This window comes from Pleurodeles waltl, chromosome 10 (genome assembly GCF_031143425.1).
Source record: "Pleurodeles waltl isolate 20211129_DDA chromosome 10, aPleWal1.hap1.20221129, whole genome shotgun sequence".
NCBI classification, from domain to species: domain Eukaryota; kingdom Metazoa; phylum Chordata; class Amphibia; order Caudata; family Salamandridae; genus Pleurodeles; species Pleurodeles waltl.
Window position 1 is genome coordinate 940,102,056 of NC_090449.1, and position 72,089 is coordinate 940,174,144.

General features: G+C 48.8%; 1 protein-coding gene across 1 annotated transcript; it reads right to left on the reverse strand.

The window, feature by feature from the left end:
- Window positions 1–35,076: 35,076 nt before the first annotated feature.
- Window positions 35,077–46,604, reverse strand: DLX6 (distal-less homeobox 6). The gene is made up of 3 exons (XM_069211735.1): window positions 46,099–46,604; window positions 42,483–42,676; window positions 35,077–36,156 (listed from the first exon to the last, which is right to left on the reverse strand). The coding sequence occupies exons 1-3, from the start codon at window positions 46,457–46,459 to the stop codon at window positions 35,905–35,907; spliced, it is 807 nt and encodes a 268-aa protein (XP_069067836.1). The 5' UTR covers window positions 46,460–46,604; the 3' UTR covers window positions 35,077–35,904.
- Window positions 46,605–72,089: the final 25,485 nt, after the last annotated feature.

Below are 72,089 nucleotides of genomic sequence, written 5' to 3' on the forward strand. Positions count from 1 at the left end.
ACTACAATTTGCAGGCTTCCAACTCCCATATTTTAGCACTGTAGTGCACTTACGTTTTGAGGACCTTGATTTGTGGTGACAAAAAATGTACCCAGGTGTGGTAGGCTGTGGTGGTACACGAGCACAGAAAGACTGAGTCGAGTAAGTATGGTTCGCGGGTATTACCGTATGCTTTTATTATCTGTTAATTTTCTATAAAGTAAGTACAGTGTTCCGTATTTCTTCTGTGGTTATATTTGATTCTGCCTTTTCCTGTTTGTTAATATTCTTCTTTTTTTCTTCTTATCCCCTTTCGTAAGGTTGGCTGCGACGGTGTCGGGTGGTGGACCACTCGGGCGGTTTCCGGGACCATAGAAGAACAGAGAGAAAAAGAGGAGGTAAGTCTTTCTGTAGGATCTGGGTGTTTCTATTTCTATTCCAAGGTGGGAAGAGAGCAAGCAGGGTGGGTTGGTGAGGATATTCCACTGTGATGGGTTTTATTGCTGGTGCCCGTTCGGTTCCTTCCTCCCTAGTGGTTTAGTGCACCTCTCCTTCCCCTCTCCCTCCTCCCTTGTTCCCTTCCCCGGTGCCCGTGTTTCCCTGTGATCCCCTTGCCCCTAGGAGGGACCGTACCTTCGAGAGCCACGACCCTCCGGGGTCGTGGCGGGCGTCTCGCGTCTTCGTCTTTTCCTTGTAAGCTGTAATCGTCGTCTTCTCGTCAGCTCCGCTGGAGGACTCGTCCGTATTCAGCACCGCTGCTTCCAAAACTGCGACTCCACCGGCTGGGTCCTTCTCCGTGGCTTCCGACTCCCCAGGAATGTAGTCCGTCTTCTCTTGTACTTCCGGAACCAGGAAGTTGTTGCTGGTGACGTGATGTAGCGTTCTCCGGTTGTCATGAGAACGTGGAAAAGTATCGAGGGAGCTTGTGGAATGATGTCGGCTACGAGGGAGAAAAGACGCGGTCGCGGAGACCCGTCTACACCAGGATACAAAGTAACAGAACTTTTGCTTAGCTGTGAAGGTCTCTCTCCTGTCTCCTACACCCACCTGTAATGTGCCCACTTCAACCCAACCAAGAAATCTCCTCTGCTAAACTACCACTTGTGCAAGGCTTCCTGTAGTGCTGAATGATTTGAACGGAAAAGGTTTTGTAAAAGTCTATAGAAACTCAAACGCCCCATGCGGCATTCATTTGGAAGTAACAGATAGCAGGTCCAGCCTTCCAGTAGGTACAATATCACAAAGAAACATGTGCTTTTGGAATGCATGTAGCCAAGATATGGCAGAATACATTTTATATTACCAAATGAAAAGAAGGATTACAGAGAACAAGAATATAAATTGCCATATCACCGATCACCAACACATTGCAAATCAGGTTTTAATATAACGTTTCTATCAAAAGTTACAGAGATAATGTTTAATTAAATGAATTTTACACATTGAAATTATGTTTACACTAATGCCCTACAGTCAATGCTTCAGAAAATCATGGATTATAAAATCACATTAGGTTTTAGATGTATATAAGAAATCTTTCCTTCTCTTTAACACCCTACATTATCTCTATGTACACTTATTTTTTGACTTTTGCACACAAAAAATGAATAACCAGAATGACAGTTACAGGACTTTGAAATTAAACAGCTGTCTATGGAAAGAGAGCAAATGTCAATACACATTTTTTACTTCTCCAGAGATTTAAAACTCAGGTGCTTTATCCACTAAGCTACATTCTATTGAATGTTTGTCTTATAACGTGTGAATATCCTTTTTGACAAGAGTAAATGCACTTCTGAATTCAGACAAGTTGGTCTTGGACTCCCTAAAAGATCTACTCATAAGAAGATACTCACCGGAGAAAGTATTGGATCATACTTCGCAGAAATGCTCCGTGAGACTGACTAAAAACATATACAGTTGAGGTTATTCACTATCTCCTCTCTAAAATAGTAATTAGCACAAACACCTGCTGTGTCTAAAAAACTCAGAAAAAATATATCCAATTAATGTAAAGAGGATGTTATTTGTCAGGCTTTAGTTAGAATAAGCAGGCTGGAAAGTTGGTTTTAATGTCATTTTATAGGCCTTGGACCTCTTCAGCAGACATTTTTAGTTTGCATAGTTGATCGTATGAGGGTGCGATTATGAGTTGCTGCTAGGGATGTTGCTGAATGAATGGACGGTGTGAACGTGTTTTGGTGCCTGTGGGTGGAGTCCTAGGGATATGATTTATAGTTTGTCTTCTTCACCCTAATTGTGTCTTTGTGTTAGGAGGTCTGACTTGGGGAGTTCTTGGTGTTTCAAGGTAGCAAAATAAATAAATAAAGGAGGATTGATCCCAGCAATATTAGACAAATGGCAGACAGAGAGGTGGGTGGGGTGCTCACATGCAGAAGGGAAATATCTGTGGAGCTTAAATTGGAAGGGCTTTAAGGTGCAACTTTGTAGTACATGCAAATGCACAGTATGTGTTATTTATTATACACCATACTGGTTCCTAAAATTTAAAAACAACTATTTGAGATTGGCAGGGTGCACTTTGGTGATGCCCTTACTTAAGCCAGTGTGGCTCTCCATGTTATTTCTTCTCCGTAACTTCTGCCTCCTTGCAATTCATATAATGCCCTAAATCAATTTACCGCTAAGTTTTATTAACGAGTAGTCTCTTGAACAAGGGGAATAGGAACTTAATTTTACGGCTATGTTGATTGCTCGCTTTGTGATCACCACCTTGTGGAAATCAGCCCACTCTCCTTTTCAGGTTGGTTAAATAACATATCTTGAATTTGCAAGCCTTGAAATGCATATACAATTGCACAACTCTTACGTTTTTTAATCTGGAGCAATTGGGCTGGAAGAGGGTCTTTCACTGGCAGTATGTATTGAATGTACACTTAAATAATTTAAACATTTTATGATTCTTGTTGAATGACATGTACTTGTAGAAAATAGTAGAGGTAAAGGAAAATATATCAAAAAGGCAGAATATATTTAAATGTAGGAATTACTACATTACTAGGTCTTCTTCACGCTCTCTAAAATAATAATTCAAAGTGGATGCCCAAGATGACTGGTAGAAATAGCATGGAGATGACTTGGCTAGCTAAGAGATAATTTTTTTAATAAATCGGAAAAAGTAAAAACTCAATCTCCATGACTGCTGGAATGTGTCACAATATGTTGCTGCAAAAGCACCAAAATCAAAAACTCACCAGAAATAATTGCATTCCTTTAAAAACTGTTTGTGTACCATTACAAGGCATGCATTGTCTCGAAAAAAGATTAAATCATCTGAGATAATTGGTTAGAAAATACAAATACTTGACATTAAGAGCAGGACATTAACACACGTGTGTAGGCTTCGGAGAGTGACAGCTCACTTTGAATGGGGCTCCTCCTTTGTTGGTGATTTTATAAGCATGACAAAGACTTTATGCTATGAATTCCTACATAATGCCCAGAAATACTCAGAATTGCAACACATATAGTTTCATTTGTTGTATTTAATGCCCTTGTGTTTTTTTTCCTCTAGGTAAGGCCATGAACAAAGGTCATTTAATGTATCATGCAGCAAGATCTGAGAATTAGGTGTCACACTGAAAATGTTCTCTACGTACAACTTTGCCAAGAATCTAGGCACAACAAAGAGTGGTCCAGAAATTAATGCAAGTACATACTTGCACTTGTATTTAGCACAGTTCCTATGTCCCTAAACATTCTGATGCTTTTAGTCTGTAACTATCCCCACAACCTTCTCTTCTTCAACCAGATTTAGCAGCTTCAACCTTGATTAAAAGTAAACTAGGTTTGTTGGCATATCCACAGCTACAGATAAACGTCTTAGGAGCTCATTGTAAATGTGAATATAAGGGCCAGTTAACGACTGACAAGAACTTTCACTGGTGAAGAAGAAAACAGCTTGGGCCTTTCCTGCAGGTCTTCAACACCAGTTGGTTGACTGTAGACGAGGGGCCCTTTCCTATTGTAGTCTCAAACTGCTCCATCTTGAAACTGTCTCTCTTGTACAGCCTTTGCTGGACTGTAAAGGATGTACCGGGTATGCTGTGTTGGAGTGTCTGTATCACTAGAGGTGGGATCCTTCATTGGATGTGACTTCCTTCACTCCTTTGACTGGTCACCGGAAGAAAATCAGTCCAATTCACTTCCTTTCTGATTACTTTCAGTAGTCTGACCTCACTCAGTTTCTTCAGTGCAGTGAGTTCTCAACATCATATCTTTGGTCTCAAGAAGAGCTTCAATCTTGCTGAAAGAGTTTAAAGTGAAATGTATCAGAATGAAGTAATATGTTTCCTCAGATAACAACCAGCTTCCAATGTCAGAGTTTGTTCAGATCTTAGACTTTTAGAAACCCTCTAGGTGCATCCACTGTGAGTCTGAATATGTTCCCTGCTGAGCAGAATGGTTTGTGCTGGACAGGGTCGGACTGGTCAATAGGGCATTCTGGCAATTCAAAAATAACTGGTCTGACAGGTCAGTGTGTCGGTTGGTTTGTGGTTGTTAGTGTGCCTGCTTTATGGTCTGGTGAACCAGTTTGCACTGTTGACTACCTGGATATTACCACAAACGTTGCCTGTAGCAAGCACAAATGGATGCAGTCTTTCATACCTTTCAAAACACCTTCACGGTGTGTCTATACAGGTCAAAACTTCCCCATTTTGCAGAATACCAGCCCTTTTTAGCTCTCTTTTTCATTAAGGGGGGGCACTTTTATTTGGGTAACTAGGCATATTTTCTAGCACAGTCCGACCCTGGTTACTGGGTCATAGTTGGATTGTTGGCCCCCGAAACCTGTTTTACCGTTCATTGTAGTATTGCTTGAGCAGTCAAAGTGTAGCTCATAAGGGTGTTGTGAGGGCTGAGTCACAGGTGGGAGACCGCATTGAGACTTGTTCAACTTTATGACAAATACTTCCCTTCACCCCACTAGGTGGGGCAGGATTTTCACTCCAAATGACTAGAGACAAGCTAATATAATTCTTGCATTAGAGAATATAACAATTCTCAGGATCTATTTACTACGACTCATAAAGACAACATTAGAAACATTCAAAGCATTTTTACATCCTATTTACAGTATGTACATCGCTTCATTGAGGATAGCTAATACATGGAATCTCCTAACAATAGCTCTTAAAGGAGTCATGGTTGACCACCCCCCAGGCACTTGTGGCATGGACTGTTCCAAATGACTCAAGAGCTGTATAACACCTGCTGTTTCCTCTCATAAGTTGTGCTTTACAAGGCGAACTCACTAGCCCCTTTATGATATAGAGACCATGAGTCAGCATGAAATCTGGACTCCCAAAACAACCATGCTATAGCCAATCCAAAGAAGGGACCTGGCACCCATTGGGAGATGAGTCTGGTAGCTGGGCCATACCTTGATTACCTGGTGCAGTGATCACCCCCAGCATTCCCAAGGCTATGTAATGGAGTACCTTGGGTACTATAGACAATCTCTGTAGAAGGTGCCCCCAGCTCTTCTCTAGATACTGTAATACTCCCAACCCTGTTTGAACCAAAGGCTTCCCAAACTCATTCTTCTTGAATTCACCTGCACTTCAATTTGTGAGGCCAATGTTATCCACCTGCTTTGTGTCCAAACATGACTCCTTCCCTGGCACAGGCCTGGATGGCTCCTGGTCTAGCCAGGCCTCACCCCAAAAATTGCCACATCTACAGTTGAGAAAAATACTGTATCTTGAAGCCACCAAATTCTCATGACCATGACCATAGCCCGATAGATGACCTCCATTGCTATGGAATAGAGACTCCTCTAAGAGGCACCCGTGAGTAACATTCCTTAATCTCCCTGTTTGGAATAACTGCTTCATTCTGCTATTCAGACACCTGGCTGATTCATTAAGGAATACTTTTCTTGGTATGATTCGGGACCATGAAATGACCGAACCAGGGCACCTCTTAGCTAAACACCAGATTTATACCATCAGATTCTCAAATTGGGATTTTCTGCCCATTATCGCCAAGCCGTTGCCCTCTATGTGTAAAATGATGAGCACAGATGGTGTTGGCCACCTACACAAAACCTCCTCGATGAGCTGAGGAAGACCATCAAATGAGGGTAGATCAGCAGGCGCAACAGGCAAGGGCTACTTTGGCAGGGATCATGGCCAAAGCCGGTCATACGACGCAGGAGCTCTAAAAGTCAGGACTCCTCACAGGGGTAGAAGAAAAAGAAGGTCTCACGTTGCAGGTGTGTCTGCGGTTGTCAGGGGCAGCCAGGCAAAACCTGGTGGCAATAGGGAAGGATGACCACCTTTTAACTCACCTGGTTGCCCCAGCCATCTTCCCAGGTGATTCTGTTACCTTCTCACCAGCCAATGGCTGGCATCGCAGCCAGAGCATGAAAATTCAAACATGACAGTCACCACTGGCCGGCCCATCCGGCCCACATCTGTGCTAGAGGACCACCATCTCTTGGTTTTGCCACCTGGTCCAAATTTAGTAGAACACATGTATTACATAAAACACACGCGATGCAGATGTATAGTGAAGTTTATTACTTGAAAAGACATATCACTTTAGGAAAATGTCTTAAGTTTCACAATTGCCTGAAAGTGCAAATGATATTCAAATACTGAGAATTTAGGGCTGAACCGTGAGCTTCAATTTGGGTTGATACTCTGCAGTTGGGTTAAGAGGAACACATCTCAGACAAAACAATTAACAAATGACACTCTGTGAGGATTCATCATTATGGATAGATCCAGGGGTCCACAGCACTGACCAGCATGAATATTTCAGTTTCAGAGGATGCCTATGGATAAAAGTTTCAAAATTAAAAGTTAACAATTGGGCAGTCACTACTGAGCATCATCATGTTATTGTGTGTTCTTGCTGGGTTATTTTTTGACAGTTTGAATCAAACTACATGGAATTAAAGGTGGGTAATGCAGCTCCCACTGGACACAATATTATAAGCCCCCCTCGACTAATAGAGTGTTCCAGGGGCTAATGGTTGCTTTCAGAGACATCTCCCTTTCAGTGGTGCAACGAAACATGAAGCCCCCCTCCGCACTCACTCATGTGCTCTCAGGCCAGGGTGCTCTGCTGAGGGGGCCCCCCTGAAGCTCAGGGGTCCCCGCACTGCAGGGGCTGCAGGGGCCTTTGTTATCCCACTGCTCCCTTTGGTCTCCTTTCATTGTTCTTTCACCTGCCACGTCTTTTACCTTTCACTTGTTGTGCTTTCACCAGCCGTGTCTTCTACTTTTGACTTGCCTTGCTCTCACCAGCTGTGTCTTCTATCATTTACTTGCTGTGCTTTCACCACACATGTCTTCCACCTTTCACATGATGTGCTTTTAAAAGCCGTGTCTTTCACCTTTCACCAGCTATGTCTTCTACCTTTCACCTACTGTACTTTCACCAGCCATGTCTCCCAACATTCACTTACAGTGTTTTCACAAATCATATCTTGTTGCCTTTCACTTATTATGCTGTCATTGACTCTCTCCTCTTGCTTTTGACATATTGTACTTTCACTGGCCTGTCCCCTATCAGTTCAGTTAAACTTCTGTAAGTTGTCAACAGTTATGTCATATTGTCTTTTTATATTTTCACCAGCCGTATCTTCTTGTTTTTCATGTATTGTACTTTTACTGACAGTGTCCTCTTGCTTTTAACTTTTTAAAATTTGAGTCTGCTTTTGAATAAGTCTACTCTCATTGTTCAAGTCCTTTTGGCCAGGGACTGCCTAGGCCTTCTGCAACAAATTCCAACACCACCCCTAGTGATACCCCCATAGATCTTATCCTATCTTGCACATAACTACACTCTTTTGGATTTAGGGGTTGTGAACCCCTGGCCATATTTGTATTGACAAAACACATAAATCAATCAACAATCATCAAAATTACATGCAGTAGCCCCATCATTTTTACATAATATTTACAGCGTTTCTGATGCCTAGCCTTAACAGAGTAAGCTAATGCATCTAATTTCCTAACACTGACTAAAGCAGTTTGTTCCTGTGTATCCCAATGTTGATGACTATGAATGAGATCATGACTGTTTGCTAGTACACCCCAGTCCCTGCCCCACTTCCCGCTGTGCGGCCCAGGGGTCAAATCGCCATAGGGGATTATCCTATCCCCTCTCCAACCCATATGGGTACACTCTGGGGAGGAGGCCTGCCTGCCCGCCAGGATAGCTACTTCAGGTGTCCCAGCCACCGTTAGACTCCACTCCCTCCAAAGGGCCAGTGTTAGCTTCACACCTTTGCGCATCTGGCCCCAAGGGTGGTTGGCCCTAGGGGCCTGATGCCAGCAACCGCTCACAACCCCCTACACTCCTGGATGTCATCCCCACTTCCCAGCCAGCACCCCTTGGATGGTCCAATTACCTTGCCATCCTGCTCGGGTAAGAAAAAGGTACCTAATTGTCCCCCCAGTCCTGAACTCACCCAGCCACCATCCCAATATATTAAATATGACAGTATCAATAACCCACTTTCACGATGAAACCAATCACCTGTCAAAAGAGAACCTATTAAACAGGGCACAGAATACAGTAGATATAGATCAGAAACAACATGTGACAAGTCATCAAACTGCATTTCAAGAGTAGACGGCTGCCAAAGGGGTGGAAGGCGGGTGGGTATTTTTTTGTTGGGCTTGTGGCAGACGTTTTCCTGATCGCAGCCGGTGAATGGGAGCAAGAGACCCACTCACCGACCGCAAATGCCTTATAAAGGTGGAGCCTACAGCATCGTCATTGCGCATGGCCCCGGAAGCACTTGAACTGCCTCCGGGGCAGCGGCAACCAGCCCACCAATCCCTTGCACCCTCATTAAGGGGAGGGGTCGAGGGTGCATCGTGTCCCCTCCCCCCTATACTCCCATCGCCGCCACCAAAAGCGGGGCCCCTCCTAATTGGGGTGGCCCCATGCATATGGCCAGGTACCTCCGAGGCCTTCTTCAACAAATTCACACACAACCCCCAGACATAGTCCCCCATAGATCTTATCCTTTCTTGCATATAACCACACTCTTTTGGATTTAGGGATTGTGAACCCCCGGACATATCTTTATTGACAAAACAAATAAATCAATCAAAAACCATCTAAATTATATGCAGTAACCCCATCATAGTTACATAATATTTACAGCGTTTTAGATACCTAGCCTTAACAGAGTACATTAATACATCCGATTTCCTAACACTGACTAAAGCAGTTCATTCCTGCATAACCCAATGTTGGGGACTGTGAATGAGATCATGACTGTTTGCTAGTAAACGCCAGTCCCTGCCCCACCTCCCGCTATGCGGTCCAGGGGTAGGATCTCCATAAAGGATTATCCAAACCCCTCCCAGACCCACTTATGGGTGCAACCTGTGGAGGGGGCTAGCCTGCCCACCAGGATACCTACCTCAGGCGCCCCCGCCACCCTCAAACTCCACTCCACCCCAAGGGCCAGTGTTAGCTTCAGGCCTTTGCGCATGCGCGGACGGTTGGCCCTAAGGGCCAGATGCAGCGATCACTCGCAACCCCTGCGCCCCTGGATATCATCCTCACTTTCCAGGCAGCACCCAATCGGAGGGTCCAATTACCTTGCCGTCCTGCTCAGGTAATAAAAAGGTACCTAATTGTACCCCCAGTCATGATCTCACCCGCCACAGGTCAGCATAGTAGACCGACTATCTGGCCTCCCCCTCCCCCCTGGCAGGCTCTCCTCTACTTAAGACGATGGACCAATCAAGCAAAAAGATTTTCCAGCCACATGCCATAGCCAACACGAGAAAGCTGCAGGCCATCCTGTAGCAAGAAACCCTCCCCAGGAATGCAACCATGCGGAATGACAGCTAGCCTTGGAGGTCAAAACAACTTGGCCAACTTGTTATTTATTCTCCTCACCGAGTCGTTGAGAGCCTTAACTAAAAGATTGCCCCTCCACCTCAAACAGGGGATCATGTTTGACCAAGCAAGCACTGCATGTGGAGATTTCTTGGCTAACCAACCCATCTCTGAGACCACCAACTCAAACAGCTGCCAGTGACCCAGTGTAACCAAATCATTACCCCCAAGATGCAATATCATGATGTCCGGTGGCGGGCACCCTAGCAGAAGCATGGAGTCCAGCACCAGCCTTAGTTGAGTGAGGCGCAGCCAGCCCTGACCATGAAAAAAAAACCGGTATCCAGTCTGCGATGCACGTGACACAAAGGCACCCCTTACACAGAGTTCACCCACCCGTCGGACATGAGAGTGGCCGATGACCCACACATCAGTGGCCCCTGCAGCTCCTTCAAACAGCTGTCTCTTCCACCTAAAGAGAATATGGGAAAAGACACAAGGAGTAAGAGAAAGGTACTCACAACCTATGCAATCTCACATACCTCTTGTAGCAATCAGAGGACCACCTGCCAATTTTTCTAACTGCCACACCTGAAAACCCCATTGCCACTGCTGCTGTAGCTGCTCCGATCCTAAAGGAGTGAGTACCAAATTGAGAGGCGTCAAAATCTGCTGCTGACAGAGTGCACTTGAGTACCTGTGAAAATTGGTACCTGGTCAGCGGCGTGACATGAGCATGCAACAAGACAATACCCCTTCTCCCCGGGGGTGTGCTGCACTAGGAAGACCTCTAAATTATAGACCGGACAGAAGAAACTACCAGGGGCTCGTTGCAGAAGAATGTGATCACCCCTCCCGATCCGTCTTAGAATGAGAGATGTTGATCACCAAGGACTCTGACAGCCAATGAATATCCCCCAACTGCAACCCTCCCGTGATGTTTCTCTTGTTTCTTGCCACCACTTCGCCCAGGGTAAAGGCTGACCTACATAAGGCAACCTCCCAGGGAGAGGCACAGATACGGTCCAGTGCTCCCAGTATGGATCCCATCTTTACTGCATCAATGGGATGCCTAAAATCAGGTTTGGTGTGCTGGAGCCTCTGCCAGCCTTTTAGAGCCCTCCTCAATAGGGAGGTGTTAGACCTGACAGCCTTAGGGTGGTCACCCTCAATTTTTTGTCGCCTCCCTCCACTTTTTGACACTGTTTTCCCTGGTTTTAGGACTCTGCGCATGTTACCACTGCTAACCAGTGCTAAAGTGCATATGCTCTCTCCCTTATAACATGGTGACATTGGTTCATACCCAATTGGCTTATTTAATTTACTTATAAGACCCTAGTAAAGTGCTACATGTGCCCACGGTCCTGTAGATTAAATGCTACTAGTGTGCCTGCAGCACTGATTGTGCCAACCACATGCGTAGCCCCTTAACCATGTCTCAGGCCTGCCACTGCAAGGCCTTTGTGTGCACTTTCACTGCAAATTTGACTTGGCATTTACAAGTACTTGCCAAGCCTTAAACTCCCCGTTTTCTACATATAAGTCCCCCCTAAGGTAGGCCCTAGGTAACCCATAGGGCAGGGTGCTATGTACATAAAAGGCAGGACATGAATATAAGTGTTCTATATGTCCTGGTAGTGTAAAACTCCTAAATTCATTTTACACTGCTGTGAGGCCTGCTCCTTTCATAGGTTAACACTAAGGCTACCCTCATAAACTGTTCGAGTGGTAGATTCTGATTAAAAAGGGGTAAACAGGTCATATTTACATGGCCAGAATGGTAATACAAAATCCTGCTAACTGGTGAAGTTGGATTTAATATGACTATTTTAGAAATGCCACTTTCAGAAAGTGAGCATTTCTCTGCACTTAAAACCTTCTCTGCCTTACAATCCACGTCTGGGAAGGGCTGGTTGCCAGCTCCCTTGTGTATTTCACCCAGACAACCACAAACACAGGATGCTCAGTTACACCTGCACACATCTGCATACTGAATGGGTCTTACTGGGCTGGAAGGGTGGAGGGCCTGACACTTACATTTCAAAGGTGGCCTGCCCTCACACAATGGACTGCCAAACTCCCTACTGGGACCCTGGTAGACAGGATTTTTCTGGAAGGGGACCTTGTGCACTTCTAAGCCAATCTATGAAGTCTCCCCCACTTTAAAGGCACATTTGGGTATATAAACTGGGTCCCTGACCCTACCAACTCAGACACTTCTTAACAAGATACCTCCTGGGAAAGAAACTCTGAACCAGAACCTGCAACCTGCTAAGAGAAGCTACCTGGCTGCCCAAAGGACTCACCTGACTGCTTTGCTGTAAAAGACTGCTGTCTTGCTGTTGCCCTGCTGCCTTGCTGCCCTCTGGCTCTGCTGAGAAGTGCTCTCTTGGATTGAGCTTGCCTCCTGTCTCCTGAAGTCTCAGGGCCAAAAAGACTTAGGTGGTCATTACAACCCTGGCGGTCAGTGTTAAAGCGGCTGTAAAACCGCCAACAGGCCGGCGGTAAAATAAATGGAATCACGACCGTGGCAGAAACCGCCAACATAGACAGCCACTTTAACACTCCGACCGCCACTGCGGTACAAAAAACAGCGCAGCAGTAACCGCCAACAGACAGGCTGAAGACAAGGTTCCGCCCACTGTATTACAACAGTCCAATCCGCCACCTTTTCCATGTCGGATTCACCGTGAACAAAAACACGGCGGAAACAGGACTTAGAAGGGAAAACGCTCACCTCTACAAACCCCACGAGGAACCAGGACACCATGGAACCCGAGCTCCAGATACTCCCAGCCTTTGTCTTCCTGCTCCTCTACCAGGAACATCAAAGACGGTGACGAAGACCACGGTGAGTACTGCACCTACGACACAGTGGAGGGGGGAGGGAAAAAAGAGTGACACACACACAACACGCAATACTCCCACCCCCACCCTCACTCACTACAACACACACACAAGTACATGTTGATACATTACATTTACAACCCCCAACCCCCCCTCTAAGAACGCAAGGACAATAGGAAATTAGTTGAACGTTTGTAATCTATTAAAATACAGTAATCAAAAATATATATATATTTACATTATAAACAAATATATACACCAAGAATACAAGTCCAAGGTATTCCACCATTAAAGTCTGTGGACCACTGGGCCCAAAATGCATGGGCGAGGCCCACACAAGATACCCGGAGAGAACACTGCTGGGGCATCAGATAGAAATACAACAGGCACCTCAGGGGGAAGGGAAGGGTGGGCACCTCAGCCGAATGAGTGCACGACGCCAGATCCACGAGGGGGCTCCATGCCCATTGCTGTATCCTGGGGAGTGCAAAGCCACAGTCTCACAAGTTTTTACCGTGGGTGGGTTGCCCACTGCTGCATCCTGGGGAGTGCAAAGCCACAGTCTCACAAGTCTTTACAGTGGGTGGTTTGCCACTGCTGTATCCTGGGGAGTGCAAAGCCACAGTCTCACAAGTCTCTCAAGTGGGTGGTTTGCCCACTGCTGTATCCTGGGGAGTGCAAAGCCACAGTCTCACAAGTCTTTACAGTGGGTGGTTTGCCCACTGCTGCATCCTGGGGAGTGTAAAGCCAAAGTCTCACAAGTCTTTACAGTGGGTGGTTTGCCCACTGCTGCATCCTGGGGAGTGCAAAGCCACAGTCTCGCAAGTCTTTACAGTGGGTGGGTTGCCCACTGCTGCATCCTGGGGAGTGCAAAGCCACAGTCTCACAAGTCTTTACAGTGGGTGGTTTGCCCACTGCTTTATCCTGGGGAGTGCAAAGCCACAGTCTCACAAGTCTTTACAGTGGGTGGTTTGCCCACTGCTTTATCCTGGGGAGTGCAAAGCCACAGTCTCACAAGTGGATAACAGTCTTCACTGATTCTGGAGGGGGCTTGGTGCCCAGAGTGCTTCATCCTGCCAAGGACTCAGGTAGTGGATGTGAATCTCTACTGATTCTGGAGGGGGCTTGGTGCCCAGAGTGCTTCATCCTGCCAAGGACTCAGGTAGTGGATGTGAATCTCTACTGGTTCTGGAGGGGGCTTGGTGCCCAGAGTGCTTCATCCTGCTCGTGGCAGCCTCAGTAGCGTTGGAGCTTTTAGCACTCATTGGCCTGCGGTGCTAGTGGCGGTGGTGTCCTGTTCAGCGGTGCTGGTGGCGGCGGTGTCTTGTTCAGCAGTGCTGGCGGTGCCGGGGTCCTGTCCAGCAGTGCTGGTGGCGGCGGTGTCCTGTTCAGCGGTGCTGGTGGCGGCGGTGTCGTGTTCAGCGGTGCTGGTGGCGGCAGTGTTCTGTTCAGCGGTGCTTGTGGTGGCGGTGTCCTTGACAGTGGTGCTTGTGGCGGCGGTGTCCTTGGCAGCGGTGCTTGTGGCAGCGGTGTCCTGTTCAGCTGTGCTGGTGGCGGCGGTGTCCTGTTCAGCGGTGCTGGTGGCGATCTTGTCCGCTGTGCAGGTTTTCGGCAACTTGCCTGTTTTTCTGTGCCCCTTCCCCACCTTGGATGGTGGCGCTGCTGTCTTCCCACTCCCAAATGTACTCCTGGGAGAGGCTTTGGTGGTAGATGTTTTGCCTCTCTCCCGCCGGGCAGTGGCCAACTTTTTGTGCTTTTGGGGTCAGGGACTGTCAGTGGTCTGGCTCCATGGCACACTGGCTGTCCTGCTGCTTGGCGCACTCCAGAAGCCGGTTACTACTTGCACCACTGTTCCCGCAGATATGGTGGCTGAGGTGCTGGGTTGGAACCTGGAAAGGCGTGCCCTAGGGGACTGAAGGGGTGGGGGAGGTGAGGGGAAGAGGTCAAGGTTGGACAGGAAAGGTTTTTTGGACACACTGGGACGGGTAGATGGAGGGGGTTTGGGAGTGGAGGAAGAGGTAGTGGTTGTAGGAGGTGTACGTTTGCTGACTGTGGGTGAAGGTGCATGGGCTGGAGGCTGTCGTGAGGTGGATGGCTGTTGGGTGGGTGTGTGGCTGCGTTTGTGTACCTTGGGAGGTGGGCTCACAGACACACTGGGAGAGGACACAGGGGATGTGTGAATGGTAGTGGGGGTGGTGAGTGCAAGTGAGTGGGGTGTGGTGGAGGGTGTGCTGGTGATGGAGGTAGTGGCTGAAGATGTAGTGCATGCAGGTGTGAGTGGAGACTAGACTGGGAGGGGGGAGGGAGGAGGGAGACGAGGAGGAGGGGGACACAGTAGAGGCAATGGATGTTGGTATGTCTAAATGTGTATGATGCTTGCGTGAGTGCCTGTGGGATGTGTGGTGCTTATGCTTGCCTGAGCTTCCCTTGTGTGTTGAGGTGTGTGCATGCTGGTCTGATGGTGTGCTTGGGATAGGCTGAGGTACAGGGGTTTGGGTCTGGGTGGAGGAAGTTGGAGGGGGAGGCTGGACACAGGAACAATGGCTGCCATCAGTGCTGAGGCCAGAGTCTGAAAAGCTCGCTGTTGGGCTGCCGGACCAGAATGAATGCCGTCCAGGAATGCATTGGTTTGTTGCAACTGCCTCTCTACACCCTGGATGGCATTCACAATTGTAGACTGCCCAACAGTGAGGGACCTGAGGAGGTCAATGGCCTCCTCAAAGAGGGCAGCAGGGCTGACAGGGGCAGGGGCTGAGGTGCCTGGGGCGAAGGAGATGCCCACCCTCCTGGGTGAGCGGGCACGGGGCTGCTGGGAGGGCGGTGCTGGTAGGGGTGGTGGCAGCTGTACCTGTAGATGCGGGGGGCACAGAGGGGCCTGCCACCGCAAGGGAGCGCCCATCAGAGGAGGAGTCCGTGTCGCTGGTTTCAGCTCCTGTCCCGCCGTGGAGCTCCACTCGCCCTCCGTTCCACTGGTGGCTTCTGACTCCGTTGTGTCACCCTCCAGGGCCATGTGGGATGCAGCTCCCTCCTGCTCCGGTGCCACTGCTCCTCCGCCTGATGATGCTAATGCACACAAGAACAGGGAGACCACAAAAAGGAGGGGGAAGACAGAAGAAAGACATGTTGAGTGCATGCAATACCGCTACCGTTGGCGGACACTACAGACACAGAAGCCCCCTGCACTACGCTGTGCACTTTGAGTTCCCCAATTAATCACAGGGACATGGGGTACAAGGCCTATGCCCGATTGTTGCACACATGGAAGTCACAGGAGCCTGACTAGGTGTAGTTGGCTCTGAACACAGGTGGGGTAGGGTGCCACATGGCATGCCTTAAGAAGGGACCTTGCCTACTAAACTCGCCCTGGCCTAGGGGAACCCACAGCCCACCTCCCCCACCTAGACACCTACAATGCACGCTGAATCAGCAGAATGAGAGTGTACTCACCCCCTTGTGGCTGCTGTGATGCCCTCAAGCGCCCATCCAACTCTGGATGCGCCACCGCCAGGATCCGGAACATCAGGGGGGTCATGGTGCGACGGGCACCCCTCCCACATTGGGAGGCCATCCCCAGCTGGGCCTCTGCCGTCTTCTTGCTCCAGCAGCGAATTTCCTCCCATCTTTTCCGGCAGTGGGTGCTCCGTCTGTGGTGGACCCCCAGGGTCTGGACTTCCTTGGCGATGGCACTCCAAATATCCTTCTTCTGGTGGGTGCTGACCTACACGAATAGTGCAGGGGAAAAGGAGAAGATATAACCGTCCGCATCATCACAGTCATTGGCCCGCATCCCTACCCTTGCCATGACGCACATGCACTCACCGTCGTTTCATGCACGCCTCATTCCCCCCCCCTATCTTTCATCCACACCACTCCACACAGGCATTGCCCATTCGGCATGCTCACAGTGTACTTACCTGTTTGTCTGGAGGACCGTAGAGTAGCGTGTACTGGGGGAGGACCCCATCCACTAGTTTCTCCAACTCCTCCGTGCTGAAGGCAGGGGCCCTTTCCCCAGACACATGAGCCATTGTCTCTTCCAGACTGAGGTCACAGCAGCACTTGCAGTGTAGGTCCTCTCGAGTCGAAGATCAGGTATCAAGTGAGTGAACAGAGAGAAAATGGCGGTGACGTCCACGGCGGACCTGTCGACAATGGAGGAGCGACATGTAATTGTCACCTACAGACTTGATCGAACAACAATCCTGGAACTGTGTGCCCAGTTGGAGCCAGATCTGGTGTCAGCTATCCCCCATCCCACAGGAATCCCCCCTCTAGTGCAGGTGCTGTCAGTACTCCATTTCCTGGCAAGTGGGTCTTTTCAAACAACAGTGGCCATAGCATCAGGGATTTCCCAGCCTATGTTCTCCAACGTGTTGTCCAGAGTGTTGTCTGCCCTGCTGAAACGCATGCGCAGCTACATCGTGTTCCCTCAGGTGGAGGATTTGCCTATAGTGAAAGGTGACTTCTATGCCCTGGGACATATCCCCAGCATCATAGGTGCCATTGATGGGACACATGTGGCCTTGGTCCCCCCCGCAGGAGTGAACAGGTTTACAGAAATCGGAAGACTTACCATTCTATGAATGTGCAGATGGTGTGTTTGGCCGACCAGTACATCTCCCATGTGAATGCCAAGTTTCCTGGCTCAGTGCATGACGCTTACATTCTGAGGAATAGCAGCATCCCTTATGTGATGGGGCAACTCCAGAGGCACCGTGTGTGGCTATTAGGTGAGGACATGGACCCAATACAGTGTGACTAGGTGTCTGGGTCTGGGGATGTCCCTAAGAGTTAGTCTGTGTCTAACAGTTGCCCCTCGACATTTGCAGGTGACTCTGGTTACCCCAACCTGTCATGGCTACTGACCCCAGTGAGGAATCCCAGGACAAGGGCAGAGGAACGCTACAATGAGGCCCATGGGTGAACTAGGAGGGTGATCGAGCGGACCTTCGGCCTCCTGAAGGCCAGGTTCAGGTGCCTCCATATGACAGGTGTATCCCTATTCTACTCACCACAGAAGGTGTTGCAGATCATCGTGGCCTGCTGTATGCTTCACAACTTGGCTTTGCGACAACAGGTGCCTTTTCTGCAGGAGGATGGTCCAGATGGAGGTGTTGTGGCAGCTGTGGAGCCTGTGGACAGTGAAGACGAGGAAGCAGAAGAAGAGGACATAGACAACAGGAACATGGTGATTCATCAATACTTCCAGTGAGACACAGGTAAGAAGACAACACTGCCTGCTACATCTGATTTAATTCTTCTACCTCTCATCAGTCTGTCACTTTCAACCAGTGTATGGACCCTGATTTGTCATTTTCCCTTTCAATTTCACAGATGTGGGTCCCACTGTGTGACAGCTGCTTTGTTTCCGCATGGAATAGAGCTGTGTGACATAGGTATGTTGACAATACATTGGATATAGCATTTTTCCACAGTTATTGCAAATACACATTTTTGAAAGCACAGACTGACTCCAGATTGTTTTGTGATTTAAGGGTGTTTATTTAAATGCAAAATAGTGGAGGGGGTTGTAAATTGGTCAGGGGTGATGGTGGAAGAATGTCCATGGCAGAGTCCAGTCTATTAGTCTCACAGGTGCATTGTCCAAAGGGGCATAGGAAGTGGAGCTAGGGTAGTTTAAGTATGGACAGGGTGACAAAGTGGGACAGAAGGATGACAATCAGGGTGGTCTCATTTCTTGGCGGGGGTCTTGGCATTGTTCTCTGTCTTTGTCCTGGATCTCAGGGACCGTTTGCAGGGTGGTTCCCCATCTGTAGGGGGTGGGGTGCTGGTGTCGTGGTCCTGTGGCGGTGCCTCCTGTCCACTAGCGCCGGCGGAGGTGGTGGGCAGTTCATCGTCCAGGCTAGTGTCAGAGGCCCCTTGTTGTGCCATAGTGTCCCTCCTGGTGTTGACGAGTTCCTTCAGCACCCCTACAATGGTGCCCAGGGTGGTATTGATGGATTTTAGTTCCTCCCTGAACCCCAAATACTGTTCCCCCTGCAGCCGCTGGGTCTCCTGAAACTTGGCCAGTACCGTTGCCATCGTCTCCTGGGAATGGTGGTAGGCTCCCATGATGTTGGAGAGGGCCTCGTGGAGAGTGGGTTCCCTGGGCCTGTCCTCCCCCTGTCGCACACCAGCCCTCCCAGTTCCCCTGTGTTCCTGGGCCTCTGTTCCCTGAACCGTGTGCCCACTACCACTGCCCCCAGGTCCGTGGTGTTGTTGGGGTGGTGGGTTAGCCTGGGTTCCCTGTAGTGGTGGACACACTGCTGCTTGACGTGTCCTGGGGACAGAGGTATGGGCCCGCTGGGTGGGTGCTGTGCTGGTGTTTCCAGAGGGGGGAAGCTCTGTAGTGGCCAGTGACTGTGTGAGGGGAACCGACTGTCCCGAGGTCCCAGATGGGGCGGGCTGGTCATCTAGATCCAGTTGGACAGAGCTGCTGTCATCACTCTGGGCCTCTTCTGTGGGTGGAGTGGACATGTCTGGACCCTCCTGTCCGGTGATGTTGGGTAGTGGTCCTGCAGGGGTGTAAAGGCATGATTATTGCATCTGTATGTGCCATGGTGTGCAATGGGTGGGTGACCCTGTACCCCAGCGCTTGCATTCTTGTGTGGGACCTTGTGTGATAATGGTTTAGGGGGGTGTATGGGTACGTGCAGTGGCCATGCATTGGTGATGGGTGTCCATGCTTTGGTGTTGCATGCAGGGCTTGGGTTTGGGATGTGTGGTTTGTGATAGTGGGACATGTGTGAGGAGTTGGAGTGATTGGGGTGAGGGCGAGGGTGGGGGTATGTGATAGCAGGCAGGTAGGGTGGGGGATGAAGTAGTTAAGATTTGACTTACCAGAGTCCATTCCTCCAGCTACTCCTGCGAGGCCCTCAGGATGCAGTATAGCCAAGACTTGCTCCTCCCATGTTGTTAGTTGTGGGGGAGGAGGTGGGCTTCCGCCGCCAGTCCTCTGCAATCTGGTGTCTTGAGACCACGGAAAGCACCTTCCCCCGTAGGGCATTCCACCTCTTCCTGATGTCATCCCGTGTTCTTGGGTGCTGTCCCACTGCGTTGACCCTGTCCACGATTCTGCGCCACAGCTCCATCTTCCTAGCTATGGTGGTGTGCTTTACCTGTGATCCGAATAGCTGTGGCTCTACCCGGATGATTTCCTCCACCATGACCCTGAGCTCCTCCTCAGAAAACCTGGGGTGTCTTTGCAGTGCCATGGGTTGGTGGGAGTGATGTGTGGGGTGGTGTATGTTGTGATGTGTGGGGTGATATTTGGGGGGGTGTTGCGTGAGGTGCATGGATGTTGTGTGAGTGATGGTGTTGAGTGCCTGTGGATGCTAGTGTTGTTTCTGGTGGTGTCTCTCTCTGGCCTTCTGTCGCAATTTTGTTATAGGGGTTTGTGGGTGTGTGTTTTATATTGTATTGGATATGTGGGAGTGGTGTGTGTATGTGTATCAGGTGTGTGTATTTGGAATTGTCCAATGTGGTATTGTTTGGTAAGAGTATGTGTATTTTGAGCGCGGCGGTGTGTAGCGCCAATGGAATACCGCGGTTGAAAGACCGCTGCGTGGATTCGTGCATCGTGATAGTGTGGGCGTATTCCTGTTGGCGTGATAGTGGAGGTTTTGTTATCGCCAGTTTATCACTGAGCTTTGGTGTGGCAGACTTGTGTGGGTGTCAAAATTTTGGCGGATTCCGAGTTGTGGGACATAATAGCTGTGGCGGAATTCCGCGGCCGCGGCGGTGTTTTGGCGGTCATCTGCACGGCGGTAAACGGCTTTTACCGCCATTGTTGTAATGATCCCCTTAATCTTTGCAAAGAACTCCTTGTGCAGCGAATCGATGCACAGCCTGCCCTGCGGTGAGAAAATCACTGCATCGCAGAACCGGAACTACGCAGCCAGGCTCCCTGAGTGGAGATCGACGCAGTGCCGGCGTTGCGACCGGAACTCCAATGCATGGCCAACCGGATCGATGCATCGCCGAGCCGGAACGACGCAGCCCAACTTCCTGCGAGAGGAATCGATGCACCGCCTGCTGTGCAATAGAAATTTCCCCGCATTGCCCACCGGATCGACTCAGCTCCTATGACTTTGTCCTGTACGCCCAGGATTTCTCTGCATCATCCCCGGGACGTCCAAATACCCCATACACCGGAAATCGACGCAAAGCCCTTGCTGCGTGGAAAAGCGTTGACGCATCGTCTGTGAGCGCCCAGAGAAACCGATGCACACCTCCCCGTTTTCCATGCATCTCCTCCTCTGTGGTCCCATGCGGATAATTTAGACGCAAACCAGGTACTTTAGTGCTCGCAAGAGACCATTGTTGTTTTTAAGAACTAAAGACTCTATTTATTATTACAAAAGTGATATTTCAACTTGTATTTATCAAATCTTGATTGTTTTGACCTTAATCTACTCAGATAAATATTCTATATTTTTCTAAACCTGTGTGGTGTATTTTCCTGACGTTTGCACTGTGTTATTGCATGATTTATTGCATAAATTCTTTACACATTGCCTTCTAAGTTAAGCCTGACTGCTCAGTGCCATGCTATCAGAGGGTGGGCACAGGATAATATAGATTGTGTGTGATTTGCCCTGACTAGAGTGAAGGTCGTTGCTTGGACGGCGGTAAACTGACTGCCAAACAAAAACCCCATTTCTAACAGAAGGATTTTGTTCCATCAGGCACCCCCCCCCCCCAATTGCGCAAAGACGGAAATGGCAGCAGTGTGGCACCTAGCACATGCAACAGACCTCCCCTCCTCCCTCAGAACCTCCAAAAATGCCAAGAGTGCCGACGCCTCAAAACCAGGAGACGGCCCTGCCCCGCCAAGGAAATTAACAAAGGCTGCAAACGCTCCCTCATAAGCCTTTCTTGTTGTGGGTGCTATCATGGTCTGGTATTTCTTGACACCAATCTGCCACAGATGTTCCAAGAAGGGCTTTGGAAACTCCTCTGCTCCTGTAAGATGGGACCTGAAAAAGTGCATCTTGAAATGGGACAGGGCGCCAGCATCATTATTCAAAACACCAGGCACATGCTTTGCTCTGAAGACCACATTCAACTTCAAACAAAGCAACACAATCTCCTTCAGTAATCTCAGGATCATCTTGCACCTAGCAGCTTGCTGGTTAATGCATTCCACCACTGACATATTATCAGACCAGAAGATCACAGACTGATTGCAAAACCCCTCCTGACAGATTGGCAGTGCCACCAGAATCAGAAAAAAGTTCCAGAAAAACAATATTGGTTATTAGGCCCTCTTAGACCCACTCCGTGGGCCACCATTGTGCCCACCAGGCCATGCCAAATAGCCCCAAAACCTTCACTGTATGTTGCATCTGTAAAAAGGCCCAGCTAGATATTGGATCTAGGTGGACTTGGCCACACAACTATCCCATTAAAGTCACACAGGAAAAACTCAGAAATTCTCATATCCTGTTTGACTTCACTGGAGAGCCTGGTGTGATGATGTTTAACCTTCAACCCTGACATGACCTGATAAATAGACTGAGAGAAGGGGCGCCCCATGGGGCTGATTCGCAGAGCGAAGTTGAGTGGGCCCACTAAACATTGCAGCTGGTGCAGCATGATCTTCTGTGCCCCCAAACATGTTTGCAAGGCTTGAGAGAAAGTGATGACTTGGTCTCTCAGAAGCCTGCACACCCCTGCCACTGAATCCAATTTGACCTCGAAGAATTCAATTGTGGTGTAGGGCCCCACTGTCTTGCCATGGGCAAGTGGGACTCCGGACTCACCCATGAGACTCTGAAAGATTCCCAATGTACTGGCACACTGGTTAGACCAAGAGGACCCAGGAATGAGGAAATCATCCAAGTAGTGGAGTACCCATTGATGTTGTGATTTGCACCTAAACACACACTTCAAAAATGTACTAACCTTCTCAAAATAGGAACAAAAGATGGAGCAGCCCATTGGCATACACCTATCAAAAGAGTATTCCCTTCCCTCTGGAAACCCAAGAGATGGAAGTCATCAGGATGCATCTGAAAGAACATAATGCCCCATCAATAGCTTCATTCACAGATTGGTCCCTAAGAGAAGACAGGTTGTGTATCAATCTAAACTCACCAGGTTCTTTCTTAGAGACTACTTCTAGTGGGGAACAGTCAAAACCCTGCATAGGAACTTCATCAAAAGGTCCCGCTACCTGCTCCAACTTCAGTTCCTTGAGAATTTTTGCCCTGGCCACCTCTGGGTTGGACCTTAAAGACAGCTGGTTCTTACAATGGGGTGAGCCTACATAGCCTTGAGCCGGGTTCCTGAAACCATCCCTAAAATCCTGACACAGAACCCGCGCATCTGCCTGATTAGCGTAGGAATTAAGCCAAGGGACCATAGCCAATAACTAATGGAGGATGAGGTCTTAACAAAAACCAAAACACCATGCCCAGTTTGTGCTGAATCATCACTCTTGCTTCTTGCTACCTTTATCTTGTGATTTCTTGAAACACTTGAATTCAAGGTTTGAGGCCTGGTCACAGAAGGAACAGCAATGTTTGAAATGGCAGGACCCCAGGGACTGTGAGCACATACGCCGGTTGAAATCCCAGCAGGCCCATCTCTTGGCCATACTCCCCCCCCCAGCAGTGCCTGAGGCAGTCCCTGATGCCACCCGAAAGGGCTGGCCTCCCACCCCTCGTGGTCGATTTGTGTGCTGCAGCCAAGTAATTATATGGATCTGATCCCATCCTAAGGTTGACTTATTGGCCTTGATTCTTCAAAACTCCCTATCATATATCTTTCTAAGCTGTACCAACATACTCATCATGTACCCCCACAATCCTGTTCTTGTAACAAGCTAACTGGGCTCCCAAATCGCTAAAGCATTCAGCTAAAATGGCCTGATAAGTAGAGAAAGCCTTCACCCAGTTGGACAGTGACTCCTCCACTTTCCTTCTCTAGGGCCAATGTCCCCACTCCCTAGAGTGAGCACATTCTTTACACCTCATAACCTTACCAGATTTGTGAACAAGTACCTCAAAAATATCAACGTAAGCCCTCTTCCAAATCTTCTCCTTCACCTCAATAGGCACATGCAGCCCCAATTGTTCATGCTCAGAGCGAATATCACTCAGGTTCGTAAGGGGGGAATAGTGACCAGTACCTGAATTTGTTGCTCGCTGGGTCCAAGAAGACATCACTGTAGTGCTTGCCACTGCCGGGGCATTGCTGGGCAGATACCACTGGTGTATGTGCAACCTGCTGGGCAGATACCGCTAACACAAGGGCCACCTGACCCTCCGCTGTTCAAGTCAATGATAGGGGTTGGCCTTCGGCATCCCTTCTCTACACTCTGACCCAGGCCTGTTCCCATGGGGCACATGGCTACTCTTCATAGTGCTAAAATGCAAAACAAGATGCCGAGCCTTCTCCATAATGTCACCTTCACTAGAACCCACTATGGGACACCCCAACAGGGAGGCAGTCAGCATATCCACTTCTGAAAGCCATGGTAACACCGATGCCAAGTGACCTACCAGGTACTCAACCCCCCACTGTGGGAAACCGCTGCAGTCATAGTTAACCCACCACTAACCACTATCACCTCTGCCACGCTCTCGGTTGTGGCCTGAATGATAACCTGTCAAGTACTAACCCTAGCGGGCTAAGCCAGAGCCAACACAGGTAACGATTGAACCACCGTCTGCAATGGGGGAACCTGGGATGGGGCTAGCCCCTCCACAAGCACCGCTCAATCATTCCGTGCACAGGGATAGGCCACCTTAACTCCGACTGCCCTGGTGCTGCCCCCTTACCCTTCCTTTGCCCACGCTCCGTCTTCGGAATTGGGGGGCATTCCTTCCTGGAGGTCACTCATGCCCACCGGTGTCTGTCCAACTGTCCACTTGGTGCCACCTCAGGGAGAGAGGGCTGAGACCTCAAGGATTCCGTGGCCTGACCCATAGCATCCATCCTAAGTATTGGTGATTCCAACAGTGCCTCTGTGCGTCAATGATTCACACCTCTGTGTCCGTTAGCTGCCATGCTCATGAAAAACAAGAAAAACACTACTCTAAGACATGTTCTTCCACCACTGGGGCAAGAACATGTCACTTAGCCCACTGAAAAAAACTCAGACTTGCACCAGAATGCACCCAATACCTTAGCTGTGGGCGATCAAAAAACCCAAACCCCCAGCATAAACCTCCAACCAAAAGCCAAAGTCCTACCCTATGCCAATACTTGCAATATGCCCCCACTGTGGCCCAGAGAAGAATGCAAAATGAATACTGCCACTCCCACACTCCAACCTTACAAGCAAAGTCTGAGTAATCCCTAGGCAAAGGCCAGTGCCCCTCCTTTAAAGGGGAATGACCATGGACACACCTGGAGTAAAACTCTCAACTTTCAGTGTGAGAATCCATGACTTAATGATTAAGCCCACAAACTGCCCCCAGAACAAGCCCCCAGATATGGCCCAAAAGGCCCCTCACCCCAGAGCACCAGGGGCACCAAAGAAGCCACCACTGAGATAAAATCGGGTCAGGTGAGCTCAGCTCGAACCCGTACAGCACCCCATGAGGCGCTCTGGGCTACTTGTAATCACTGAAGGCGAGCTAGCTCCGGGCGTGCTCCTTGCGTCTACTGGAACTGCAATAAATGTATAAAGAAAAGAAAGAAAATAGAAAACACAGAAAAACAAGAAGGAAAAGGCCCAGAAGTTTTACCTTGGGCTTGTGGCAGACATTTTCCTGATTGTGGCCGGCGAGCAGGAGCAAGAGAACCGCTCGCCGACTGTGACCACCTTATAAAGGCGGGGCCTACCGCGTCATCAGTGCACGGAGCCCTTGAAGTACCTCCCCGGCCATGGCAACCAGTCAATCAATCCCTTGCACTCTCATTAAGGGATTGGGGTCAAGTGCACATCGGGCCCCCTTTCCCCCAATACTTCTGGCGCCGCCGCCATAAGCAGGGCCCATCCCGATTGGGGTCGTATGCCTTTCACTTACTAGTTTCTCACTGATCATGTCCTCTTGCCTTTTACTCACTCTACAGTAGGTGACTCTGCATCCCTGGCTACCTTTTCCAGAACTTTTGACAGAGCTCGGCCCCAGTTGGGGAAGCGCGGCGTTTAGGACCCAGGGCCTCCATGGCCAGGGCCCTGTACGCTGGTCCTGTGCTGCTGTCCAATGGACTCCTGCTGTCTCGCCTCGTGAGGTGGGAAGGCGGAAGAGTTTGAATTCTGGGGGTCGTGCTGAAGGCACGTCAATTCCAGCCGGCGCCGCATCACTAGGGGGTATTGAAGTAGCCCCCGAGCTGGCCACAGCCTTTCTCGTGGATGGGGCGCAGAAGGCCCTGGACGCTGACCATCGTTTTTTGGAGCATTGGAGCCATCCGTCGCCGATCTCAAGTACCTTCGTCGGAGTCCGAGTCCGGAGCCTCCACTTTCTCCTCCGTGCAGGGCAACTTCAAGTTCATGCTTGGGCTCTCTGGTGGACACGCGCAGTCCTTGGGGCCCGCAATCTGTCTCCCGGTGCCCGGGACACCACGCTCACTCAGCCGCCTGCATTTAATGCCACGAGCCTATGTTGAGCTACCCAACCCCCCCTTTCTTTTTGCTTTTTACATGCCTACTGGCGCAAGGTTTAGTTTTAGCCCCATTTTGAATTATTGCCCACTTGCCACTGGCCTGCCTTCCTTGACCTGACGGGGCAGCGCAGGTCATTCACAGAAACGCGACTGACGTTGGCCCTGGCCCGGACCAAGGAACGCAGACCAGGAATTATGGTAAGTGTGGGAATTTGAGGGGTCGGAGGTCTTAATGTGTTAGTGTTCCTGTAGTGCTTGGTCTCGTGTTTAACTGTTTGGGTTAACACTTCTTTTTGACCAGGGTTATTGTGTTTGAAGCTCAACATTACATTCCGGGCAAGGCATGTCCCCGGCGTTCATAACAGTGCAGCTGATGCTTTGTGTCACTCATTGATGCAGGATTTTTGGAGGTTCCACCAGCAGACAGCAGAGAAGATGACAGAGTTTCCAGCATAACTGTGGCAGATTGGAGTTCCACCCTCTTAGAATTAGTGCCAGCATCTTTAGCGAGTCGTACTAGGAGGGCCTATGAAAAGGCATTTCATGAATATAGAGCGTTTTTGTGCCCTTTTCATGTGTCTGATTGGTTTTCAACTGAGGCCATTTGTCTCTTCTTAGGAACCTTAGGGAATTAGGTAAACCAGGTTCCTGTGCGAGGGCTCACCTAGCTGCTATCCAGTTTTTCGCAAGATTACATGGTAGAGAGGCCAAATTAAACTCTTTCGTCATTAAAAGAGCAGTGGCTGCCTGGGCCCACCTGGAGGGCCCTCGGAAGGACAGCAGACAACCCCTCTCACTCTCCATTTTAGGTACTCTCTTGTCTGGCCTTGATAAAGTCTGTACCTCTTCATTTGAAGTGACGTTATTTGCAGCAGCATTCACTGTAGCCTTTTATAGTGCATTCCAAGTGGGTGAGTTAGTGGGTTCATCTAAGAGCGATTTTACTGGGGGTCTGCAGTTGGCTGATGTTCGCATGGGTGCAGGGTGGCTAAGGATTTGGTTGTGTAGGTGCAAGACCGATCAGGAGGGTAGAGGGCCATCCAATAAATTAAGGGCCACACCAGGTTCCCCCCTATGCCCACTTGATCGCTTGGGGTCATATCCGGCGGTTCACCCAGCCACTGGTGTCCCATCATTATTCATTCACAAGGGCAGAGAATGTCTATCTCGGTATCAATGTTCGTCAGTAATGGCTGCCGCATTAGAGGCAGCTGGGGTGGACCCAGCGGGCTATTCACCACATTCTTTTCATATAGGGACAACTACTGTGGCAGCAAGTGCTGGCATGTCCTCTGAGGAGGTGGAAACAATTGGCTGATAGTCCTCTGGTTGCTATAGGCGGTACATTCGGCCCTGAGTTGCAATTGTACACATTAAATTTGTTGTGTTAATGCTTCATGCCTTATGACACACTCAGGCTGTTTTCTTCTGTTTCAGTATCATGACGCCAAATGTTGTGTGGGTGCTCGGGCACCTAAGACGGAGTCCCTTTGCAACGTGTCCTTCCGGTGGTGTGGGATCGGCGGTCTGAGGGTCACTCAGCTACAGCAACTCGTCAGGATGGCGAAAGGGTGCGAGGGACTCCAGTTCCCGGACCTCATCGTTTTACATATTGGAGGAAATGACCTGGTTTGACCTGGGCGTAAGGCCCTCAGAAAAGCAATGTTAGTGGAAATTTCTCAGCTGTCGAAAGAATTCCCCAAAACCGCCATTGCATGGTCCCACATGGTACCCCGGTGTAATTGGGGTCACGAGATAAAAGCTAGGACAATGAATGTGTCTGTGCGGCTTCTGAACTCTGAGCTGGCGAGGTTGTGCCCGGGACCCGGGCGCTTATGGAATATCCTGCATAAACGGCTAAAAGGCACAGATATGTTCCATAAGGAGGGTTTGCATTTATCGGATGTGGGCACTGACCGGTTCATCGAGGACATATGGGCCTTTGCTCACAGTTTATTTAGGGGTGGGGAGGGCGAAGGACCTCTGGGCCCCTGGTCGCACTCGTGGCGTGACATGAGATACTAAATGCACCCTAAGCAACAGAGGGGTACCCAAGACAGGGTACCCTGGATAAGATCCTGCAGTCTTGAACTAACCCACGGATGTACACACCAGCTTGGGGGTTAGGGTGCCCAGATCGCTGGGGTGGTCACGGGTTTCCCGCTCCTGGCCACGCCGTTGCACCCCCACAGCGGATTTGTATTTGGGGGGGTGGAAACTGGAGCACGAGGACAAGGTACAATGAAGTGTTTGAACCACCCCCACTAGGGATACAGGTGAGGTACAGTTCACCTGTGGGGTCCAACGGTAGTTCGGGACGCGGTCAGATCCTTGGTTGGGTGTTATAAAAATTATGACTGCTTAAAATTTTTGATTTACAGGTTACGTATTGTGTTTTTTATGAGTTATGATATGATTTAATTAATACTGCACAGTGTGTATTAAACGAGTTTCATTTGATAATAAATTCTCCCAGTGCCAAAGACAATCAGACTTTGTTTACGTTTGACGGGTGTTGGTTCAGGGGCCTACTGGGGGCATCCAGGTCCTATGACAGAGTGCTGCCCAATTGGGGAAGAGCGGTGTTTAGGATCTGGGACCACCGTGGCCCAGGCCCTGTATGCTGGTCCTGCTTTGCTGGCCAACGGACTTCTGCCCTCTCGCCTCACGAGGTGGGAGGGCAGAAGAGTTTTTATTCTGACAGTCTTACTTCTGGCCGGTGCCACATCCCTGGGGGTATTTGAGTACCCCCCCAAGCAGGCCACAGCCTTTTTCATGGATGCAGCGCAGGCGGCCTTGGGAGCTGACCATCGTTGTTCCTACCCTCCCATCCCTTTGATATGAGTTTGGGTGACATTGGTGTAACATGGCGTGACATGAGATACTAAATGCACCTTAAGCAACAGAGGGGTACACAAGGCAGGGTAACCTGGAGAACACCGAAGGTAGAATCCTGCAGTCCTGAACCAACCGACGGATGTACACACCAGCTTGGGGGATAGGATGCTCAGATCGCTGGGGTGGGCACGGGGCTCCCACTCCTGGCCACCCCATTGCACCCCCACGGCGGATTGGTGATGGGGGGCGGAACCTGGAGCACAAGGACAAGGTACGGTGAGATGTAAACACCGCCCCCAGGGATACAGGTGAGGTACGGTTCACCTGTGTGGCCCACGGCCAGATCCTTGGTTGGGTGTTATAAAAATGATGACTGCTTAAAAATGTTGATTTACAGGTTGTGTTGTGTTTTTTATGAGTTATGATATGAGTTAATTAATACTGCACAGTGTGTATTAAACGAGTGTCATTTGATAATAAATCCTCCCAATGCCAAAGATAATCAGACTTTGTCGGTTTACGTTTGACGGGTGTTGGGCTGGGGGCCTACTGGGGGCATCCCGATCCTATGGTTTTTGGATGTTATTGCATTTCACTTACCAGTTTCCCACAGGCCCTGTCCACTGTGCTGTAACTTGATGCACTGTTAGGGACCCTGCATCCCTGCCTATACCTTACTACACACCTTCAGTGTCCAGCTCTTATTCCCTTTAATTTACAGCAGGGGGCACACCCAGGAGTGCTCTGGCCACAGTAGGGCCTAAAGCTGAAGAATGCTGGCTGCAGCAGAAGTCCCCCGCGCCCACCAGGCGGAGGCCAGAGGCCAGGGCCGTCACGTCACTTTGGGCCCTGGGGATGCTGCTTCGAGGGCTCGCATCGCACTCTGTAGCCCTCACTCCTCTTGCCATTATCAGTGAGTGCCCCGTGAAATTGCAATGCCACATTTACCACTCAGCAGCGCATCTGCGGTGCAAAGGCAGGGCCTGTATAATGGCTGAATTGGCCCTACTGGACAGCTTCAGCTGTAACACTCCGTAATAATTATATTGCAGGCTGGATTAGGCTGCTATTACCATAATCTGGACGTTTACAATTATCTGCAATTTGCAAAGATGCGCCCGGTCTTGATTACAGCAGAGCTTTTTGTATATGTATCAAGCTAACCATCACTAAACAGTGACAGTAATAACAGCTAATTTTGCTGGCAATATAAGAGGTGCCGGGGTGTGCAAACAATTTCACACCTGGATGTGCTCGCTCAGCCACGAATCTGGAGGGAGAGCGTCTGCCCCGAGGTGCAGGCGCCGCTTTCGCAGCGCTCCGGCTGGGAGCAGGTTTCTCGGCACTGTTTCGGCAGCCCGTGGACGGGGTAAGTGATTCCGGTACCTCCGTTCTCTCTCCGCAGACAGGCTGCAGTTTTGCTCTCCGTCGCAGGTACACACAGACATGTCCGTAAGAAGGTGCATGTTCAGTAGCCGGGACGCCGGATTTCCGCAGTTTGCGTGCTAAACTCACGCAGAATGCGCGCCAGCGTGGTATCCCCTGCGTGCCTTAGTATTTGAAAATAACAAAAAGTGCGTGACCGCTGTACTACATAAAGCAGTAAATCTCCCCCGCCCCCTCGCATTCTGGACCTGTTCTCATATAGGGAACTGTCTAAAGCTGTTCCTCGTCATTGGGAAGGAAATAAGAAAAGCGTCTTCTTTTTTTGCAGCGCTTGCTGCCACGGTTTCGCAGCGCTGTAAATAGTAGATGTTATTAATCTTGCATATGCGAAGGACGCAACATCCATTTTCCCTTTTCCTTGTTATGTTAGGACCGCGCTAGCAAAAACGGAGGCCCCCGGGGACTGCTGGTTGCAGCGTTGAGGCTGGAAACGTGCATGCCCGTGGCTGTGGCTGAGGGAGGCGGCCGTTCCATGCAGGTCTGAGCCTTGGGAGAGGCAAGACAAAGATTGGACGGGATGAGTGGCCTGGAGGTGACGCCCTGGCTGCCCCCATTTTAGCGCTAGCCTGCAGTGCAAACTCCAGGGGAGGAGCTGCAGCTCTAATCCTGGGGCATGCTGTTGTGGTATCTCCTTCATCTCCGGGGATGGGGTGGGGGGGCAGGTGCTGTGCCAGCTTCGATGAAGGATGCTGTGCCCGCACCTCCAGGGACTGCTGGATCGTCTGCTGAGGAGAGGGAAAGGCGGGTACTGCTGAGTCAATCCCAGGAGAGATTTGGTTGTGTGATGTTGTTACTCCAGTGGAATCAGCCGTGCTTAAATCGGAGAGAATATTCTATTATGTTATGAAAATGTATATGTTCATCAGTTCAGTGTGCATGCCCCCCCCCAAAAAAATTAAAACCATACCTTAACTCCAACAGCTCCGGTGCCCCCCCCCCTCAACAATTTTTAAAGACGTCCTTGTTTGTGTTTATCACCCTGCAGGGCTCCTCGCGCACCACCAGAACCCTGGTTTATATATAAAGAGACACGGAGGGCGTAGTTATCAGGAGTGCGGCAGGTGCAGTGGCACCGATGCCCTAATGTTACATCTCTCTACGGCTTTCTTTTACAAGCCAAAGAAGGGAGGGAGCTAAGGGATTGTGTGTTTTACTAGCATTAGGACACATGGCACCATGCTACACCACAGAAGGGAGATGGTGGTAGCACCCCATGTCTAGGTCTCATCTGCCCAGGCTTGGATGGAATTCCTCAGGGCTCTAAGTGGGGTGAAAAAAGGGAGGGAGTCTAAAAAAGGGACGTGTTTTTTGTAATTAAGGCAGTGGCTTATACACACAAACTGCATCTCTTTGATTCCTAGAGTGTGCCATCGGACCGGGGTTTTGGTTCTTCTGTCACCATTCTGTTATGGCATCCAGATGTATAACATAACTGGCACACACCTAAAATACAGCTGTGCAAAACCCACCAGGACTATTGGCTTTAGCAATGGTGGTTAGCTGTTTAAGATAAATAACAACTATGATTTTGTTAAAAAATGTTTCGATTGTGAAATCGTAATAATGTTGTGTTAACATTTCTGAGGCCTGTGAAAGGGGTAGTGTTAGTCTCAATCACTCCAGTTGTGTCCTCTCTATATTAGAGGTTTACACCCCTTTTCTCAACATCTTGTCCATCTGCGCATCACACACCACGTTTATTTGCACTTCAGCACCCTCTTTTCACACCCTTGTGAATGTACTTCTTCACATCCCCTTCACATGTTCACCACCCCCCCCCCCCAAAAAAAACACACCCAAAACAAACTCACCTTTAAGCACAGCATTTTCTTTTACTTTTGCTTTGTCAATATGTTGACATTTGTGTGCCTCCTTCACAAAAATTTGCAGAGTGACAATTGCAACTTGAATATGTGACCAGGGATTTTGTATGCTGTGTAGAGAGTACAGGGATTGGATGATTGTGTATTCTGAACATTTTTTGACAGCTATCAGACACTGTAGAAACTCGCAATGACTTCAGCCTTAGCTCCAGCGCTCTAAATCCTAGCCTTGAAGTGGCTGGGTTCAAAGTATTCACTGTAGAAGCAAAATACCCTACTCGGAAGAAATGCAGAAACACAATATCCTGGAAAGAGGAGTGCTATATTCAGTATGAAATATAAACAGGAACTAAATCACTGACATGGACCACCTTAAGTTTCATTTTCACATCTATTGTTCAGAAATAGATCAGTATTTCTGTCAGAGGGGACATCTTGAGAGTTTTGGGGGCCCAGGTCATTTGTATTTTGGGGGCCCCGGTTAGGAACAGCTTCGAGTTTATGATCCAATTTCAGCTCTTTCATGCCCTCCTTGGCCAGGGCCAGCTCGCTGTGAGTATACAGGCATACTGGTCCAAATTCCAAATGTGTTTAGATCTAATATACAGGGAGAGTGACCTGTGTTTTCAATGTTGTAACACAGAAGCAGCTCACTAATATTACTGCAAATACTGCAAATAATCTCTGTGACACTCTCCCATTGCTCATATATGAGGTTCTGTTTGGGTTTTTTTTTTAAATAAGGATGGTGGGTGAAACATAACATTGCCCAGCAAAATGTCTGTAATAACCTCTCACACATCACACACATTAAAAATTAATTAAAGGAAAACAGTATTTTAACCAAAATCTGTTTGGAGTCAGAGCAAGACTGCAGAAAAGAGCTGGCTCTATCAGGGAGCCCCCTGAAAGACTGGGGCCCTAGGCCAGAGCACACTTTGCCCATGCCTTAAAATGTATCTGTCAGTAAAATTAAGGACATGAACACAGGGCCTGATAGGGGCCCGTTTCTATGTCTGTTTTTTTCATTACTACAGGGTCTGCGACCCGCGAGGACCCCGCCCCAATTGAAGGCCTGCACTTTATGTATAATTGTTGCAGAGAGTTTTTACGTGATTTGGTCACTTTTTTCACTAAAGCTCGCGATTAAGTGCATGCATGAGGAACTCACAGTTCAAACGCACATTTACCTTACTACGTGTAACTGCACCTACTTGTGGGTTGTGTGTGTGCGTACGTGCGTGCGTGCGTGCGTGCCTACGTCTGCATGTTGGAGAGTAGACCGTCAACACTCCCAGCCCCCTCCTGTGCTCTCTCTATGGGGTACTCAGTGGGCCTGTTTCCGCCAGAATATGGCTGCTTTAAGAGCACGGGGCCGCTTCTCTCCGCCTTACACCGATGTTTGAATAATTCAGCGAGCTTCCCTCCCAGCTGCACTCCTCAAGCCTCTTCCCTTCTTTCCAGTTTTATAATTTTGGTTAATTTTCAATTTTAGGCCCTACATCTCTGCAATTTGTGTATGAATAACAGAATAATTTCCCTCTTTTGTTTCGCCTTTCCTGTTCCTGAATCTAAATAAAGATGGCTTTTTAGTATTAAAAGTGGAAGAAAATTACAGGTAATTATCTTTGACGGTAAAAACGCTGTAATCAGCGGGCTACATGAAAAATTACTCTAATTATGGCTGCATTTAGGAGAATGGAAGAAACGTTCTTGCGGATAAAAACCTTAAATTGTCCCCAATGTCTGCTTCAAACTGGAAGGGGCTGCAGCTGGAGGCTTTGTCTGGGAGTGATCCCGGGGAGCCGCGAACCCAAAGATTCACAGTGGGACGAGGGCGAGAGAAAGGGGCCTCCTTTCTTCCCCCAGAGGAACAATGTGGGAGAGGGAGCTGACGGGACTGCTCGGGCCGGACCGCGCTGCCGCCCTGACAGCGCCGAGCGGCTCGCACAGCGCCCACCGCGCCCTGGGCCGGGTAAGTCGCGCTGCTTTGTGTCTAATTGCACACAGTGTCCTTTCGGTGCGCCGTGCGCGCTGTCATTATATCGAGCACTCCGAGCAGGCCCATTGACTTCGGCGAAATGGCTCCGTGGCGGCGAGCTTCGCAATTTCAAGGAGGCCCGCACCGCAGCCATTAATTCTCACAGCGAGGGGCTTCCTGCCGTAATGGGGAGAGTTCTTTTCATGTTCATTATGTGCCCCCATTACACGATAATGGGAGGGCACGCTCTTCACAGCGGGCGCTTGGATGTGTGCATGGGTGTGCGCACGAGAGTGCGTGTTCACATTTGTGCTGGGTGTCACGAGCTTATTTCATCTCTCTCTCGCTCTCTCTCTCTCTCTCTATATATATATATATATATATAGTAACCTTATATCTCTAAAATGTCATTTATTTACGTGGTGTACAAGTTATTGCATGTATAGTAATATGCACGTGCCAGTGTGTGCCGAACACACGTGTGTGTATAGAAATATAATTGCAAATATTTATGCATGTATGTAAATATTCATAGGTTGTAGAAAGTCGGGAAGATAGATAGATAGATAGATATGCATTATCTTCAGAAAAGGGAGAAAGAACATATATCTCATGTTTACATTGTTGTGAACAGCTGGTGGGATTTCTTGCCATAGTACGGACGTGACATTTTCTGTTCTGGAGAGTATGGTAGATTTAGAGTTCATGAGAGCATGCTGAGTACACTTGATTCACGTTAGAAAGAAAATTCACAAGATGCTGAGATTAAATATAAAATTAAGATTTTATAATGGAGTCAAAATAAATCAGAAACACGTTGAAAAGGAACACTGCTCCTACTTGGGAATGGGTGGGGGTACAGGGGCTGGCTCTGTCCTGAGGACGGCCCCCTGGTGAACCTGGGTAGCTCAGTGTAACGGAGAGAAGTATACGAGACTTCGTGGCGCTCTGTGGCTTTACTCCAAATAGGAAAGAAGACATAAACATACAAAGTATATACAACTAAAATTCAACAATATATACAGACATCTGTTTGATATAAATGTCCCTAGCTATTGCAAACGAATGCCACCAGGAGCTCACTAAACCTTCCAAAATTGTGTTTTTCCTCTGTTTTTGCCGGGTGCTGAGGGGGCATTAATACAGTGGTTTGTGGGTCACGTTGTGGTTTCTTTGTGCTCATCCACGTGCTTACACACGTGCACTTCTCGAGCCGTGGCCGTGTTGTAAGAGGTGGGCACAGATCCCCTTAAATAGTCCATCTACAGAGGTATAAACTACAGAGGTATCAAAAACGACGCGAATTCTGAGAAGTCCACACATTGTGTGAGGCCCAAGGGCTGCAGAAAAGTGTCCTGGCTCGGCATCCGTCCGGTCCCTTCACACTCCACAAAGGGTGGCTGCCTTTCTCACTGCAGTCAAGGGCACCTCCCAAGCAGAGTCCCGTGGCAGCTCGGTGAACCCCCGGGCATTTTCTGATTTCAAGTGAAAGTGGTGAGTCTAACACCCAGACGCCGATTCTCTCCACCCCCGGGCCTGGCACTGGGTCTGGCATCCGAGCGTGCCCGCCTTGCACTTCTTCCTCGCGCGGGATCACATCATCTGAGATCTCTGCATTGTGTCCTGGTGCGGGGAAGAGTACCAGTGCGAGTACCCGGGCATGTAGGTGTTGGGCGCCATGTTTACCCCCTTGGCCGAGGCGGAAACGTCCCAGACCGGCGGAAGGGCCGGGGAGCGCGGGGACAGGGCGGCCGTACCCGGCAGAGGGTCGCTGTCGTGAGGGTTGCTGCCTTGTTTCAGGAGTTTCTTAAACTTGGAGCGTTTGTTCTGAAACCAGATCTTCACCTGTGGGGGGGAGAAACAATAATCGTGAAATACCATAAGTGAACAGCGAGCCTTTTCCCTGCCCCATTCCAGCAAACCTATATCACTACCTGACCGTCTCACTCTCTCTCACCGCCCCTCCCCGAACCTCACGAATCCGCGGAATTCAGGAGTTCGCGGACGGACTGTACAAAACCGCGGATCCACGCAGTGGGATATTTAAAATGTTTCCCAAGTCCACAGTTCTCATTGTTGCCTCGGAAAAAAATGCATGATATTCAGTTTCCACAAAGATCTACGAAAGAAAGGCAGCCCATTGCAAGCATTTTTCCACGTCAGCAGGCCAGCGAGCACGGAGCTCGAAGAGAAGGCCCCACTTTCACTTTCACTTTTCCAAAATGCTACACAAAGCTGAAAGTGAAAGCCTGTCATTTGTCTAAATTGATCCCACAGCGATATGTATGCCAAGGTAGGCTGCGCACGCCCTGGTATTAGGGAATCGGGTATGGTTTACTGTGTTCACTCCTTCAGTGCAGCGACCCGGAGAGTTCCCTGGTAACTGACAACACACAGCATGGCTGACACTGGCTCCCTGCCCAACACACCGTGTGGCACCCAGCATGGCTGACACAGACTCCCTGCCCAACACACCGTGTGGCATCCAACAGCATGGCTGACACAGATTCACTGCCCAACACACAGTGTGGCATCCAGCATGGCTGACACAGACTCCCTGCCCAACACACCGTGTGGCATCCAACAGCATGGCTGACACAGATTCCCTGCCCAACACACCGTGTGGCATCCAACAGCATGGCTGACACTGACTCCCTGCCCAACACACCGTGTGGCATCCAACAGCTTGGCTGACACAGATCGACTGCCCAACACACCGTGTGGCATCCTCCTGTATCTGGAAGGAGAGGAGTGGCACGCGCCTCATATTGACAACAGCTACTATTCATCTGCAATAATTTTGTCAATTTTTAGCTCTAAATGATTTCCCGTAAACTTCCTTTCTTTATTTGCCAGGAGTTTGATGTATATTATCATGCATCTAACTGAGACGCTGTATTATATTCCACGTGCACAACAATTATTTCTTGCATGATATGTACATATGGCTTCCAGAAAGATGCGCGTGTTTTAGGTCAGATGACACGTTCGAACAGTACTGTTTACAAGCCTAGCGCCAGAATTGTTTTATGAAATGGAGGGGTGGCTCTTGAACGTAAATTCACCAAAGTGCCAGGGGTAGCGGAAGTGATATCACACGCCGTTCAACCTTTACTTTCGCTCACAGGTGCATGCTTAAATATACACACGTACATACACACACACTGTGTCTCACTTAAACACGCTCTCACCCACAAGCGCGCACACAACATATATATCAAAGTATTTTTTGGTTACCTTAGTTGCCAGGGAATGTCATATTACAGCGAATTGCAATCGAGTTTTTAAAGTAATATTGAATGATAAAATATTATTCACTTTTAATTTTAATAAAAAATACAGAAAAGAAGGAAAGTGGAGTCGCAGCTGAAGTCCATAAGGACGAGCTGCCCTTTTATTCCTGGCACTGTTTTTGCCACCTCTGAGGTCAGGAGTCGCAAAGGCAGCGCCATGAGTCGCAAGGAGCAAGCCAGGAATCGCAACTGCGACGCCTGGTGACCCCTACATGAGGTCCATGGGGTTGCAGTATAGGGTGATACTTTGATAGCGAGGCATAGGGGTAAGATTGTTTTAGCAGTGTGTTTTTTTTTTGTCTCTAGTGTTGTGAAAGGGGGTTGTGCGGTCTCTGTTGTCACATACAATTGCCGAGGGCTAGCTCTTGCTTTCACACTCGCTCCCCAGAACTTCAATCTCATATTTTCCGTGATGGTGAATTTAATTCAAACCGTTAAACAATTTTGTGGTTCTCTGGGGTTCAACATGGCAATGTATTTTTACTCGAAAATTGTACAATTTAGCTGACGTGTCGAAGCCTTGGGCTTGTACACACGTTGGTGTGAGCATATTAGTCAGGCAGAGGCATATGCACACCCACTGCCATGCGTTTGGAAATAGTCAAATAAGATTATTATTATTATTATTGTTATTATTAATAATTATTATTGTTATTTATGTGTATATGCAGCGTTCATTAGTTATTCTTGTGGAGGCTTGCAAAGTGCTTCGAGTCTTCTTTAGGTTACTTCAGAGCACCGCAGAAAACTTTTACACATACACGCGTGTGTGTGTGTGTATTTTTAAGTGTGTGTGTATATTTACGTGTGTCTATATATATATATAAACACGCACACACACATATAGACAAACACAACGCATACCGTTTGTGAAGATGCTGCTGCCCAATGAATGGGCGCCATCTTTGGAAGATGGAAGCAAAACCTGTCAGTTTGAATGTGCGGCAACGCAGGCCTTCGCCTTCTCCATGGTCGGAAGGACTTCGGTACTTCGGTTTTTCCAAAACCACCGTGTGAGCCGCGGCACTCCTGCGCGTGTATGCGTGAGTGTGTCCGGGTGGCGGTGCGCCTGTGTCGAGTGTGTTATGAGGGATCCCTCCTCACGATTTATCCGTGTTTGCGTTTTGGAGCGTACCCGGGCTCTGGAGAAGGCTGTCACACAGGACAAATTGCAGACTTTCACTTTAGTAAGCCCTGCTCCGCTCCTGGACGCTAGAAACATGGGCTTGGGGAGTAGGGGGGCGGGGGGGGGGGGGTGTAAGGGGATAGGCTAGGAGGCCAGTGACCGGTTTAACTCCACAGGCTGTGAACTTTCCTCTCTGGTCTGCTCGCCGAGGGATAAGGGGCGCAGCCCCAACAGCAGCTGTGCACGCATAAGCGCTTGGATGCACAGCAGCTTTGTGCACTGTAGAGGTGTGCAGTAGGTAATGGGCTGCAAACCCCACAGCATCTGTGTGCACAAGAGGTGCAGTAGGCAAAGGGGTCCAGTGCTTAAACGAGAGGGGCAGCACTTAGAGAGCTGCAGTATATTATTCGGTTCAGCGCCTAGAAGGACAGTTGCGTGTGTACGGCAGTGGGGTGCATGCCTGGACTTGCAGTTGCGTATGCAGAAGCAGGAGGCAGTGCCCCCAAGGATAGGCGCTCTCTTTACTTTCAACAGAAGGGTGCAGTGCCTAGATGAACACCCTATTCCTGTCCAATAAAGGGGTGCAGTGCCCACGAGGACAGCTGCTCTGCGTATAACAGTTGGGGGCAGTGACCAGATGGACAGTGTTTGGTTTAAATACAACAGAGGGGCACAGTGCCAGCTGACTCCCGCTCCGTGGACAGCGCAGTGGCGTGTCCTCGCGGCACTCTATGGAGGGCAGCCACACCCAGAGCCTCCGTGTTACTATTTGGGACAGGGTCCAGATGGACAGCGCTTTGTGCACAGCAGCTGGGGCAGTGCCCGCCACACGGACAGCCGCGCTGTACACACATCTGGGGGCATTGCCCAGAAGGAGAGCTGTTTTGTGCACACTCGAAAGGACAAATGAAGACGGGGTGCGGATGTGCGTAATGGTATAAAAAACGCATCGAAACGGACAAGTGTGCACATCACACGTTGTGCTCCACAAGAATCCTTCTGGCACTAGAGGGTTCACTGAATACGGCCACATTGTGACCCAAGTTCGATGCAGCCGACCACGGCCCCTGCTTCCTGTGGACGAGCCCAGATGGAAAACTCTGGAAGCGTCACAGGTTCTAACTCCGCAGCCAAAAAGCATTTAAATCGGTAACAGTACAGAAATGGCGGGGGATGGACAAACATCTCCTCTTTGACTAAAATGGGTCAAACAACACGTAAAGTCTTAAACTTACTGTTAAACGGAGATTTTGTGACTGCTGTTCGAGGTTAACCTGGAGTTGAGAGCTAAAAACCAACAGCGGTTTAATGTTCTATATCAACGAGTAAATACCTCTCTCTGTGTTTGATGCTAAAAAAAACGTAGATTGTCACTTTGCCTTAATGTACAGGGAGGGTTTGCCCTTCCAACTGTGCCACACTATGCGTTAACTACTGGAGGCTGTGCATGTATACGAGCTCTCATTTTGTCAGTTTATGCTTCTCATGCCTTTGAGAATGCATGGGTGTTACATGGAAGGTAGGTGAAGGGCGAGTGTATGTGTGTCTAAGAAGTGAATATGTTTGCATATCTGTGTCTGCATCTCTGGCTGTGTATGTGTGTATGGGCCTGTGCTTACAGTTTTTACAAACTTGCTTTGGGCATGTTCCACCCATTCCACTTTTTAGTGGACAGTTAATAGTTGTCTGTACAGTCAGATTGGAAATCCATTATGGGGAATGATCCAAGCATCTGAATCTATAAAACAACCAATGTTAAAGAAGAAAATCTTATATACCTGTAACTATAGTTCTCCATTATAGGTATTTTTCACAGATTCACACTTAAATCATTCGAATTATTGGATTTCTAACCTGGCTGGGGAAATATTCAACTAGTACGTGAACAAACAAGGGCACTGATGCTGGGGAAACATGGATAGGATGCATGCATATACCATATTACTAAATATTTGCATGTGGGATGGTGAGATCAGCTGTAGAATAGTGAAGTAGGCCCTAGTAGATCTTTCCTAGGATGCAGACACCACATACATGCCCATAGCGGCAGTATAATCTCATGTGTCACGTCCTCGGCAGGCCCAGGGACTTACCATTGCTTGTTTTTATACAGGCACCAATGTCTATGTTGAGGTCTCACTCCTCCCCCTGCTCGTTAGAGTGGGACAGCCACTTCTTGGTTTCTTGGGGACAGTCTCCCCTAGGTTTAACTAAAATGTACTTCCTCAGAGCAGAGGTCCTGTGTTTCTATACAAACACAAGGACTCCAACATGAATGGGAAGCAATCATCCGGTCCTCTTTAAATACTACTCAGTGGGACTGGCATGCTATGTGTCAAGAGACATCCTACAGACTGCTGTCACTGGAGGACTCTAACTCAGCCAACACCTACAGGTGAGGACTAGTCAAACTTTCAGGAGATTAGCTGACATGTTTCAGTTGATAACCTAGCAAGGTAGGCCATACAAAGGATGACTGTAACTCAGTGCATTCCTTCGCATCTGTTTCTAGCATCATTGTAGCGCAGCACCTCCCAGATCTCAGAGTGGGTGACCTCTTGTCACAGTCAGCATGAAAATGTTGGACTCAAAATGTAAATTAATCACAAATACAATAACTGGGACCTGGACAGCCAATCGCAATGACAGTACAATATGTACTCTACACGTGCAACTCTCTCTCATGCATCTCACCCATCATAGGCAAACATTGCACCAAGGCAAGGTAAGGGCACCTCATCCATCACTTATGCATGACCCGGAAACACTTCCTACACCTCACAACCCTCATCCATCATAGGTAAACATTGCACCAAGGCAAGGTAAGGGCACCACAGCGATCATTCATGCATGACCCGGAAACACTTCCTACACCTCACAACCCTCATCCATCATAGGTAAACATTGCACCAAGGCAAGGTAAGGGCACCACAGCGATCATTCATGCATGACCCGGAAACACTTCCTACACCTCACAACCCTCATCCATCATAGGCAAATCATTGCCCCAAGGCAAGTTATGGGCACCTCATCAATCACTTATGCATGACCCGGAAACACTTCCTACATAGGTGCAAATCAAAGGCAATCTTTTTCCAACCACACCTGTGCTTGTAGCTCCTACCAGTGCTCCACATGGTTAGCGCTTTACAAGTGCTAGAGTGCAATTTGTGTCAGCCCAGGGAAGGTCCAGGCCACATATGTAGGGTGTCACCCCCTCTCCTGTTCTGGGCCTGGCTGTGTGATTACATCTGTCTATGTCACCCCAAGAGGGCCGACAAACGGGCTCTCTCGGTAATCACCCTCCATCATGGGCTGGCAGCCATTGTTTGTGTCGGGGGGTGTCCCAGCCCCTCTCCAAACCCGGGCCTAGACGAACCCCAGACCTTTACCAGTGCCTGTGTCAGCCCAAGGGAGGTCTCCAGCTCGGCTCTCTCGGGTCTCACCCTCCCTCCAGGATTGGTAGCCATTTTCTGTGTCTGCCTCGGGGGTGTGGGGGGGGGGGGAGGGGGTGGAGGGGCTCTGCTCGGCTCTATCGAGGCCCGGGCCTCGCCTCGGAGAAGCCCTGACAATTACCCGTGTCTGGTGATCCCCAGAGAGCCCGTCAGCTCTGCTCTCTCGGGTCTCACCTTCCCCCCTGGGTAGGTAGCCATTGCCTGTGTCTGCCTCAGCCTCAGGGGCCCTGCTCGGCTCTCCCGAGGCCCCAGCCCCTCTCCAGGCATGGGCCTGGCCTAACCCCTGCTGACCATTACCTGTGTCTGCGTCAGCCCCAGGGAGGCGGCCAGCTCGGCTCTCTCGGGCAGGGCCAGGTACTGCGTCTGCTGGAAGCGATGGTTTAGCGCCTGCAGCTGGAGACTCGAGTAAATAGTTCGGGGTTTGCGGATCTTTTTTCCCTTCCCATTGAACCGGATTTCGCCGTTTTCGATCACTGTTGTTTTTTGTTGATCTGAAAACAAAACATTGATACACGTCATTAAGAAAATATGTACCGCGCGCTGGGGCCGTCTGCATTCAACATCAGAAAACGTGTGACACAGAAACATTCATCCAAATACAAAAGACTGGCAGGCACGTGCAGCCTCCCAGTAGAAGTGAGTCTCGTGCACAACGGAAATGCTGCATGGTGTATTAACATATTTAACGTCCCTCGTGTACAGTACATGGACATTATGTATACTTCTCTCTTTATATATGTCTGTGTTTCGTGGCATTTACCCACATAAAAACAGGTAGTACATGTCCACGGCTAATTCTGTTTATATCACCGATCTGCTAAAAACTAAGTGCAAATGTCTCTGTTGCAGTTATGTCTATACACAACGGGAAGATGTGTTACTTTATCCTTCCAAAGTGGATGGAAAGGTAAAAAGAGTATGCACGCTGTTACAATTGAATTGGGAGAAAATGCTGCCAGAGACGCATATAAAATAATAATAATAATAACAATAATAATTACAATATTATTAATGGGCATTGTAGTACTACTGCTACATTATCGGGTATTATTCTTATTAGTGATAGCACTATTATTAACATTAGTACTAATAGCATTAATATTATTACTGTTCTTATCTGAATTGCTCTTATTATTAGGCTCTACTAATTGCTACTAGAGTAACAGGTATTCTGATTTGTATTAGTGGTGCTATCACTAGTATTGTGAGCATTATTATTATTATTAGTAGCAATAGTAGTAGAAGTATTATGGCCATCAGTACAGTCCTTGTCCCGTATCACTGTCTCCATCCTCTCTGGGAAGGATAATAGTTGCTGCCTTGCAGCCAGAGGCACGTGCAGGGCTCTGCACGAGGTTGGTCCTTTGTTAGCAGCGGACGCATCTTCCCGATCTCCTGATCTACCTGTACTCAGGGGGCTCCAGGTCAGTGACGTGCTCATTTGGCCGTTTCCGCGGTGCATCTTCTGGCCCGAGTAGCGGGCCCGGGTTTCTCTCGGAATTCACCGGGTGTTCGGATGTAATATAGCCGGACAGTGTCATACGGGGTCACGTAAATACAAACAATGCCCTATCAATCACTTCGTGGGCCAGGGGTACCACACAAGCGTGTGTGCTGCTTAGGCAATGAGGGGAGGCGCCTCGCTGCACTATCACCGTTCTCGGCACTACAGCGCCTCTGCATGACACTCGCACAAATACCGTTGCGATTGCTAGACTCTTGTCGGGCAGTCTGCCGGGTGTCCCCGTGGGCACATTTGTGAAAGTGCCGTTTTTGAGGCGCACCTGAGTCCCATGTGATCCTCGGCAATGTCATGAGAGCCGGAATATAATTGTTTATTGATACACGCACTGTGTGTCGGCCTGTGCATCCCTCCACCCCTCGGCCCAGGCAGACATCCTGCTGCCTTGGTAACCATCACTGGTACCTGTGCGGAACCGCTGAATACACAAAAGCGCAGATCACCCTGGCATTTGTGGAAACAGTTAAATATGTGAAATATAAACATGTGCAGGAAAAATGAAGCAGCAGAGGGACTATAACAGCAGAGCTGCTCTTTGCTGGATTTGGGTGCCTGTCCGGGTTTCCACCTCTAATGTTATTAACGGGATGTGACTGCACCGAGGCCTGCTCCATGCCCTGACATTTTGCCTGTTTTATGTGCTGGCTGCAATAACGCCTGACTCACATGATGTTTGCTCATGGTCGCGCCCCGATGTCTCCACCGATGCTTTCTCGGTGCCTAGAGTCTAGTCATTCCTGCTTCGAGGCCCCAGTCCCCTGGTGCCGTTCAGTTCCCTGGGAGCACTGCTATTCTAATTATGCATGTTCCATCGCATATCTGTGCGGCTGCAGCTAGGCCTGCCTGGTTCGTCTGCTTGTCCTGATCTCTGAACCATAAGCTCTGTCCCGAGCCGTATGTGGCACTAGGGTCATGTGCACTGCATTGAGTACTTTCCTGTCGTTGCGCCTTGCCTAGATCCGTGTGTGTGGCACTCAAGCCCTGGCGCACTGCACTGTGGTAGCGCCTTGCCCATATCCCTGTGTGTGGCACCGAAGCCCTGGTGCTCGTGCACTGCCCTGTCGCAGCGCGGTGCCCATATCCCTGTGTGTGGCACCGAAGCCCTGGCGCTGGTGCACTGCCCTGTCGTATCGCCGTGCTCAGGTCGCTGCCTGCGGCACTGAGCAATGTCTGCCCCGGTCCCGTGCTCCGCTCTGTCCCTGTGTGGGGACTCTACCCATATTTTTCTCTCTTGTGCCTACACTGGTCCCAGGGCTGTGCTTTGCTCTGGTGCAGGGCGGTGATTCCCGTGCCAGAACCCTCAACCGAAGCTGTGGCTGGTCTCAGCAGTGCGCGGCCGCGGTTGCACTGATCCCCGGGCAGTGCTCACGCTCTCCTGCCTCAGCGCCGTGGTTAAATTCACGAGTGTGCTATCAGTGGTGCACTGATCTCCCTGCTGCGGTTCTGTGGCTGATCTCAGTAGTGTGAAAATAGTGGTACAATTGTCTCCGTGCCCAGATCACTATTATCACCCTAGTACTTTGGCTCGTAACAGTAGCGTGCAGTTCGTGGTGAAATTATCACTATTTCCTCGTGCCACACACTTGTATCAATTACGGCGGCCGGCACTGACCTCCGTGCACCGGTGTTGTGGCTGATCTCAGTAGTGTGAAATTAGTGGTGCACTGGTCACGGCGTCCTGTTCACTCCTATCACCCTAGTGCTTTGGCTGGTACCTGTAGCGAGCAGTTCAAGGTGCAGTGGTCACTATTTGCTCGTGTCATACACTTGTATCATTAAGGGCGGTGGGCTGTGCACTGATCTTTCACCTCAGTGGCGTGGCAGGGCATGATTCCATACCCTGGTACTGCCAGCTGGTATCAGTATTATGCAGTCATTAATGTCCTGACCTCGTGCCGTAATGCCCCTCACGTCCTTGGTGCAGTGGCTGAACTCAGTAGTGTGGGCCTGTGGTGCACCGATCCCCGAGCCCTCCTGCCTCTCCTCTGCCGTGGTACCGTGGTAAGTAACAGTGGCTGACCTCAGTAGTGTGGGTCTGCAATAACCCTACGTTCTTGTGCTACATGAAAAATAAAGCTTGGGGTATCAGTGATGTACAGTCACGGATGCCCTGACCTCGTGGCCTCATGCCCCTCACCGCCCTGGTGCAGTGAGTGGCTGGTCTCAGTAATGTGGGCCTGTGGTGCACCGATCCCTGAGCCCTCCTGCCTCTCCTCTGCCGTGGTACTGTGGTGAGTAACAGTGGCTGGTCTCAGAAGTGTGAGTCTGGGCGCACCGAGCCCCGCTGCCTCTCCTCTGCCTTCCTGCTGCACCCCCATTATCCGTGGTGTGGGTCGTGGCTGTGACCCCCCCTCCCCAACCCCCTAAACCGCCCCCTTGCCGGGGCCTCACCTGGGTCGTCGGCCCTGCTTTGCGCGCCCCCGCTGTAGGGCTGCAGGTAGGGGCTGTGCTGAGAGTGGCCCATGTAGGGGTAGACGGAGGCCGCTGCCGCCAGAGGGGCTCGGCCGTACGAGCCCCCTCCGGAGTAGGACGAGGCGTCGTGCTGGTGCTGCGGGTGCTGCGGGTGGTGCTGGTGCGCCAGGGGGCCCGCGCCGTGCAGGCAGTGCAGCGGGTAGTGGCCGCCGGCCGCCGCCATGGCCGGGGAGCTCTGCTGCTGCTGCTGCTGGGAGGCGGACTGCCCGAACTCCATGAAGGCGGACTTGGACGAGTCGGCGGCTTCCAAGCCGTCAGCCATGGCCGTCATGGTCATCATCAAAGTTTGTGCGCGGCCGCCCGCCAGCGCCTCCCCCGCCCCCTCCTCCTAGCGCCGGCGGCGCACGGGGGGCCCCAGCCCGGGCTCCGCCGGCTCCCGCTCTCCCCCTTCTCCGCGCCGGGCTTTCCTTTGTGCCTCGCAGTTTGAGGCGGGCGCTTTAAGGTGGATCCGCAGCCGCTAAAGTTGCGCCTCTGCTTTTAGACTTCGCCCAGACGCCACAAGTCAGAATGGTTTGTCTCCAAAGGGCATCGCCTCCCGATTGGTCACTCGTGCCGTGACGTCACCACCCCGGGTTGCTGCACTAGCGCCTGGTCCTGCGCCTACCTTCACGCAGCAGCACCTTCAGGTGCCGTCCTCCTGCGCACAGACGGCGCAACCTCCTTGATGCGTTGCGCCCTCTTTAGACTCCAGGCTCCATCACAGAGCAGCATCCTCGGTGCTGCGCCACGTTCACGCCCCGGCTAGGTTCCCAGCAGAGCATCCTTAAGTGATGTCACGCATTCATGCAAGGCCTCCCTCTGTGCTGCGCACACCTTCACGACACAAACATATTGCCTGCTGAGTCCGCATCTTGTGCCGAGGCACCCTTCACATGGCAGCCTTTGTGTGCGCCGTACCCACCCTCACGGAGCATTATTGTGTGCGCCGTGCCCACCCTCACGGAGCATTATTGTGTGTGCCGAGCCCGCCTTCACGGAGCAACCTATTTCTGCGCAGCACCACACGGATGCACCCCTTGTGTTAAGTTCACAGTGTGCGTGCCCTTCAAGGAGCAGCTTTCTTTTGTGTTGAACCAGTGCTGCGCCCACCTTGTGAGGGCACGCTTTCCTTTGTGCTAAAAGACCTTTATTTGTTGTTTTCTGTGCCCATCTTCACAAGTAGTTTCTCCTCGCCCCTGCCAGCCCCTTGCAAGACCACCAGTCGCTCCTGCGCCTGCATTATGCCCACGGAGCGCGCAGTAATATTAACTACTGGCATGGAATCTTTCGTGCAAACTTCCCATTTACACACAATATAAGGTGTTTTGCGTCCATTAGCCCCTCAAGCCATGCACGATCAAAGCACAGTTGCGTTGGGGTCTAATGAGAAAAGGGGCGCAGCTCACCTCGCCTCCAGCCTCAATCCCACTGAAAGAGGCCCTAATTGCGTGCATTCCTGCAAGGGAGCTGTCCCCCAAGCTCGCAAACATGCGCACAAGGGGACAATGGACGCAGAAGGTGAACCTGGAGGCGTGAGAGAAACGTGCCTTTCACCAGAGCAGTGCTATAAATCAGATAACAGAGTTATGTATGAGGGGAGCTGTGAGCCAGCAGCCACGCACCGCCTGTCCCGTCCGACGCTCCAAACGTATGCAAATGACCCTGTGCGCTTAGTGCTTCGATCAAACCTTGATTACAGCACAAACTTCCCGGCACAAGTGGCTTCCTTCTCGACGTGTCAGCAGATTACAATCCCAATTGATTTTTTATTTAATTGTCAACACGGCTAATGATGAAAATAGTGCCGTTTTACAGGTATTTTCCCCGTCTGAAGAGAAGCAATTACGCTCCTAATCAGGAAACACGCAGAAATTTCCCATGATTAACCGCCCGTACTTTGTTCGAAATTGCTGCTATAAAATTCAGAACAATTTGCTTGTAATGATTATGGACGGGGTTTATTTTGGGAGGTGGAATAAAAGTGGCTATAGCATAAATTATCCCCTAATTATACACCAGTGTCGCCTCAATTATCCTCTTATCAAAATGGTTGTCTAACTGCCGCGTTTAGTTTCAATTCTCTTCCTTTTTCGCTCCCCCACTATAAAAAGAACTTCATACCTTGTTATTATTAATCCATGTATTATTTGCGGGCGGATTTATATGTGCGGATCCTGCTGCTAGCTCACTGCTGCTTGGAGATGGACTGGGGAAGACATTGGGGCAGCGCAGCGGGTCCCTCGTCCGCGGCTTCCGCGCCTCTGGCCCTGAGCAGTGGGCGACCCCCGGCCTGTCTCATGAAGACCCCATGCCAGGAGCCAGGTAGGGGCTGCGGTCTGAGGGTGCGACTGGATGGAAGGGGCAGCGGTGTCGGGGAGAGAGACGCTGATCAGGGACGGGCATTCTTTGCGCCCACAGCTCGGCGCAATCTGCGCCAATTCACAGCTCGGACAGCGCTCTCACCTTGGAGAGGAGAAACCGCAGCTTCGAGGTTTTTAATTTATACAAAAAAGCCGAGACTTTTGGAAACCTCCCAGGTGCCTTTTATTGGGACTGTTTCGAGGCACACAATGCACGGATTTATTTGTCCATTTTGACAAATTGTGGAGCTGGGATAATTTCAGCTGTTTGCGCTTTGCAAATAATCAATGACTGTGATTTATCTGCGAGTCCGTCTTCACTTTCCTTCTTGGGGACAGTGGCACGAGGACCCCCTCGGAGACCCACAATGAAACCAGTTGTGTATTTCACTAGTTGTGGAGCGGGGCCTATGCCAATTGGAGGTGTATGCACATTTCGACAACATCTTGCTGTTATTTTGCAACTTCGGTCTTCCTTTGCTTCTCGATAGAAGGTGACGATATGTGCCGTTCGGAAGCACAAAATACAATTATTGCCATGTTGCACTGGACTGTGCGGCTGGACTTATCCTACTGAAGGTGTTTTCAGATTTCATGATAATTTATTTTATTTCGTCTTCCCTTCCCTCTTTCTTGGTCAAGGGTGGCAGAATGCATGTTTTATAAGGCATGTATCTAATGTTCTCATATTTGACAGATTTATGGCAGGTGAATATTTTTGCATATTTCAGACCACCTGCGCATTGGCTGGCACAGTGGACGGCAACACAGCCCCGCGTCCGCCCCTCTCCTCCTTGAACCCCTCGAGCCCTCGGGCCCGCTCCAGTGACCCTGAAAGGAGCTTTAAGTGCCTGCCTTGTTCTAGGCTGCTTTTAACAAGAGTCCGCACTTTAACACGAGGGAGGGTAACCCGATCCGGACGCTCACAAAGCTGCCCTGAATGGAGAGGCCTTGCTGATACAGAGGGGGCAGGCGAGGAACGCGGGGTGGGTCCGCCTGCTGGGACCTGCCGTGGGCACCGGCAGGGCGGGCTAGGCGTCTGCTGCAGCCCCGGGCCCTTTGTTAGCGTCCCCTGTGTCCTACCTGCAGGTGAGCGCGCACGCACACACCAACCCCGCGCCCGTTCCCACGGATTCCTCGAAGTGGCACATGCCTGCCTCTGCCGGTTTATGGGTATTTTAGGAAAACCAAGGGCACACTTTACATTGCTGATGGTCGTTAGTTGCTCCCTCCATATCAGTCTTTGTTCGAACAAATGTATTTCTTCCGTCATTCAACCAACATCTACAAGCAATATATTGCTTTAGAAGTATTTTAAAAGAGGACACACTCAAACATGTCATTGCATTTAGGGTCCTAATATTTAGGGGCACATTTTTTGTGAGTTGGCCGGAATGCCTCTTCTTATAAAGTGTGAAAAATAGCAACAATACATTATCTAGTTGAGAAAATTAATATTTGACAAAAATTAAACATATGTTTTATAATTAAATAAATGTGTGTATGTTAACCTACACGCCACACACGTACCTATAGATATATATGCACGCGGCAAAGACACACCAAACGTGTGTCTACATAATAAGAAAACAGCAAAAACAGACTGACTCAGCAGAATTATATTTGCACATAAACCGAGCAAGGACACGCCTATTCTAGCACAATTGTAAATCAACACGCAAGAAATGCACATCCAAACACAAGGGCGGGTATATTTTCAAGGCACATCACAGAGATGCTTGGAACTGTGACTAAATGCAAAAGAGTCCCAACAGTAATCTGCATTCTAATGTGCCTTTGTGTGGCTTTGTTCTGGGAATAGGATGTAGATGTATTTTTCGCTGATTGATTTAGAGAAACTGAAATTACGGCATATATATATATACACACACACACACACATATGTGTATTATGTATATATATATATATATATACAGTCAGATATATAGACATCTATATCAGTGAAATACAAACGTGCACATCTCTGCGCACGTCTTCCCCACAGAACACACAAACACACACATATATATGCACACACGCCTTCTTCACAAAGCAATGACACAGGAACACGCACACACACACACGCACATATACACACACACGACTGCAGGTTGTCGCCGCATCCTCGTTGCCATTAACCCAGAGTTCCTAGAGTCCATTGCCTGTCGATGGGAGCTCTCGGGGGCGGGTGTTGTAAATAGTTCTCCTTCGCTGCCGCTCTTGCCCCCCTGAGAAAGCCCAGCTCTGAGGGCACCACACCTTGTGGGATTGTAAAGACCCCCGGGGGCCGAGGCGACGCCATTGTACAGAGGCTTGTGTGTTGGCCTAACCCGAGGTGGCGAACTCCGGTTTCAATGCCAGGGGGCATCTGCCTCCTGTTTAATTATGGCCCCCGCTGGGACTCCTGAAAGGCGCCCATTGTTCGGGGGCAGCGGGCTGGTGTGGGGTGTTCTTTCCCCCGTGGAGAGGGGCGCTTCCCGCCCCGGAGGGGGCTCGTCATCTTTTGTTTTTCTGAGAGGGCCCCGGGGCTGTGGCCAGAGACCTCTTTGTGAGGGTGCAGGGAGCGCTTCCTCGGAGCGCTGGCAGGTGTAGGCGCTGCCTGAGTTTGCGCTGAGCTGCAGGAATTTCGAATTAAATCTATTTCGATTGTAGTGGAGAGGAAATCGGTGAAATGCACGGGGTTATTAATGCAAGCTCGAAGCGCACGAGTGCCATTCAGGTCTTTGCGTATGTCGAGACCAGGAGGTATGTTAAACACTGCCCACAGCGAATAAAGGGATCTTTACTACGTGATACTAAACGTGTAAACGATGTTACAAGTCAGTTCTGGCGCCGTAAGGAAAGTAGTAAGAATAAAATGCCCATACTCGGGCAGAAAATGAATCTTTAACCCATATTCAACTGATTAATATTCAGTCAGGGGGAATTGAAAGAACGATCCATGTTCCAGGTCTCTAGCGGAAAATGGATGCAACCTAGCAGGATGCAGGCACGAGTGAACATGTCAGGCGTTTGCATTTCTTTAGGTACATACTCGTAAGGTGTATGTATGTGTTTATGGCACCATACCTACTTATGTATAGGCGACACGTGCACAAGTCTCTACAGATACACTCATACATTAAACATGTCTACCCACTACATACATCGTACATATACAGAGAGTACTGAGTGATTTGTGAATGTCACCAGAATTCTGAGATTGTAACATACAACCATATTACAGATGGTGCCCGTCATTAACTTTTATAGTATACGTTTATTTTGCAGTAGTTATCTGGAAAATGTTGTTTTTCTTCAAAAGGCAGATAACGGGTACTGACTGGAATTAGAATGTTTAGGTTTTGTTAACCTTTCCTGATTGAAGAGTTTATGAGACAATGGGCAACAGACGAGAGTTGGTGGGTTTAGGAGAATCTGTCGCTACAGCATAATATGGATTCTCTGCATTTGCCACATGATTAGCTATATAGCATGTCACGTATTTTGCAAAATTTGCGGATTTTACAAAAAATACTATTTCTATCTGAAATTAATAAACTAACTTTAGAGAGAATGCTGCATGATTTGCATTTGTTTTATAATGTAAATAACTGCAGTGTCACATATAATGTCCTGCATAACTTGCTGCAGAGTGGTTTGGGGACATGTGTGTGTGTGTATATATATAGATAGAAATATACATATATATATATATATATATATATATATATATATATATATATATATATATATATACAAATATATGTATGTGTATATATATATATATATATATATATATATATATATATATATATATATATTGGGTCTTCCAGTTGTTATTTACCTTCCATTATAGACTTTTGATCAAAGCAGTATAGTGTAACGCGGTGGAGCGTGGTTAGGAATGTTAATATTATTCTGAAGCTCACGTTTTACAGAGACAGTTGAAATATTTTCTAAATTTCACATCAATCAGTGTCATATTTTCCATATTTCAGAGTCCCTGGAAAACGTAGTGCTTTTATACTACCGCACTGTGTCTAATGAAAGTTCAGGAACGTTTAACAATTCACAGTGCCATGATCCTCTAATGTTTAACGACCATTCCATTCATGGAAGTTAAATAGAATCTGCATGTTCCTATTCCAAGCTGCGCACCTTGTAGAAAGCATGTTAAATACAGTGTCCTTTCTACTGACAATATTATGTATATTTTAACTAAGTAAAGGGTGCTTTCCCTGAAGGGTTTACTTCTTAACTACTTAATTAAGCATTTTTCGTGTCTTCTTTCGAGGGACAGCCACAATGTATGATGCACTATTATTTTTCATTTGTAATTTTCAATAAACATTTACGTGTCTGAATAAGAACAATTTTGTGCAGCCCCAAAAATACTGTGATAAACTGATAACATATGTACTGTAATAAACTGGTAACATACTTAACACGGCGATATATTGTAGTCTCGTGTTCTGGTGACATTTAAAAACCCCAGGCCGGATTGGAACACACGCGTACAGATAAGAACAACTCGTTTAAGTAAAAAAATGTGCCTGGTGGCCAGGGACCTGCACTTGTTTAAGTAAAATGCATTCACTTTTGTAGGCGAGCATTATACGCCCGAGAAAGTGAACATAATGTTCACTTGTCCATACGATACATACAGTTTTGTTGTCGGCAACAAACACAGCGGCACTTGTGCATTTCTTTAATCAGGCACCGCGTTGTTGAGCTACAGCGTTTATATAGCAACTCGAAGCCAACTTCCGACACCCACCAACCCTGCTCACTCTTGGCTACTTTCACTGCCCACTGCCCTGCCCATGCCGGATTGCAGCCATCGTGCCTACCACACGTATTTCAGCGCGCAGTCATCACACACAGTGCAGGTGTCTTGAAGCAGCGCCTCTCGGCGCACCTTAGTGTCTGACTACGCTGTAGCAGGCTGGACTTCACGCAGGCACGGGTCCTGAACAAGGACAGCAGCAATAGTGCATTGCTAAAACTGTCAGTGGAACGAATCTGCCCACCCCCTACACCTCACTCGTCAGGCGCAATCTTCAAGAGACAGCGACCAGCCAATCTCCTCCAAAGCAACTGAACCAACACGGTAGGGAAAGTGGGCGCAGACGACCCCGTGGTAGAGATGTGCGTTTGTTTGTAGATTGGAAGCTTCGTGGGTGTGATCCTGGCACATGGGCACCGACGAGCTGGGCCCAGTCCCCGCCATGTTGTAAACAAAGATGACGTCACACCGCCGGCCATGCTCCCAAGTCTCAGTGCCACCATGTTGCTATATGGCTGTGACGCAATGACCTCTCGCTGCATGTACCTTTCTCCCCGTGACTTCATGACCCAAGCCTACAGGCTCTTTTGCTGCTTCTTCTGTCCCCGTGTGGACCCTGTCTTTTGATGGCGTGCCCCTGTCTCCCCGTGGTAGACTGTCCCGTGGCTCGTGCCTCTGTAAGCTACATGCTCATTTCTCCATGAGGAACACTCTCCTGGGGTACACGTCCTGTCTGCCTGCGCCACCCTCCCCCGTGGATGCCTGTCTTCCTCCCTGTGACACCCTGTCCCGTGGACGCAGGTTTATACTTCGCCTGACACCTTGTCCTGTGTCTGCATTGTCCTACCTCCATATCTATGATACTGATGCAGTCCCGCTCATCTCAGCTGCATTCTCTTGTGTGGGTCGACATTTAAAAACCATCTCACATTCTGTCTTCTTGCTTTTTGTCGGGGACACGCTTTCCGTGGACGTACGATCGTGGCCTACTGTCACATCCTATTCAGTGTCTGTATGTACCTTCCTTCCTGTAACACTCTTCCCTCTGACTACATGCTGTTCCCTCCTTGTGATACGCTGTCCTTTCTCTGTTTCCATTCAAATGCTCTAGGACTGAATGGCACTGTGGCTCCGTGATACCTTCTTCTGTTTCGTTATACCCTTGCCTCCACTGACACTCTACCACGTGGCTGCATGCCTCTGCCCTATCTGTGGCATCATTGTTTGATCCCAAATGTCCCTACTGCACGTGCAAGCCTCTGGAGTGCATGCCGCTGCCTCCCTGCAACATCCTGTCCTGCACTAGCACTTCCGTTTCCTCCTGTGACAATCTGTCCTGTGGCTGCACGATCCTCTCTCGCTGTCACGCCCTATCCCATAGCTGTATGCTCCTCCCTCCGTGACACTCTCTTCCGTGGCTGCACTCCCCTCTCTCTCTGCTGCATCTTGTCCCACAGCCGCATGGTCCTCCCTCCGTGGAACTCTCTTCTGTGGCTGCACGCCCTCTCTCTGCTACATCCTGTCCCATAGCTGCATGCCCCTAAATCCGTGGCACTCTCTTCTGTGGCTGCATGCCCCTCTCTCTCTGTCAAGCCCTATCCTATAGCTGCATGCTCCTCCCTCCGTGACACTCTCTTCTGTGGCTGCACTCCCCTCTCTCTCTGCTACATCCTGTCCCATAGCCGCATGGTCCTCCATCCGTGACACTCTCTTCTGTGGCTGCACTCCCCTCTCTCTCTGCTACATCCTGTCCCATAGCCGCATGGTCCTCCATCCGTGACACTCTCTTCTGTGGCTGCACGCCCCTATCTTTCTTTGTTACACCCATTCCCATAGCTGCATGCCCCTACATCAGTGGCACTCTCTTCTGTGGCTGCACGCCCCTCTCTCTCTGCTACATCCTGCCCCATAGCTGAATGCCACACCTCCGTGAGACTCTCTTCTGTGGCTGCATGCCACTGCCAACCTCATGGCACCCAACCAACATTCGTCCCTTCCCATGCCACCTTGCATGGAGATTACACACTTCTGCCTTCCCATGACACTCTGTCCTGAGGCTGCATGCCCTGCCTCTATGTGACTGCACGTTCTTGCCTCCCTGAGACAATTTCGTCGTTGCATGCCCCATTACAATTTGCCTTGTGACACTCTATCATGTGAGTACACGTTCCTGCCTTTCCAAGACACCCTGTCCAAAGGCAGCATGCCCTGCCTCCTGTACCTCCCTGACCTGTGGCTGCATGCCCTGCCTCCTGTACCTCCCTGACCTGTGGCTGCATGCCCTACCTCCTGTACCTCCCTGACCTGTGGCTGCATGCCCTGCCTCCTGTACCTCCCTGACCTGTGGCTGCATGCCCTACCTCCTGTACCTCCCTGACCTGTGGCTGCATGCCCTGCCTCCTGTACCTCCCTGACCTGTGGCTGCATGCGCCTGCCTTCCTGTCACTCGGGCCTAAGACTGCATGCTCTGCCTTCCTGGACTGCCTGCCCTATGTCTGCACTACACCCTGCCTCCCCATGACTACCTGTCCTGTGGGTCCATGCCCTGCCTCCCTGTGACTCCCTGTCCTATGTCTGGTCCATCCTGTATCCCTGTGACTCCCTGCCCTGTGGCTGCATGCCCTGCCTCCCTGTGATTTCATGTCCTGTGGCTAAATGTGCTACCTCCCTGTCACCCACTGTCCTATGGCTGCACTGCCCTGTTTCCCTGTGACTTCCTGTCCTGTGGCTGCACTGCCTTGTATCCCTTGGAATCCCTATCCTGTGACTGCATGCCGTGCCTCACTGTGACTCCCTGTCCTGTGGCTGCACTGCCCTGTCTCCCTGTGACTTCCTGTCCTGTGGCTCCACTGCCTTGTCTCCCTTTGACTCCCTGTGGCTGCATACCTTGTATCCCTTGGAATCCCTATCCTGTGACTGCATGCCGTGCCTCCCTGTGACTCCCTGTCCCATGGCTGCACTGCCCTATCTCCCTGTGACTTCCTGTCCTGTGGCTGCACTGCCTTGTCTTCCTGTGACTCCCTGTGGCTGCATGCCTTGTATCCCTGGGACTCCCTGTCCTGTGGCTGTATACCCTGTCTCCATGTGACTTCCTGTGGCTGCACTGCCTTGTCTCCCTGTGTCTCCCTGTGGCTGCATGCCGTGCCTCCCTGTGACTCCCTGTCCTGTGGCTGCACTGCCCTGTCTCCCTGTGACTTCCTGTCCTGTGGCTCCACTGCCTTGTCTCCCTGTGACTCCCTGTGGCTGCATACCTGTATCCCTTGGAATCCCTATCCTGTGACTGCATGCCGTGCCTCCCTGTGACTCCCTGTCCCATGGCTGCACTGCCCTATCTCCCTGTGACTTCCTGTCCTGTGGCTGCACTGCCTTGTCTTCCTGTGACTCCCTGTGGCTGCATGCCGTGCCTCCCTGTGACTCCCTGTCCTGTGGCTGCACTGCCCTGTCTCCCTGTGACTCCCTGTGGCTGCATGCCTAGCCTCCCTGTGACACCTTTGGCTGCATGCCGTGCCTCCCTGTCTCCCTGTCCTGTGGCTGCATGCCCTGTCTCCCTGTGACTCCCTGTGGCTGCATACCTTGTATCCCTTGGAATCCCTGTCCTGTGACTGCATGTCGTGCCTCCCTGTGACTCCCTGTCCCATGGCTGCACTGCCCTATCTCCCTGTGACTTCCTGTCCTGTGGCTGCACTGCCTTGTCTCCCTTTGACTCCCTGTGGCTGCATGCCTTGTACCCCTTGGAATCCCTATCCTGTGGCTGCATGCCGTGCCTCCCTGTGACTCCCAGTCCCATGGCTGCACTGCCCTATCTCCCTGTGACTTCCTGTCCTGTGGCTGCACTGCCTTGTCTTCCTGTGACTCCCTGTGGCTGCATGCCGTGCCTCCCTGTGACTCCCTGTCCTGTGGCTGTATACCCTGTCTCCATGTGACTTCCTGTGGCTGCACTGCCTTGTCTCCCTGTGACTCCCTGTGGCTGCATGCCGTGCCTCCCTGTGACTCCCTGTCCTGTGGCTGCACTGCCCTGTCTCCCTGTGACTTCCTGTCCTGTGGCTCCACTGCCTTGTCTCCCTTTGACTCCCTGTGGCTGCATGCCTTGTATCCCTTGGAATCCCTATCCTGTGGCTGCATGCCGTGCCTCCCTGTGACTCCCTGTCCCATGGCTGCACTGCCCTATCTCCCTGTGACTTCCTGTCCTGTGGCTGCACTGCCTTGTCTTCCTGTGACTCCCTGTGGCTGCATGCCGTGCCTCCCTGTGACTCCCTGTCCTGTGGCTGTATACCCTGTCTCCATGTGACTTCCTGTGGCTGCACTGCCTTGTCTCCCTGTGACTCCCTGTGGCTGCATGCCGTGCCTCCCTGTGACTCCCTGTCCTGTGGCTGCACTGCCCTGTCTCCCTGTGACTTCCTGTCCTCTGGCTGCACTGCCTTGTCTCCCTGTGACTCCCTGTGGCTGCATACCTTGTATCCCTTGGAATCCCTATCCTGTGGCTGCATGCCGTGCCTCCCTGTGACTCCCTGTCCCATGGCTGCACTGCCCTATCTCCCTGTGACTTCCTGTCCTGTGGCTGCACTGCCTTGTCTTCCTGTGACTACCTCTGGCTGCATGCCGTGCCTCCCTGTGACTCCCTGTCCTGTGGCTATATACCCTGTCTCCATGTGACTTCCTGTGGCTGCACTGCCTTGTCTCCCTGTGACTCCCTGTGGCTGCATGCCGTGCCTCCCTGTGACTCCCTGTCCTGTGGCTGCACTGCCCTGTCTCCCTGTGACTTCCTGTCCTGTGGCTCCACTGCCTTGTCTCCCTTTGACTCCCTGTGGCTGCATGCCTTGTATCCCTGGGACTCCCTGTCCTGTGGCTTCATACCCTGTCTTCCTGGGACTCCCTATCCTGTGACTGCATGCCCTGTCTCCCTGTCCTGTGGCTGCTTGCCCTGTCTCCCTGTGACTCCCTGCCCTATGGCTGCATGCCGTGCCTCCCTGTGACTCCCTCCCTATGGCTGCTATACCCTGTCTCCCTGTGACTCCCTGTGGCTGCATGCCTAGCCTCCCTGTGACACCTTTGGCTGCATGCCGTGCCTCCCTGTCTCCCTGTCCTGTGGCTGCATGCCCTGTCTCCCTGTCCTGTGACTGCATGCTCTCACCTCCCTCCCCTGTGACTCCACACACCCGCTTCCCCTTGACACCCGTTATGTAGCTGCATTACCCCCCTCCCTGTGACACACTGCCCTGTGCCACTGACTTCCACTTTCACTGTGTATCGTGTGGCAGCAGAACCGAGGTGACAAGCACAGACCGTGACACGGTGGTCACAATGCGGCGCCCGAGAGAAGGCAGCGAGCTCTTCCAGACCCGGGGAGCTATGTAACCCGAGGGGTGTGTCGCAATTAATCTTTTCTGTTGGACACGAAAAATGTGCCCTGCCACATGTGGAAGCAAACATCAACAGGAAGCTGGGGAGCTATTTTTAGAACAAAGATTACCGGGTCAATGTTTCACCAATGCCTCAGAGCACGGCGCAATTAATTAAAAATATATAGACTGCGGCATCCTCTCATTCGGGCTACTGTGGACTTTTATTTGTGTATGACAAGTGTCGTACACAAATAAAAGAATAGATAGATAGATAGATAGATAGATAGATAGATAGATAGATAGATAGATAGATAGATAGATAGATAGATAGATAGATAGATAGATTGATTGATTGATTGATTTGAGATCCGTATGACGAAAATAGAGATCGGGTTATGGTGAAAAAGAAGCTCACAGTTTGATTTTTTTTTATTATCCTGTCTGATCTCGCCCTGTTATCAACACAATATTATTAAAGTCTAGTGACGCTTTGCGCATAAGTGAGTTTTGGGGCATCATCCTGTGAAGCCTGGACCTATATCGCCCAAAGTGTCGGGCCGATATCGCCCAAAAAGCAAATCACATTTGAATTTCTATTTCTATTAAATAAAGGCAGACCCTAAATTAGTCGAAAACTGTTAGGTTCTGAAATAATGGCTTTAGCAGAATAACGGTTCCTCCGTGTTTGCTGTTAACGTATATTTGTTTTGAGAGGAGGAACATTTTTGAGTTTTCACAACTTCATTTTTTTTTTTAAACAAAACTTGTATGCAGGATGTCCCTGGACGCATGAGTTTACCAAAAGCAGAGCTTTGTAGTTCACTTGGAGAGGAGACTGGTGTTTGTCGATAGCCCGGGGTTTTAAGGGCTGCGCGGGAAATGAAATCGCACGTCACACACATTTCACTATCACGTCCATCGACTCCCTGCCGGCAGCGGTTGTCGTGATATCCTCCTCGGTTCACGGCAGACTGCTGTTGCCTCCGCGGCTTGAATTATGTGGCATCTGTAGCGCCAGTGTTTTTTTGGTGAAAAGTCACCAAAACACTGACGCTACAGATGCCAAATTATGCCTCATTTCAAATGTGGTGGATTATGTGGTAAGTGCACAAGTGTGCAGATCATTAATTGTGTGGAAAAGGCAATTTGCAGCAGAATCACTTCATTTCAATATCGATGTCTATAAACCGTAGATTTGCGTGCTGGCCGCCCCTACTCACCCTTTCATACTTCGCTACATGTCTGAGTGCTTTTATTGCACACACATGCGGTAGAATTAATGTCCATATTTTACTGGTTTCGTAAAATGCATAGCAAACTTTGCCGAAATTACGCCGTTAATAACAAGCAACCTCTACAGAGCTTCATTACAGCCCATTGTTTAATTAGAGACTTCTTCATGAAAAGTAAAGCAACACAAGGCGTTCGGACTGCAAGGGAACCAAGTGGTACCGAGCTGAACATTACAAGCGATATGTTAAACATTTCTGAGCTCAGCCATGGTCCTTGTTTAAATAAAAAGTCTGGTTGTGAAGAGCAAATCATAAGCATAACATTCTAACCGGAATCAAACGAACATTCTAAAGGCAATCAGGGCCCAATTTTAACCTAACTTTGCAGGTGTGTCTAAAATTCATGAACATAGCCGCTGTGTCTGATTGAATCGATCGATTGTTCATGGAAGCTGCAGTTCTACTCATAGTGAGGTACCTTGTTAGCTCTGCCCTACTGACATAGCCTCATCAATTTATAATGTCTATAACTTATATGTTTTTTTTTTTTTATTTATTTTTTTACAAAAGCAAAGCACATGTATTCTGGTCTACCTAAGTAAATACATTTGTCTCCCTTTGCCACAAACAGTCCAGTCCAGTATTTCAGGACTTTATTCAAAGAGCATTTCCCTGTTTGAAGATTAGCATTGCTGACACACTAACTGCATCAATCACAACATGCAAAATGAAAAGGTACATTTTAGGCAGCCTGTGTAATGTGTCACCCAGATTGGCATCTCGAGGCTCTGGTGGCAGCTACAAAACTCTCAGCTTCCGGGCGTGTGGTTCATAATGTCCCAAGATCCTCTCAATGTCAGCATAGTGGAATCATTAAAAAGGAACCCACTGCATAAAAACAGGCGCGCCCTCCGTTTCCTCCTCCCTCCCCCTACACGAAAGATGTGTTTTTCAAACAGGACAATGTGTTATTGAAATCAAAAGTTAAATACTGAGATACACTGTTGGACTTGCTGGGGTAAAAAGAAAAGAAAATGTTTGATTATGAATTTATGATGTTTAGTTGAGTTTGGGGTGCAGTACTTTTATGCTGTGGTAGAAGTATACTTTGTAAAATAAGGGATTGCTCAACAGTGGGTTGTGGATTCACTTCGATTGTCCAGGTTTAGCTTTTCTTTATGAAAGGGATGCTTATTAATATTAAACAAAGGGCGTAAGAGCCTCGTGGAAACATTTGGGGTTCTTATTATCAGGATCTGCTGTCATTTTTAAAGGCTGCGTAGATGCAGGGACGGACATCGGGCTGAGACAAAGTGTTCTATTTGAAGAACTCAGTAGTTCATAGGGATTATGTCATATGCAGGAATTACGGAAAATAATTCACAGGAATGACGTAATCCCGGTGAAATATAGATTTTGAAATTACACCTGGATTGGTGGCCGCCCTTTACAATTGGCGCTCAGCTAGGCCCAGCCTCAGAGTAGTGACTCACTACAAATAAGAGCGCTAATTACGGGCAGTTACCTACTCTGGGACCTCCCACTCGAGCCCGAAAGGGGTCTTGGATGCCCGTGGTCCAGGGAATGGCCGCTTGATGTTTACGCTGATAGTCCATTCTGAGCTTTGTCCAATGGGTGTGGGTTTTCGAGGAAAGGGCGCAGAAACAGGTCTTTGCCATGTCAGACGGATATAACAAAATCAAACACACTGCACTGCTCGGGGTACCCGTGCGAGGCGCCTCACTCTGCTACAGAGTTTTGTTGGATAAATCTGATTTTAAAATAATGCCTTAACTCCGCTCAGGCCATCACGACAGAATAAAGGCGGCTCTCGGTGGCCACTGACCCGAGTTAAAGTTCTTTAAGGCCCAAACAAGCTGAGCAGCGCCCCCCCCTCCTCCCCCTCCCCGGATGAGTGACACCCTGGCAGGACGAGCCCTTGTGCTGTACCCTGCGTTGAATTGGAAGCAGGGACGCCGAGTCTGCACGGCCAGGCCTCAAAAACAGGGTCAGTCCCCAAAAGGCTGACACACACACTAGTGGCTGTCGGATAACAAGGGCGGCATTATTATATAGCTCGTAGAGACAGCCCAGTTTGCGTTGGCGCTTTGTGTGTGGCTAATATTACTAACATTCTCCTTACGGGTGCCCCTCTAGTTAGTTACAAGTCGTCCCACAACAGCCCTTCCTTTACAAAACAGTGCACAATCCGGGATCGGTGGATTTTCCCGTCCAGAGGCCACGGTACCACGGACTCCATAGCTTGACGCCGGCCCGTCATCGGAGCTGTTAAATATCATTTAGAAGACTTTCGAATGCAAGTTTCCCCGATGAGTGAGATTCCAAGCCCAACACCTCAAATATCGCATCGAACTGCTTTTCTGTGGCGGTGTGGCGGACCACCCAGGGAACACCCAAATGAACCCCGCACCTTTTCCTTTCCTCTGGGCCTGTGTGATTTATCTCGGGGTTCAGTTTTAATTTCTCGACTTGTATCGCTGACAGTTCTCTCTGGCATTACTTCTCTCTCCCCTCCCCCCCCTGGGTAAATGCACCGGTCTGCCGACCCCCACCACTACCACTCGCGCCTCTTTGTCACACAGAAACCCGCGTCTGCTTCTCGTCCGCCGCTGAAAGTGGCCTCTGTAATTGCAGAAAATAATGTCGATGCCCTCTCCCGCTACTTATCTGTATTTTTAGCGCTCTTCAGAGTCCTGCACGTTTTACGTCTCGGGGTCATTAGGCAATTATTTGCTCTACCTTTAGGGCAGCAGAATTTAGCAATCATTGGAGGGGGGGCTGTAAACACTCTGACGTGGGATAAACAGAGTGAGGTGCGATCAACGCCCAAAATAATACCAGATGAAGGCCTGTCCCCCCATGGTATAAAGAGACTGAAGCGCGTAATACAAGGGACCGGCACATACAAGACCAGATGAGGGCCTGGACTCTCATGGTACAAGAGCAGATGAGGCCTGTCCTCCCAAGGTATAAAGACACTGAAAGGCGTAATACAAGAGCCCCCCACATACAAGACCAGATGAGGGCCTGGACTCTCATGGTACAAGAGCAGATGAGGCCTGTCCCCCCATGGGATAAAGAGACTGAAGCGCGTAATACAAGGGACCGGCACATACAAGACCAGATGAGGGCCTGGACTCTCATGGTACAAGAGCAGATGAGGCCTGTCCCCCCATGGTATAAAGAGACTGAAGCGCGTAATACAAGGGACCGGCACATACAAGACCAGATGAGGGCCTGGACTCTCATGGTACAAGAGCAGATGAGGCCTGTCCTCCCAAGGTATAAAGACACTGAAAGGCGTAATACAAGAGCCCCCCACATACAAGACCAGATGAGGGCCTGGACTCTCATGGTACAAGAGCAGATGAGGCCTGTCCTCCCAAGGTATAAAGACACTGAAAGGCGTAATACAAGAGCCCCCCACATACAAGACCAGATGAGGGCCTGGACTCTCATGGTACAAGAGCAGATGAGGCCTGTCCCCCCATGGGATAAAGAGACTGAAGCGCGTAATACAAGGGACCGGCACATACAAGACCAGATGAGGGCCTGGACTCTCATGGTACAAGAGCAGATGAGGCCTGTCCCCCCATGGTATAAAGAGACTGAAGCGCGTAATACAAGGGACCGGCACATACAAGACCAGATGAGGGCCTGGACTCTCATGGTACAAGAGCAGATGAGGCCTGTCCTCCCAAGGTATAAAGACACTGAAAGGCGTAATACAAGAGCCCCCCACATACAAGACCAGATGAGGGCCTGGACTCTCATGGTACAAGAGCAGATGAGGCCTGTCCTCCCAAGGTATAAAGAGACTGAAGCGCGTAATACAAGAGCCCCCCACATACAAGACCAGATGAGGGCCTGGACTCTCATGGTACAAGAGCAGATGAGGCCTGTCCTCCCATGGTATAAAGAGACTGAAGCGCGTAATACAAGGGACCGGCACATACAAGACCAGATGAGGGCCTGGACTCTCATGGTACAAGAGCAGATGAGGCCTGTCCTCCCATGGTATAAAGAGACTGAAGCGCGTAATACAAGGGACCGGCACATACAAGACCAGATAAGGGCCTGGACTCTCATGGTACAAGAGCAGATGAGGCCTGTCCTCCCATGGTATAAAGACACTGAGAGGCGTAATACAAGAGCCCCCCACATACAAGACCAGATGAGGGCCTGGACTCTCATGGTACAAGAGCAGATGAGGCCTGTCCTCCCATGGTATAAAGACACTGAAAGGCGTAATACAAGAGCCCCCCACATACAAGACCAGAAGAGGGCCTGGACTCTCATGGTACAAGAGCAGATGAGGCCTGTCCTCCCAAGGTATAAAGACACTGAAAGGGGTAATACAAGAGCCCCCCACATACAAGACCAGATGAGGGCCTGGACTCTCATGGTACAAGAGCAGATGAGGCCTGTCCTCCCATGGTATAAAGAGACTGGGGGATTGATGAAAGGGACCTGCACATACCAGACCCGACTCGGGCCTGAACTCTCAAACTAAAAACAGAGCGAAAAGGCAGGAAGGGGGATAAGCACCCCCAAATAAGACCTGCTCGACGAGCGACCTCAAAGTTCTAAAAAGCACAAACACATGGGGTGATACCTCCAAAGGAGATCGCAGAGCTCTTGCCCACCATGTTATAAAAAGAATTAAAATAGGCAAGGATGTTTAAATACCCCCAGATAACACATAATGATCTCATGCCTTCCCTGTTTATAAACAAAGTGAAAAGCCTGAGAAATAAGGCGAGTTGCCCGAAGTCAGACCTGATAAGCAGATACCTAATGCGAGCCCCTGTGGTACAGAGGAGGGGACGGGTGGGGCAAACCTCCAAGGAAGCTCCATGCAGCCTAAGGCCAATATGGGAGGCTCATGGACCCCTCATCATATTCTGCAAGGGCCCCCATCCTTTTGCTTTAGGCTATTGCCTGATAAAGACCTGTTTACCCATGATTCAATGGGGCAGACACATCAAAGCTAAGTGTTGGAACCGAAATATGGCTTGTATAGCCCGGGAGAGTCGTATCCCCAGTCCTATGTTGATCGCCTGGTAGTCACCGTGGGAGTTTTCATTTTTTCGTCCGTGTGAACACGACAAACCCTCCGTTAGAGTGCGGCCAATGACATCTCATCCCGGGCTTTATGGATCTGGTGGTTGGTGGAGCATGAATTATAGAGGTTCTCATGGCCCATTTCTTTCAGGTCCATGTGTCTGGAAGGTGTGTGTTTACTCCATGAAAGGCACAGGCTGAGCAGGGATCCTCTATGCACCGGGCTGGGGGCAGTACAGAACCCATTGTTGGCTTCCGTTGTGTGAATGACAATTCAAGATGGCGCATGGCCTTTGTTGAGGCTGCCCAGGTCTTTGCATCGTGTGGGATATTCTTTCACTTCCACCAGATTTCCATTGCAAAAGGGTTAGACAGTCACGTGGGAGGGGTTGTTAGATCCCTCTTTTGAATTTTGCCTCAAGCTCCACCCGCCGCCCCTCCAATATGCGACCCCCGGTCACGGTGCTCTTAGCTGCGTCCTTTCCTAGTGCATCAATCTCTGTAGGAAAGGTTTAGCTAGGCTTCCTTGGACGATGTATACAGACGTACCCGGATAGGTTAACATCAGCCTAGGGGGTGCTTCCAAACACCCAGGACCCTGTCACGAGGACACCATGCAGTGGTCAAAAGCAGTCTGACTGGAGGAGACCCCAACATTCAAAGGTGACATCAGAGCTGATTCCCCAGTTTAGTTTGCAGGGAATGTTGTCATTAACTCCCGGCGGAGCTTCCCTTCAGTGTAGTTGAGAATGTTGCTCTATTCTATGCTTAGGATTTCTCAGGGCTGTCCGCAGCCTGAAAGCTTCTCTGAGGCTCGTGCGTGGCGCTCAACAACCCTAGAGTAGTGCAGCACACAGAGGCAGTCTCTCTGCGTCTGACAATGACTCCCCTGCCTGACTGTGCTGCCCCCTAACCGGGAACTGAGTGCGCATGCGCACATTGGATTGGAGGTAGATATGCCAATGAAGGAAGATCAAGGTGCCATAAAACTGCACTAGCCAGCATGGAGATATTGTTCCTCCATCTGTAACCCCTGGTAGTGCCTTACATTGCTTTATCATTGATAAGACATTTTTTATACTGATCTCCAGCTAGGAAGGGTCACGCCAATGCTGCTCCTCATATCACCTGGTTTCATGGCTATTACTTAGGTTTGTGAGCAATCAAGTGTTTGTCATTTTATTTGAGTAAAGTACTCACTGGACGTTAATTTTAGTAAGTGTTATTATTGTGCTTTTCGGGTTTTGTCTATCCTACTCTCATCACCTCCTTCAGTAAGTCTTGGGCTCCCGTACTCCTGATATTCACCAATCAGGGCCACTCCTGATACTCACCAATCATAAAATGGCCTCAGGAGACCGGAGGTAAACAACTCCTGTTATAACAGCTGGTGCCAGCAACACAACTGCCATTGAACCTTCCTGAACCAGGCGTCACATTGGTGGGAAAAGGTGACAGATTACTGGCCTCCAGTTCCATTGGGCATTGATGTCACTTAATTAGTTAAACTTTTTCACATATAGCCTTTATTCAAATGACAAGAAGCCAATGAAAGGAAGCTTGGCGGCAGGACTCCACTGTGGAGATGTTGAAGAAAGTATTTTGGGGAGGGATCAATGACCTAAGCTTTAAGAATAAGGGTTGCATAATAAGTAGGGGTGGGTGTAACACGTGTAATTCTGTGTAGCATAATGACACTGAATTACCTAAGGATTCCACAAGATTATGCTTGAGTTACACAATAAGAAGAATATTGCTTTTAGTGTATTTCTTGGTGCAAAAATGCCCAAAATAGTTGCAAGAATGAATTTTGTGCTAAGAAATAGTGCTAAACGAAATAAAACACAAATAGCAAACGCAAGCAGCATCTCTCACTTGCTAAATGTGCTCTTGGGCACATCTTCTCTCGACATACTACCAGCATTTAGCACTAAGGACGTATTTGCACTAAGAAACAGCACTAAATGCAGCAGAACCTGAATATCGAGTGCGTGTGGCCACTCACGCTCGCTAAATGTGCTGTGATGGTAGGATTTATTTCCCCAAAATTACTCTTAATTACGAAAGCGGGAGAAGTTGTATAATCCTCAGCACTTTTGCGTCAAAGAGTAACATGGATTTTCCGAAATACTCTGATTTCTCTGGCATAATCAAAATTCTGACCAGGCCTGGTAATAAGACACCCACTAAAGATTCAACCCATTGAGGCAGTGTGTACTGTAGGGTAGGAAGAAGAATATATGGGTAGATTTGGCATGAGACCTGGGGAAAAGGGTCAGACAAGAGCGCTGCAAGTACAAGCTCTGTTAGTGCCAACTCACTCTAGGAGTATACACCACCCATCTCTAGCATTGGCATACCCCCATCCCAGGATTAGATGTCGTAGGGTACATATAGAAGAAAGGCTGCACAAAAGGGACTTTGTTTGACTTTGGCATAATCCACTCTGTCACTTTTGGCACGTAAGGGTGACTCTTCATTTTGGAGTTGTATGTACAGCTTGTTAGCGGGAGAGATAATGGAGTAAAAAGGGAGAAAAGAAGTAAAATACATCACTAATAGATGGATATACTAAAGACATTTGGTTTTTCAGAGGACCAATTTAATAAAATTATGCATGGTAACTCTAAGAATATTAGTATGAACACTCTATCTAAAAATGACAATGAAAATGGAACAACCTATTGAATCTTAAGAAAAAGATAATTCAAATAGAATTACATTTTGATTTTCATCATTGAATATTGTAAAAAGGCTGTAATTCCCAAGGCATTACAAAACCGGGTCTCTTTATTAAAAATGAGAAGTTTAAAGAAAACTTAATTGCAAATAGGTGTAGCCGGACTGGATGCTCTTAATAATAGAAACAGCTCAGGAAATAATAATATTGGAGGAACGTGAGATAGAAACACGAGTCACAATTGAAGGAGGATGTGGCATTAGAAGAAGCCAAGCTTAAATTACATGAAATACAAGATTTAACTGGATATAAGGAATATTTGATGAATAAAAAACATTACACTTAGGAAAGTTGTAAACAGATACAATGTAGAAATGGTTTATCTATATCTTCAAAAAGATTATCATGAAAGATCCATCAATGAGGGAGTTAACAATAGGACTTACAAGAACAGAAATAGAGGCCCCTGGAAGCAAGTTGCTTTCTCAGATACATTATATACAAGCACGAACTCAGAGGTAGAAACAGAACAAGAACATGGATACAATAAAGAGAGCAGAGAAGTGATGGCTAAACCGAGTAGAGATAATCTTTTTTTTTGTTTTTTTGGAATAGCTAAAGAAAAATACCCAGACTCCCCAAGGAGGAGGGAGAGGGTCATACCAATTCAGAATACAGGTCAGAAGTAAAGGTGTATGAGGACAAGAAGCCAGAAAGAATGGGACTAGGGGAGAAGAAGAGAAGGTCCCAATAATGAATCTGTCATGTAGAGGTTTGAGTATAGAAGAAATATAAGTATTGAAAAAAGTGTTAGTATTTGCCCCTACCGCATTAGTGATTCAATTCGAGATTGAAAAAGATATGAAGGAGCTATTTAGGAAAATTAGGTTAACATTTTTTTGAAGGAAATGAGAAGATCTCTGTACAAAACCATTTGTGGTTAGAACCCCCTGCTCCACGACCCTAGTGAGACAAATGGTGGGGATAGAAGTAAAAACTTTTGAAAAGGTGATAGCAGAAGGCATTGACAATTTATTGAATAAAACGTTTTGGCATAGAAGTAACTTGTCTGCAAAACATCAGATAGCATTAAAACAATTAGAAAATTGTGATAGCATCACTATTAAATCTAGCTATAAGGGTGGTAGTATAGTGATTATGGTTACCATTGGTTACAATAGGTGGATGCAATCCCTTCTATATGTTGAAGCACACTATAGGAGATTCAATAGGGAGGATTGGAAGAATCTAGCCATTAACGTTGAAAGTATTTCTGCTAACCGACCACAGAACTCCGTTCCATATCCCTCTCCCTGGCAGCTTCCCAGCGCATCCACTAGTTCAGCAGCAGAGGCCGCTCCTTCTCCTACTTGGCAGCTAAGACCTGGAACACCCTCCCTGTGCACCTCAGAGCCTCACCATTGCTTCAACAGTTCAGGAAGGACCTCCAGACCTGGGTGTTCAACCAACAGGAACAGGCAGCGTGATCCCCCACCATGACCCCTCAGCGCCTTGAGACCCTCACAGGTGAAGCAGCCGCACTTTACAAATCCTGATTGATTGATTGAAATTGGCAAAGGAAGATGATATAATTTGTCAGGAGGAATATGATTTCCTCCAGAATGAGAATCCAACTATACCAGCCTTATATGGTCTCCCCAAGGTCCATAAGAATTTGAAAGATACTCCAATGAGATTGATAGTATTCAGCCTAAACTCTCTGATAGAGCCTATTAGTATGTGGACTGCTGACCACTGACATGATTTGGAAGGTGGAAGGAATTGAATTCGACCCTCAGAATGAATATCTGCAGAGTGATATGGTACAAAGGATTAGAGGATATTACAAGGTGAGAGAGGTGACCTATCACTCTAGGCCAGCTTTGTCAAGTCACAGAATGCGTGGAGATCAATCTAATAAATAATATTCTTTTTTCAACTTGGAAATGTTTTGTCAGGTAAAGAGGACCAGCATGGGTGCAAGTTATGCCCCAAGTCTGGCATGTTTGTATGTGGGAGCATTTGAAGAAAAATATTTATACAAAGACATAGCCCCTTTTCATGAAAATATAACACATTGGTCACAATTTCTTTATTTGAAGGGGTAACAAAGAAGTCCTCTGTTCATTCATTGAATGTTAAACTGTAGAGACCCTAATATAACATTTACTTAATCTATGAGTCAATCTGAATGTGACTTCTTGGATGCCAAGATAAAAGAAAGGGAGGGAACACTTGAGGTTGAGTTATGCACAAAACTGACAGATCAAAATACTCTGCTTCACTACACAAGTAATCACCAAAGCTGCCTACGGGACAGTATACAGTTTGGCCAATTTCTCTGACTCTGGCCTATTTGTATGAATAGAGCAGACTTTGAGAAACATGCCAAAACCCTACAAAGCAGATTAATGTATAGAGGTTAACCAGAGAGATTGAGCAGAAGATCATACAAGATAGCAAAATATTATGAATGGGAAAGTTTATTTGAGGGGAGACTGAGAAATAGTGATGGAAATAGGACGATAACTTGTGTAACTAATATCACATATATGGGCAACAAAATAAAGGATTTAGTGAACCGGAATTGGTCGCTGTTTAATGTAGCAGGTAGTGAGAGGTTAGAAAAACCCCTGTTCACCTATAGAAAAAACAAAACAATTAGGAACCACTTAGTCCATACGTATAGAGAGGGTAAGGGGAAGCAACAACTAAGTATTAAAAATGGATTAAGATTGCCAGGAAACTTCCCATGTGGTTTTTGCACTACTTGTGGAATGATTGTGAAAAGTGATAATGTAGAATTAAATGGAGCTATCCATTGTATTAACAGCATGGTCAACTGCAGAACCAAATATGTGGTTTATGTGATCAAATGCCACTTAGGGGAAACAGGGAGAGAAATGCGTATAAGATCAAATGAGCATAGGTCAGTGATAATGACAGTGAGAAAAAGTGCCCTGTTAATTGAGCATTGGCTGGAATGTAAGAATAAAGAGAATGAAATAAAATGGTTCATTCTAGAGAGCATTAAGGGATCAGCACCAGGAGACAGTTTGGATAATAAGAGGAAGCCAAAGGAAAAGTGTTTCATGTCAAAATTTAGTACATATGATTATGGTTCAATTATAGAGAGAAATGGGAAAGCATAGTGGATGAAATGGTACATAGGATGGTTATGGAATGACTAAAACATAGATATATATTATTTGTACATTTGTAATTTTACATGGCAGCCATTGCAAATAATCATAAACACTGTTTTTTCTATTTTCTATTCTGTAGCACTTGCAGCTAATATTCAGCTAATATTCAGTTTGGTTAATATTTTAGTTTTATTATTATGGGGGGAGACACGGTCAGTATGTCACATACGCACATTTATGAGGTGTATCAACATATTGGTTAAATTGGTTTTGTTTTGCGGTAACTACAACTCCCAGAATGCAGCATTATAAGTTTATAGTGCACTAGTTAATAATTGAATTTATTTGGAAATTATGGGTGAGTTTTAGTTGTGTAGACCGCAGTTATTAAACTTAACAAGCAGAGAGAAGCAGTTTCTAAGTGCATTTAAAAATATGTTGAGCCTTAATAAATTGTTATCTGTAGATATAAATGTGGAAACAGAAACCCCCTACCGGAAATGCCCGTGATCAAGGTCTCTCTGACAGAAACGCGTAGGGCCGGTGATTGTTGAGCTGTAAACGAAGTTAACGGAGCCTGAATAAATGAATTTTGTGAAATAAGAGATCCTGGAGTGCGGTCGTTCGTGAAGTATTTCATGAATGTTGTTGATATATATATATATATATATACATTTAAAGATTGTGGGTCGTATATAGGTATAGGGTCTATTTGAATTGTTAATAAGGCACATTTATTGTGCTTAAGTACAAAATAAACTTTTCGCACATATATAACTGGTCACCATGGGGTATGCATAAAAAATAGTCAAGCACACATATATATTGAATAAAGAGGTTGTATGTAATTTGGCAAATACATGGAATTTATTTAACATATTCCTGCATGAATGGTTAGCATGAGGATTAATGGCATTACATTTTACTATACATAAGTAAGTATAAAAGTAAAATAAACGTAGTGCTTGAATATAGCATGGCCACGGACGGAACTTATTTAAAATGCTCATGTGCTAATGGATCGCGCATTGGGTGTCGGTATAAATAAGGGCCTTGTTCCCACATGACGCCTTTACAGAGAGTTCGTGATGGACGATAGCTGCAGAAGGTAAGTGAAAGGAGGGCAGATTCTGCCGATGGTGAGTTTATGAATGTATAATGGACTGAGTAGAGAAAGGGTCTAACCAATAGGTTGAGGCTTAGGAAAAAGCACCCTCTCCGAAGTGGGGGGGTGCGGCCCGTTAGGGGTCGGGGCATCCGGGCCCAGAGTTCACTCCCCCCGTCCTGGCTGCACCGGAGGTGGTGCTTGGCACTGGCT

Excerpts from the sequence above, each read along its gene's own strand:
- DLX6 (XM_069211735.1), bottom strand. The coding sequence starts at position 46,459 with ATGATGACCATGACGGCCATGGCTGACGGCTTGGAAGCCGCCGACTCG. Across the intron at positions 42,677-46,098 it reads AAGCAGGGCCGACGACCCAG|ATCAACAAAAAACAACAGTG; the intron begins GTGAGGCCCCGG and ends TTTTGTTTTCAG. Across the intron at positions 36,157-42,482 it reads TGGGGCTGACGCAGACACAG|GTGAAGATCTGGTTTCAGAA; the intron begins GTAATGGTCAGC and ends TCCCCCCCACAG.